Below are 70,894 nucleotides of genomic sequence, written 5' to 3' on the forward strand. Positions count from 1 at the left end.
AGAGTTTACTTTTGTATTTTACATGAGTTATTATTTGTACAAACATGGTGCAAAGTAATTCATGATTTGTTAAAAAATGTTAGTGGCTAGCTAGTTAAAATGGGATATTGTGATTTCACAAGACTGTCTTAGAAGTGATCATTTGAAAATGTTCAATTTGAAAAATGTGCACTTAGAGAAAATATAAAAATAAAGTGTTGCATATTGATATTTATCTGTTTCTATATATATTTATTGTGAGAAATCATTAAGATGATCAGTGTTTCCACAAAGATAAATATAATTAATTATTAATAATAACAGAGTTAAAGGTAAATTGAGCAAATTGGCTACTTCTGGCAATTTATTTAAGTGTGTATCTAACTGGTAGCCCTTCGCATTAATCAGTACCCAAGAAGTAGCCCTTGGTTTCAAAAAAGTTGGTGACCCCTGCTTTGGAGCATTCACACAATTATTATATAGGGCCTATAGAAATGAATAATCATTGTATGAGACCTGTGGCTTCCTATTTCTGTCCTGCCACCTCTCTCTCTCTCTCTCTCTCTGATTTAATGCCAAAAACATTATGACAGACCGCCTTAAACAGAATGGAATTTAATTGTTTTTTACTGAGACACCCAGAATGTACATGAATATAAAGAATGTGGTATTTACAATATTAACTATGACCGATAATACACTGAATATTGACAACATATGAACGTCACACCACCTCTTGATGGACATATTTTACAATCAAGCGAAACGCAACAAAAATGCAACAAACACAGTGAAATATGTACACTGCTTGGTGCATCGTCTGAGCTGTTGTGATTTAGATTACCATAGTAACTAATTAGATGACCATAGTAACTAGTATATCATGCAAAAGCGCATATTCCAACCATTGAAATACTTTGTATAGTTCAAGACTTACGGTAATTTGAAAACATCACTGCACATCATAATGGCAGCTACAGTTTCCATCTTAAAGATCTAAAAAAAATATTTGGGAATGAAAAGCAGGTCCAGACCCTGCTTCTGAAAAGGCTCTATGTCCTCTGGTTTTGAATTTGGTTTTAGACACAGCCAGGAGGAGCTGGTTTGAAGACCTCAGGGTCCTGCAGGGAGAGTAGGGCTGCAGCACCTCAATAAAATACGGCAGGGTTACTCGGTGTGAGCATTTAAAAACAATAAATGGCATTTTAAATTGAACAGAAGGGAGGCCAGTACAGGTGTAATGTGCTCACGTCGCTTAGTTTTGGTTAAAAGTCGAGCAGCAAAGTTCTGCACACCCTGCCGCCGCCGGAGAGAGGCCTGGTCCAGGCCTAGAGTACATACAACGAATTACAGTAATCCAGGCGTGACATCAGAAATGCGTGGATAACCCTTTCAAAGTCAGCCAATGGAAGATAATGTTAAATTTTTTCAAGGAGTCGTAGCTAAAAGAAGCTAGATTTAACAACTTTTTTTGCAATTTTGCCTATCGTTCAAAATAATTATGAAAGACATGACAACAGATGATTTTTTTAAAAATACATTCTAACTTGTAAAGTAACGTAAAGAAAAGTCAGCTTACGGCGGAGCCAATGGGAGGTCCTCTATTATGCCCATAAATTCCAATAAAAAAACATTCAAAAAGGCGATTGATCTTGTTTAATTGGAAGTTGGCTCGCCCCCCATCACACGGCCGTTGGATTAGAGAGGTTCTCTACAATCTAAAACTGGAAAAATTTAGGTTTTCGCTAGAAGGCTCTGCTCAAGCGTTTCAAAGCTCATGGAGTCCCTTCTTGCTGTATGTCAACTCTCTTGACTTATGCCCAGATGCAGATGAGGAATAATCTCCCTATTACATTTTTTTTTTTTTCTCCCTTTCTCTCTCCTTTCAGCCTCTGGCTTTGTATGGGTGTGTGTGTGAATGTGTTTGTTTTTGTCGTCTTACTTGTTGTATGTTTGTGCCATATGTCCCTTGTTGGTTTGACCTGAGTTGGTTGGGTGGGTGGGAATGGGTTTCAAGGGAAGGGGTGTGAAGAATTTACTCATTTTAAAATTGTACTGTTTCGACTTGCACTCTTTTCTGTCTATTTGAAAATGTCAATGGATTAAAAACCATGCAAAAAGCACCAACAATACTTCAATTCCATTTTGTGACTTGAATATTAACCAAGTATTAGTGATATGCCTATTATAAGCGCTAATGCAGACGAGCTATTTATAGCAGTGCAGTGATCACAAGCTTGTGTGTAATGTTTACGTCATTGTGTGGTCAGCTGTTTCCTGGCTTCCTTGCTCCCTGGAAGTTTTATTGTAGATCATAAATCATGCTTCTCACCTAAATTGAAGAAGGCTGAGGACGTATTACGACAAGTTGGTACACTTTGACAGCCATATTAGACTCGGAAATGGCGAGAACAACACAAAAAGATGCTTGGCTCCACCTCCCTTTTCTTCGCAAGCATTATTCTTCATCTAAATGGTAAAATATGAACGTCCTAGCAGTTGATATCCTAAAGACAGCAGACCTTATATAGTAAGTGATGTTTTATTATGTTTGTTGGCTGTCATGAAGTCTACAATGAGTAATAATTAGTGATGTTGTTAACAAAAAAGCAAAGGTTGTGATGCATTTTTTAAATTAATGCACCGTGTATGCTTAAAATGATCAAAATATGTAAATATTAAAGGCCTACTGAAATGATTTTTTTTTTTATTTAAATGGGGATAACAGATCCATTCTATGTGTCATACTTGATAATTTCGCGATATTGCCATATTTTTGATGAAAGGATTTAGTAGAGAACAACGACGATAAAGGTCGCAACTTTTGGTCGCTGATAAAAAAAAGCCTTGCCTGTACCGGAAGTAGCGTGACGTCACTAGAGGAAGGACTCCTCATATTCTACTATTGTTTTCAATGGAGCGAGAGAGATTCGGACCGAGAAAGCGACGATTACCCCATTAATTTGAGCGAGGATGAAAGATATGTGGATGAGGAACGTGAGAGTGAAGGACTAGCATGCAGTGCAGAACGTATCTTTTTTCGCTCTGACCGTAACTTAGGTACAAGCTGGCTCATTGGATTCCACACTCTCTTGTGGATCACGGAATTGTATTTTAAACCACCTCGGATACTATATCCTCTTAAAAATGAGAGTCGAGAACGTGAAATGGACATTCACAGTGACTTTTATCTCCACGACAATACATAGGCGAAGCTCTTTAGCTACTGAGCTAACGTGATAGCATCTGGCTCAAATGCAGATAGAAACAAAATAAATACATCCCTGACTGGAAGGATAGACAGAAGATCAACAATACTATTAAACCATGTACATGTAACTACACGGTTAATAATTCTCAGCCTGGCAAAGCTTAACAATGCTGTTGCTAACGACGCCATTGAAGCTAACTTAGCAACCGGATCTCACAGAGCTATGATTAAAAACATTAGTGCTCCACCTACGCCAGCCAGCCCTCATCTGCTCATCAACACCCGTGCTCACCTGCGTTTCAGCGATCGATGGCGCGATGAAGGACTTCACCCGATCATCCGTGCGGTTGGCGGCTAGCGTCGGCTAGCGCGTCTGCTATCCAAGTAAGTCCTCCTGGTTGTGTTGCTACAGCCAGCCGCTAATACACCGATCCCACCTACAACTTTCTTCTTTGCAGTCTCCATTGTTCATTAAACAAATTGCAAAAGATTCACCAACACAGATTTCCAGAATACTGTGGAATTTTTAAATGAAAACAGAGATTTTTTGTATTGGATTCAATGGAGTACCAATACTTCCGGTTCAACGATTGACGTCACGCGCATACGTCATCATATATAGACGTTTTCAACCGGAAAGTTAGCGGGAAATTTAAAATTGCACTTTATAAGTTAACCCGGCCGTATTGAGATGTGTTGCAATGTTAAGATTTCATCATTGATATATAAACTATCAGACTGCGTGGTCGGTAGTAGTGGGTTTCAGTAGGCCTTTAATTATTATAAACGTGCCTCTTACTTCATTACACATACATACAGCATGTATATAAAACCCTGATGGAGGTGTTTGGATATTTTTTTAAGGGCTTTATCGGCAGAATAGAGCAGCTCCCATAGGCTCCATTGTAAGCTGACTTTTGATCCAACTTATTTAATATTTAGAATGCAAATAAATAAAAAAAATCATCTGTCGTCATGTCTTTCATAATGATTGTGAACGCAAAATTCCCAAAAATATGCAGTTCCCCTTTAAGCAAGCCGTCAAAAATAACTCCCCTTGCTGATGGGTGGCGATATGAGGACAGAGGACCAATAGCACTGTCATATCCGTGCAGAGAATTCGCTTGACCAAATACCACAATTTCTGTTTTATTTTTGTTTAAGTATAAGCAAATTGGCCAGCAACTATTCCTGTATATCATGCAGAAAGTTCTGCAGAGTAGTCATGGCAGCCTGGTTATCGCTTACGGTTACAGGCAGATATATTTGAATGTCATCTGCTTAACAGTGAAAAGAAACAGTGCTTTATAAAAACTGAGCTTATGGAAAGCATGTATAAAGAAAAGAGGACAGGCGCCAAAATGTACCCTTGGGGTACACCCAGGCCCGGCCCTAACCAATCTGGCGCCCTAGGCAAGATTTTAGGAGGCGCCCCCCCACATCGGCAGTGAAGTATTACAGTCTAATAATAAAAACATATGATTCCAGGAATAAAAAGGAATTATATAATATAGATGAAAAACCAAGGAGATATATGTATGATGTTAACGGATATGCAAATTAGATTAGATTCAATTTATTGTCATCATTACAGTGAAATGCTGAATAGCAGAATGCAAAGTAACAGTATAATATATTACATCAATCAATCAATCAATGTTTATTTATATAGCCCTAAATCACAAGTGTCTCAAAGGGCTGTACAAGCCACAACGACATCCTCGGTACAGAGCCCACATACGGGCAAGGAAAAACTCACCCCAGTGGGACGTCGGTGAATGACTATGAGAAACCTTGGAGAGGACCGCATATGTGGGTAACCCCCCCCCTCTAGGGGAGACCGAAAGCAACGGATGTCGAGTGGGTCTGACATAACATTGTGAAAGTCCAGTCCACAGTGGATCCAACACATCAGCGGGAGTCCAGTCCACAGCGGGGCCAACAGGAAACCATCCCGAGCGGAGACGGGTCAGCAGCGCAGAGATGTCCCCAACCGATGCACAGGCTAGTGGTCCACCCGGGGTCCCGGCTCTGGACATGAGAATGTTATGTTATGATTATCTTTAACCGAATCACAGCAGTGCTCAAATTAAAAAACAGCATTCCCTCTCATGTGATATTGCTTAATTAACATTAATGATGTGCACTTTAACAACTAGGCTTACAACTATACCTAATATATAAAGGGGTGGAAAAGTGACTATTACCTGCAGGGCAAACATTAGCTAACCAGAACGCAATAACAATGTAAACAAAAAACACTTGCTTAAAAGATCTAATACAAATGTCCCTGAGGAATGTAAGGCGGGAGTACTGTAATTACCTAACGTTACATTATTATTTTACATAACAATTTAGCCCCCTCCACAATATTAACCCGACGTTAAAACAGAACTAGCTATTTATTGATTAGCAATTGCCGAATCATGTAACATTAGCTTAATGCTAAAAAGCCAGGTTACTATCACATTCTGTAACAGACAAATAATTTCATGTAGGCTAACGTTACCTACCTGCTACCTCTGTCTTTTTCTCGTTTCGCCTCCTCTTCTTTTCTCTTTTTTCTTCCCTGGGCACCTGACAGTTTTGGCCGTTTTGACATCTTGTGTTGATTTTTTGATGTGGTGACGTCCAAAACGAGTCATGATACGGGAAGGGAGGGGGCGCACCGTGCGGGGGGAGGGGAGGGGGTGTAATGTTGTAACAAATAATATTTTTATTAAATAGGCTTTACTTTGCATTTTAATTAACGTGGGATTATTTTTGTATTTAGAAATAATAGTACCAACTTTTTTTTTTTCTCCAACATTTGTGGCACTGGCGTGGCGCCCCCTGATGGACGGCGCCCTTAGCATTTGCCTATACGGCCTATGCCACGGGCCGGCCCTGGGTACACCATAGTTCAGGGCAGACTCAGAGGAACAGTATTGGCCTACAGAAAAACATAAGGTGATCATAAACAATATTCTTTAGGACCTTAGATTAAAATGGCAAACTTCAGTAAAATATTGGGGTCAAGGTTATACTTTTTGATTAGAGTGGCTGGACCACAGCATGTTTCAAGGAGGTTGAAAAACATCCACACCTCAGGGAAGAATTCACTAATTGGACAATATAGGGCCCGATAGAGTGAAAAACATTTCTATAAGGTCAACATGGGATAATGACCAGAAGACATGCAGAAGTTTTTATATGTTGAACTATATTTGTTAAGTAATGGAGGGACACTAGCTTAAAACAATCGAAGGCAGTAAGACATGTTTCCACTGCGACTACAGCAGCAGGAAGGGACAGTCTAATCATGGATACTTTCTCTGAAAAATGTCAAAAATTGTTCGCACAAAGGAGAAGAAGGCACCACACTGCATATTGGGCGGGCTTGGTATAAAAACGAGATGAAAATGTTGACAGAAACGAAATCCTATTATATTTAATTTCGTCTTGTCGATGTGTGGGACAAGTTTGGAATATATCCAATCACAGCTCTTTAACGGCGTACTTAAGAGGAGTGGGGTTTAGTTGAAGAAAAGCCAAATAAATGCTTTTTCGTCCGAGATGAGAAAGACACTGAAATTCCAACAAAACAAAACAAAAAATATGTGGCTTTAACATGTTCCACATCGTAATGTGTGTACAACTGGGATTAAGTGAAGAGTGTCACGGCCCGAGCGCACACCAGTACGCATTCATGTGTGCGCTGCGCTGGGCGCATCTGCGGGAGCGCGCCAGGCACGTGTCAGTCCGGCGGAAGCAAGCAGCTGCAATCAATCGCCAGCAATCTGCGCACCTGTCACTGATCAGAGAACCTGCCTTCATAAGCCTGCACAACCTGCTATCCCGAGCCAGAACGTAGCTACCTGTCCTGTACAGTAAGCCGTATATCATACTCTATGCAAACCTGCTCTCTCTGTGTTTTTCTCCCCCGTCGTGTTTATTGTCTCGTGTCCTCCTTGTCGTTCCAACAGCAGACTTCCGTTCCCGCGTGACGAGCAGGGTGTCCAGTCTCCCCTTGTTCCCTCTGCTTCCCTGACTGCCTCTTGAATCTCGACCCTCCGCCTGGACACGGACCTTTGACGCCTCGCTATAGCCCCCGACTCCCTGCCTACTCACGGACCTCCGAGCTTGTCTTGTCCCCCCTTGGACTTCCGCACCTCTGACGCAACACTCACGGTAACTCTCATTTAATTCCTACACATAGCCGCACACCATACACATCTTGGATTAATACACACACTTAATATATTATTTATATATATATATGTATTGTGCATATATATAAATAGAGTTTAAACGACGTCCCTCCTGTCTGTGCCGTCTCCTCCTCCTGTACACGTAACAGTATGTTCTGGCCAATATAATAGGGACCAGACAGCACAGTGTCCTTAGCCCCCGCCCCTTTTTCGACCCCCCACGGTTTCCCTGAGACCATGCGTCCTAGACGCTCCGGCCAGGCAGTGTGTCTCTCTCCACCCGGCAAAAGGAGAATTTTTTTGCTAGATTAAAGGCAGATACACTGCCGCAATATTACTCCTCAGAGGACGAAGAAGAGGAAACATGAAACTGCGGGTATGTCCCCGGCACATGGATGGTGATGGACGCGATGATAGCGGAGACCCTCCGCTATACGCCCGAAGAGCTGGATGGTATGATGTGGGACCCCGAGGGTTCGCTGGTCCCCAGTGATTCTGTCTGGCCCAGGAACATCGCCTCACCACGGTGCCGGTCGCGCCAGCGAGGACTTGCTGTCGGGACGCTCCGCCGCCAGAGATTCAAGCTCTGCCGCCAGTGATTCAAGCTCCGCCCCCTGTGACCCTAGCACCGCCCCCAGTTATTCAAGCCCCGCCCCCAGTGATTCTAGCCGTGCCCCCAGTGACTCTAGTCCCGCCCCCAGTGATTCTAGCCCCGCCCCTAAGACTTTTGTTCTGCCCACCACACACACCTCCTCAACAATCTCCTGTGGAGAGGAGAAATGGACTGTTTAGACCAGACCTGGGCATTCTGCGGCCCGCGGGCCGCATCCGGCCCTTTGTACGTCCCTGTCCGGCCCGCGTGAGGCCAATTATAAATTACAAAATAAATTTTAAAAAGTATCTACGTCGAGTGTGCAATACAACGGTGCTGCTTTTGTTTTGAAAATCGTTATTTGTATTACTTCCATGTGGACGTATGCGTGTGCGTGATGGTGAGTGAATGTGAACAGCTGCAATTACAAATTACAAAATAAAGTTGAAAAAACATCTATGTCGTGCGCACAATACAACTGTGCTACTTTTATTTTGAAAAGTATTATTTATGGGCGTGTGTCCGTGTGTAACCTGCGAGTGAAGTTGCACATGCAGCGACAAGTGATGCACGGTTTACACCCGAGACGCTAAAAAGAGAAAAGTTGATGAAGAATGACGTGTTTCCAACAAGACATGGACTGCAAAGCAACGTTCCCTCTAAGGTGCGTGCCTGCGCAATTGCGCACTGCTCAAGCGTCTGCTGCGCGCAGCAAATATATGCCGCGCACCAAATCAAATCCCATCTGAATTCTAAACAAAATAAACATATTTATTCTATGGAATTTTGCAATGCAACTTTGAGTGACAGTGACAACAAGCGGCCCTAACGGTGTTCGTCAACACCGTTCAATTATTGTAACGTCTATCGAGATGCTTCGAGGACAGGAATTATATCGATCACTTTATTGAGCAAAACTGTTTATATTCGGACATAACCACACCAAAAACATGAGTAAAACACTTCTATCTCGAAAAACTAGTCATTTTCTGCCGTACAAACCAGGCCAAAACCAACTTGTCATCTGTCACCAACACGCATAGCACTATACCACTGGTGCGTTTATGGCCACACAAAAAGTCAGACAACTCAAACACCACACAAAGTTACACTATGACTCCTCAGTCATACGTGTGCTTATTTTACTGTAATTTATTATTAATGTTAATTTATTTATATTAGTCATGGAATGCTGTTACACACACTATGTTGAAGTATTACTATTATTATTAATTATTATTATTATTATTATTATTATTATTATTATTATTATTTATCTTACGGTATATATCAAAAATAATATTGAGCAAAATTTAATTGAAATATTGTCGATGTGGCCCTCCAGCAGTGCTCGGGTTGCTCATGCGGCCCCCGGTAAAAATTAATTGCCCACCCCTGGTTTAGACAATACGGAGAGGAGGAGGACTCTACCCGCCTCCTGACCTCCCGCCTCCCACCCTTTGTGACTGTTCCTGAATTGGCGGGAAGCGTCTGGCATCCGCTTTCGGAGGGGGGGGATAGTACTGGTGGCTGATTAATACACACACTTCATTTATTATTTATATATATACATATATTGTGCTTGTATAAATAAATAAAGTTTAAACGACGTCCCTCCTGTCTGTGCCGTCTCCTCCTCTTGTACATGTAACAAAGAGTATACATTTCATTTTTACTCCTATGATGCCATCAGCAGGTCGATCGATCGTGACATCTACACAAGTGTAAGCTAAATCTAGCATTCCCGCTGCGTGAGCGCGCATCACTTGATAAAACTCCACTGGTGGGGCTTTGTTTGTCCACAACTAATTACTACAAGTAAGACAAACACTTGTATTTGTGGTTATTGTAACGATATGTTATTGAAATTATTTAAGACTTTATCGTGTCTAAAAATTGAAAAAGTCAGCCATTTCTATGGTATTGACGTGATTTTAAAGGACTCTTGTTGTTGATGTGCTATTGTTTAAAAGCTACATACAATATTAACTGTTCTTTGTTCATGCACATAAATCACATTCATTATTTCAATGTATTCTTGGTTGCCAAAAAGTGATTAAACACAATATTTTGACATTGATCATCTCATCTGTGCACCTGAAATTATTTATTTACGTGTACCTACAATATTTGGGCCAGTACTAATTGGATTGTCCGCTAAACTCCAACGGTAAAAGACAGCAACATTACGATTTGGTTTAAAGAAATGTAAGAGAATGTAGGACACATTTTTAGATAATCTTGGCATGTTCATAATAACATGAACATGTTATTATGAACATGTTAATGAAAGCTGATTAAAGCAACCCTTTTTATCCACCACTGTATCGATCTATGATTGTGAAGGTTTATCTACTGTTGTGACCGGTGAATCTATATCATGTTTATGAAGTTTATTTTTGACTGTGACAGAAAAAAAAGATAGTGGTGAAGTTTGTCTTGTATTTTCAAAAGATAAATTATGATACTTTTAGAGATGGTGGAGCATGGTTTCAATACATGTACAATGCATATTATCTAGACCACAAGAAAGTGCTTCAAATGTAGATTAAAATAAAACAAAGTCCACTTTAACTACTGTTTAGTTAACAGCATAAAAAGTGAACACAGTGACTTCCTGCTCAGTGCAGAGTAAGCGTGGCAATATTAAATGTAATTGTTCACACATTGTGGGGGGCGTGGACTGCGGACCTGCAGCAAAGCGGAATGTGCCAGGACCGGCTTCGAGATTAGCGACAGGTGCGTAGATGACACAGCTGAGAGTGTTTGTCTGATCACCTGTCGCTCTGTTAAAGGCAGCAGTCGGGAAGGAGAAAGGGTTGTTGATGGTGGAGAGCAAAGCCGAGCGAGAGCGAGACACGACACTGGAGAAAAAACATTCCTGTACTCACTTGAGAAAAAGACAGCTGCTGAAAAGCACCCAAAAGACTTTGCACGTTTTATTGTAAAATAAAACCCTTTTGTAAACCTGGAAGAGCCTGACATGTCGATGATTGGTGGTCCGACGAACCCGGAGGAGCAAGACCTCCACACACATGTATTATTAATGTTTGTATTATTTATTTTAAATTGATAGTAACCCAAAGAAACAGTGTAAACTTTCTTGTCATCGTATTATGCAGCATTTAACAAATCCACAGTGACCTACATTTATATAGCGCTTTTTTCTAGTGACTCAGAGTGCTTTAAATAGTGAAACCCAATATCCAAGTTACATTTAAACCAGTGTAGTGGCACTGGGAGCAGGTGGGTAAAGTGTCTTGCCCAAACATGTCGGAAAGGGGGATCGAACCATGCCGCCCCACAGTGTATACTATACGTTACAGCACGCCAAACATAAAACACCTTCTTCTCTCTTGGACTCTAACTCGCAGGCAAACATCACTGGCCCCTGTAGCCCAACCCCTAAATCATAGCTCATAAATATACACAATACTCCGTCCCTATAATATATTTTTTTAAAACTGAAAAATCCAAATAAAAGTGTACAAATATGGGGGAAAACATGTCAACAATAAAAGTCTAAGAAATGCTTTGTTTACGTTTTGGTTATGTAGACAAACAACATATGTCTTGGGTGCGTTGACATAGAGGGTTCCACTGTACTACAATTAGTTATTCAAAAATAGTCTTGGACAAGTTCAAATTGTGTCCAAGAGGCAGACTGCAGTAATACATAGCAGAAAAAGAGTAAATATGTTAAATAATATTAATATAGTATTAAATATGATGGAAGACGTTCACTTACCTCAGGACACTTTCCTATTTTCTGGTCTGCAGTTATGATGTAGTTGGTCATGACAACGAAGGAAAAATCTCCCTACAGTTAGCAATTCAAATACAAATTGTCATTATTATGTCACAAGAGATACAGCAAACGGTTGTTATGGTGACAACTCTTTGACTTCTCCCTGTCCTTTAATCTGCTGTGTGTGACAGCGTAGCCTCAGGTTTCCATGGGAACTAATAGGTGTTAGATATGCTGTATATACGTCTAGTGTCGCAACTGTCTATTTTACTATTCATGGTTCATTTAACTTACAAAAAGTTCAAACAAGACTATCACTGAGTCTTTATTTCCCTCCAGCAATTAACAGGAACATTTTCAATAGAGAAAATATAGCTGACTGTAGTCTTTTCTTTTGATCAAATATCTGCTCGCTTCTTTATAGGGGGTATACAGCTAGCAGAATGACGCCTTGATGTCAACCAATTTCTGCTGGTCTCGTCGCATATGTTGTCACTATTGCATCTGGCATGGAGTCGAGCCAACAAACAAAATTGCATGGTAAACTTTAAACTTTGTCACCATCAGGTCGCCAAACAGGGCAAATGGTTTAGATGTTTTTGGATCGACTCAGCATACAATGTTCATCTATTCTGACAGCTTAATTTGAGGACTGAGGATAGTGACCCACATCATCTGTGATCCAAACAAAAATGTGCACACGAACATAAATTAATTCGTTGTTGGTCTCCATTATTATCACCAACCTGCGATGGGAAGACATAGTCAGCCACATCCCACACTCTCTCAACTCCAGACACGTTGGTGTAGCCCACGCCTTTCATTTTGGTATAGACAGAGCTGACGCCTGTGTCTGTAGACTGGTAGCCTTTCTCGTAGATGAACTCCCACCTGAACAGGATGCAAGACACAAGGGGTCAGGCCTGCCATCATGTCAAGCTACGCACCAAGCCTAAAGGCAGGTACATGTACTTGTGGACTACTAGCTCACCTACCTGCACCTTGCAAACATTTGATTCATTGTTGTTACACCATGTCTTCTACTTTGAATGTGTATCAAATAGATGTATTAAAGTTGAACACCTTATAGATTTCTAAAACAACTTTTTAGTGGCATGCAGGAACGAAAGTTGCATGTCAACAAACAATAAATTACAAGTCAGGTTTTACGGTATAGCAGGCTTGACCCCAGTATGCAAAGTGCATGTAAAAATATATTGTATTAATTTAGGGAGCGAGTATGTTGGGTGTCTTGATGTAGACCAAAATGTCATCCGCATAGCAGGCCAATTTATACTCTCTTCCTTTAATCATGATTCCCTTAATATCTTCATTTTGTCTGATAGACTGAGCTAATGGCTCCAGATATAATGCAAAGAGTAATGGTGACCATGCACATCCCTGTCTAGAGCCCCTTTCTAGGGTAAAACTGTTTGATAAATATCCATTGACTTTAAAGGCCTACTGAAACCCACTACTACCGACCACGCAGTCTGATAGTTTATATATCAATGATGAAATCTTAACATTATAACACATGCCAATACGGCCGGGTTAACTTATAAAGTGACATTTTAAATTTGCCGCTAAACTTCCGGTTCGAAACGCCTCTGAGGATGACGTATGCGCGTGACGTAGACCGGGGAACACGGGTATGCCTTCCACATTGAAGCCAATACGAAAAAGCTCTGTTTTCATTTCATAATTCCACAGTATTCTGGACATCTGTGTTCGTGAATCTGTTTCAATCATGTTCATTGCATTATGGAGAAGGAAGCTGGGCAAGCAAAGAAGAAAGTTGTCGGTGCGAAATGGACGTATTTTTCGAACGTAGTCAGCCACAACAGTACACAGCCGGCGCTTCTTTGTTTACATTCCCGAAAGATGCAGTCAAGATGGAAGAACTCGGATAACAGAGACTCTAACCAGGAGGACTTTTGACTTGGATACACAGACGCCTGTAGAGAACTGGGACAACACAGACTCTTACCAGGATTACTTTGATTTGGATGACAAAGACGCAGACGTGCTACTGTGAGTATGCAGCTTTGGCTTCTAAACATTTGATCGCTTGACCGTATGTGCGCAACTTTTTTTTGCGTATGTACGTAACTTTTTTAAAATATATAAGCTTTATGAACCTTGGGTTAGGTGAACGGTCTTTTGGGCTGAGTGATTGTGTGTGTTGATCAGGTGTTTGAATTGTATTGGCGTGTTCTATGGAGCTAGGAGCTAGCATAGGAGCTAGGAGCTAGCATAACACGTACCGTACCGTACGTGCGCGTCACGTACGTAACTTTTTAAAAATATATAAGCTTTATGAACCTTGGGTTAGGTGAACGGTCTTTTGGGCTGAGTGATTGTGTGTGTTGATCAGGTGTTTGAATTGTATTGGCGTGTTCTATGGAGCTAGGAGCTAGCATAGGAGCTAGGAGCTAGCATAACACGTACCGTACCGTACGTGCGCGTCACGTACGTAACTTTTTAAAAATATATAAGCTTTATGAACCTTGGGTTAGGTGAACGGTCTTTTGGGCTGAGTGATTGTGTGTGTTGATCAGGTGTTTGAATTGTATTGGCGTGTTCTATGGAGCTAGGAGCTAGCAGAGGAGCTAGGAGCTAGCATAACAAACACGCAGGTGTTATTATGCAGGATTAATTTGTGGCATGTTAAATATAAGCCTGGTTGTGTTGTGGCTAATAGAGTATATATATGTCTTGTGTTTATTTACTGTTGTAGTCATTCCCAGCTGAATATCAGGTCACCCCCGGCTCTCACAGCATCTTCCCTATCTGAATAGCTTCAACTCCCCACTAGTCCTTCACTTGCACTTTACTCATCCACAAATCTTTCATCCTCGCTCAAATTAATGGGGAAATTGTCGCTTTCTCAGTCCGAATCTCTCTCACTTCATGCGGCCATCATTGTAAACAATAGGGAACTTTGCGTATATGTTCAACTGACTACGTCACGCTACTTCCGGTAGGGGCAAGCCTTTTTTTTATCAGATACTAAAAGTTGCAATCTTTATCGTCGTTGTTCTATACTAAATCCTTTCAGCAAAAATATGGCAATATCGCAAAATGATCAAGTATGACACATAGAATAGATCTGCTATCCCCGTTTAAATAAAAAAAAATTCATTTCAGTAGGCCTTTAATCCTAACAGTAGGATTGTTATATAGTGCCTGTATAGTTTTAATGATTGTATCCTGAAAGACGAATTTATGTAGAACTCTGTAAAGAAAATTCCAATTAACCGAATCAAAGGCCTTTTCAGCATCCACACTTATAACAATTGCTTCAATGTTTTTTCTTTGTATATGATCCATAATATGTAGTGTCTTTCTTAAATTGTCTTGTGTTTGTCGTTGATGTATAAAACCTGTTTGATCATTATGTATCAATATAGGTAAGACATTTTCTAATCGTTTGGCCATAATGGAAGTAAATAATTTATAATCTACATTGAGAACCGATATTGGCCTGTAAGATCCACATTCAATTATATCCTTGCCTTCTTTTGGTATAGCTGAGATAATTGCCTCTCTCCAACTAAGTGGCGTTTGTGCCTTTTTTAAGACCCAATTCAATGTGGGGAGTAAAACAGGTATTAATTCTTTTTTAAATTCCTTATACCACTCTGCCGTGTAACCGTCTGATCCTGACGATTTACTTAGTTTAAGCCTATTAATTGCAACTTTTAATTCATTTTCAGTTATTTCTGCAGATATTGTTTGGTTTTGTTTTTCATCTAAAATAGGTAAATCCAGGGAGTTCGGGAAGCTGTCAATTTGGGTTATGCTCCTACTAGAGACCTCAGAGCATAAAGTTTTATAAAAATGTTCGAAGGCTTCCTGAATTCCGTTTGGTTTAGTTTTTATCTCTTTTGTTCTTGGATCCCTGATTTTATGAATTGTGTTTTCGGCTATCTTTTTTTTTAGTTTCCAGGCCAATATTTTCATAGACTTAGAGCCACTTTCATAGTGTCTCTGTTTCAAGAACATTAGATTTTTTTTTATTTCTTGTGTGGCCAAACTGTTAATTTCATTCCTAGTATTTCTTATTTCCCTTAATGTATCCTGTGCCAAATCTAGTTTGTGTTTTCTTTCTAATTCTTTTAGTTTTTTTATTAAATCATTTGATTTTGTATTCTCATTTTTTTTCTTAAATGAAGATATTGCTATAATTTTCCCTCTTAAAACAGCCTTCAGGGTATCCCATAACATGGGAGGCGAAACCTCTCCTGTGTCATTGAACTCCAAGAAGAGATTAATTTCAGATTTAATTTGTGTTTTAAATGATAGGTCATTCAGCAGACTTGAGTTTAGTTTCCATGTATTCTTTTTTGCCCTCAGATTAAAATCAATAGATAGGTATATATGTGCATAGTCACTTAAATCTATCGTCCCAATTTCACAGGTACATATTTTATCTTTATCCTTTCCAAATGTTAGAAAATAATCTATTCTTGTATAAAGACAGTGTGGCACGGAGAAATAAGTATAATCCCTTCTGTCTGGAAAAAAGTCTCGCCATATGTCAATTAAGCCTACTTCCTCAAAAAGTGTGTTTACTTTCTTATAAAGGGGTTTAACGTTATGTATTTTTGTACTACATGAGTCCAATTTTGGCTGTAGATATATATTTAAATCCCCACCACAAATCCAAAAACCTTCGGTTTCCGTTACCATAATATTGGTGATTTTTTGGAAGAAATTAATATCACTCCCAGGGGGTGCATAGACATTCAGTAAGGTGATTGGGTTCTCATCTATCTTTCCCTTTACTAAAATAAATCTACCCTCCTTATCACCAAATTCCAGTACTTTTTCAAAATTTAGCTTTTTTGAGATGAGAATTGCAACTCCTCTCCTATATCCTAATTTATATGACGAAAAAAACAAATGAGTGAAGCCCATTCTCTTTAGTTTTACATGCTCCTTGTCAGTTAAATGGGTCTCCTGCAAATATACTATGTGGGCTTGTTCTGTCCTCACCTTTGATAATATTTTATTACGTTTAATTGGTCAACTATCAGGATATAAAATCAATATAGGTAAAACCCATCTACTCTCATATAATTATAACCCACCAGGGGAAATCAGAAGTAGTTACCCTTTGATATGGCAAACAGAGTCTTTTAAATACCTGGGCATTAATTTGCCAAAAGATCTAACAAAATTATCAGAATACAATTATCTACCCATACATAAAAAAATAAAAGATGACATAGCAAGATGGAACTTAATTCCTTTTTTTAGCCTTAGTTCTAGAATTGATTCCATCAAAATGAATGTACTGCCAAGATTGCTGTACCTATTTCAAACCCTGCCAATAGAGATTAACCAAAACCAATTCAATGAATGGGACAAAATGCTATCAAGGTATATATGGCAAAGTAAAAGGCCAAGAGTTTGTCTCAAAACTTTACAATTGGTCAAACAAAAGGGAGGATGGGGTTTACCTTGCCTCCGAGATTATTATTTTGCAGCCCAGATGAGAGCAGTGATATGCTGGTGCAACCCGTCATACATTGCTCAATGGAAAATTATTGAAGAAGAAATGCCCTCCATCCCCATACAAGCAATCCTGGCGGATAGCAATTTACAGACCCACATAAATAACACTGATAACCCATGGGTGAAATGGACCCTTAAAGTGTGGAAAATGATTATAAAGGAATACAAACTCGAGAGTGATATTGCAGTTCTTAAATGGTGTGCCTATGATACAGAGTTTACACCTAATAAATTAGACTCAATATTTAAGGACTGGATATCTAAGGGTATAACAGCTTTATGTAGTGTAATGAAAGATGAAAAAATGCATAGTTTTGAAACTATTAAAAGGACATATGTATTAGAAAACCAAGACTTCTATCGATATTTGCAGTTGCAACATGTTGTTAATATGAAGGTGAAAAGTGTCACAAAGACGAGTATATGTTTGATTGAATTGTTTACAAAAGCCTACAATTCAGAAACTATTGATAGAAGTGTTTCATGCTTGTATAAGGGTCTGTTGAATATGAAATCATATTCAACTTCATTATTAAAATAAAATGGGAGGAGGAAGGAGGGATAACTATATCTGAGGAAGAATGGACAATAATATGGGTGGTATGGTTGGGATATAAACAAAAAACATTTGGACATTTAGGGCAGACAACAGATATAAGATGTATGTGAATATGATGTAATGGATAGGAATGTCTGATGCTGGATGTCAATAAAAATAAAATGGAAAAAATATATATATATATTGTAATTGGCAAAAACAGGTAACTAGACAATAAAAGGAGGTGACAATTACCCAGCGCTGGATAATGAACTCTCCTGATTGGCGATCATAGGAAACAATCGCTCTAAACAGAGGTGAAGTTTTCAATCAACAAAGAAACAGGAAGTCAAACAATGAAAACTAAGAATGCTGGAAAGGAAATAGAACCAAAACACAAGAAAAACTAAATGAGTCCCAATCTATCATGAGGGATCATAGCATCAATAATTGTGAAGAGATGGACATTTTTGGTTAAATATCATGAGTTACTATGGCAGTTCCGAATGGGGGAAACTGAAGTGTTCCCAGACCAAGTGCAAGACATAATCTCACTAGCAAGTCCTCGGTCTACCACATGGAACACCTCACTAGGAAGGATGATGCCTGCCACTTCAACTGGCTTCTCTTGATGAGAAGGATCAAAGTTTCTACTGTGAGTTCCTCATGTCTATTAGGGAAACTCATTTTGGCCGATTGTATTCACAATTTGTCATTTGGTCACCACCCAAAGCTTGTGGCCATAATTGAGGGTAGCTATGTTGATCGACCGGTAAATCAAGAGCTGAATCTTTCTTTTTATCATCACAGTCAGATACAGCGATCGCAACACTGCAGACTATACTGGGATCATTGTGTCGACCTGACACTCCAGCCTTCCTTCACTTGTGAACAAGGTACCAAAAGATACATGAACTCCTACACCTGGGGCAAGACCTCACTTGCAACCAAAAGGGTGCAATCCACCATTTTCTAACAGCAAACCATGGCCAGATACCTTTTTTGAGAATCACTACCTTATACATTTGAGTGCCCGAGTGATAATAGAAACTATGTTGTCCAAGGTCTCTCACAGAAAATAGGGCCACTGATTCAGAATACCCAATTGAAAAAAAATGAAAGTGACACCGCATGAAATGCTGGGAGAGGGGTTTTGCAATCCAGCCCTTGGCAGTGTTGATTTGTTCTCTGACTCTGCTACTTTGTTATCTAAGGAAATATAACATGGCACCATTGCAATGAAACATGAGTTTTGAACACTAAAAGACATTGATTGATGGAGACTTTTATTAGTAGATTGCACAGTACAGTACATATTCCGTACAATTGACCACTAAATGGTAACACCCGAATAAGTTTTTCAACTTGTTTAAGTCGGGGTCCACGTTAATCAATTCATGGACAGATGATAAATTGAAATACATGATAATGGAATTTTCTGAATAGTCAGTCAATTAATTAGTTAAAGTACCAATGATTGTCACACACACACTAGGTGTGGCGAAATTATTCTCTGCATTTGACCCATCACCCTTGATCACCCCCTGGGAGGTGAGGGGAGCAGTAGATTGTCCGACCTTGAAATCGGTAGGTCGTGAGTTCAAACCGAGTCATACCAAGGACTATAAAAATGGGACCCATTGCCTCCCTGCTTGGCACTCAGCATCAAAGGTTGAAATTGGGGGTTAAATCACCAAAAATGATTCTCGGGCACGGCCAACGCTGCTGCCCACTGCTCCCCTCACTTTGCGCCGTAGCCATACCAGGATAGCAGAGAAGGAGAACAAAACGTTGATAACGTGGCATATACAAAACCCAAAACCAGTGAAGTTGGCACTTTGTGTAATTCGTAAATAAAAACAGAATACAATGATTTGCAAATCCTTTTCAATTTACATTCAATTGAATAGACTGCAAAAACAAGTTATTTAATGTTCGAACCGAGAAACTTAATTTTTTTGGCAAATAATCATTAACTTAGAATTTAATGACAGAAACACATTGCAAAAAAGTTTGCACAGGGGCGTTTTTACCACTGTGTTACACGGCTTTTCATTTTACCAACACTCAGTAAATTTTTTAAGCTTTTCGGGTGGAATGCTTTCCCATTCTTGCCTGATGTACAGCTTAAATTGTTCAACAGTCTCCGTTGTGGTATTTTAGGCTTCATATTGCGTCACACATTTTCAATGGGAGACACGTCTGGACTACAGGCAGGCCAGTCTAGTACCCGCACTCTTTTACTATGAAGCCACGCTATTGTAACACGTGGCTTGGCATTGTCTTGCTGAAATAAGCAGGGGCGTCCATGATAACGTTGCTTGGATGGCAACATATATTGCTCCAAAACCTGTATGTACCTTTCAGCGTTAATGGTGCCTTCACGGATGTGTAAGTTACCCATGCCTTGGGCACTAATACACCCCCATACCATCACAGATGCTGGCTTTTGAACGTTGCACCTATAACAATCCGGATGGTTCTTTTACTCTTTGTTCCGGAGGACACGACGTCCACAGTTTCCAAAAACAATTTGAAATGTGGACTCGTCAGACCACAGAACACATTTCCACTTTGCATCAGTCCATTTTAGATGAGCCGGGCCCAGGAAAGCCGGCTGTGTTTCTGGGTATTGTTGATAAATTGCTTTCACTTTGCATAGTAGAGTTTTAACTTGCACTTACAGATGTAGTGACCAACTGTAGTTACTGACGGTGGTTTTCTGAAGTGTCCCTGAGCCCATGTGTTGATATCCTTTACACACTGATGTCCCTTTTTGATGCAGTACAGCCTGAGGCATCGAAGATCCGTAATATCATCATTTTCTAGAGGATATAGTATCCGAGGTGGTTTAAAATACAAATCCGTGATCCACAATAGAAAAGGAGAAAGTGTGGAATCTAATGAGCCCTTGTACCTAAGTTACGGTCAGCGCGAAAAAAGATACACCCTGGCGTCCTGCACTGCACTCTAATCCTTCACTGTCACTTTCCTCATCCACAAATCTTTCATCCTCGCTCAAATTAATGGGGTAATCGTTGCTTTCTCGGTCCGAATCGCTCTCGCTGCTGGTGTAAACAATGTGCAGATGTGAGGAGCTCTTCAACCTGTGACGTCACGCTACTTCCGGTACAGGCAAGGCTTTTTTTATCAGCAACCAAAAGTTGCGAACTTTATCGTCGATGTTCTCTACTAAATCCTTTCAGCAAAAATATGGCAATATCGCAAAATGATCAAGTATGACACACAGAATGGATCTGCTATCCCCGTTTGAATATGAAAATCTCATTTTAGTAGGGTGCAGGCTAAAATTAAAGAAAAGGTGCCTGAGGCCATGTTTACTCACTGTTACACACACAAACTGAACCTAGTGCTATTACACTCGTCAAAGTGCATGCCCAAGTGTCGCATATTTTTTAAAACAGCTGAGGGACGAGGGACGTTTTTCAGCAAGTCCACAAAGCGCATAATCTGACTCTCGCCAGATCCTTGTCGTTCGCTGAGCTCCACACATTGATCTGGAAGTTCTCATTTGGAGATGTATTTCAGAAGGTGGGGCCTTGTAAAAAAATCATTGTATGTGATTGGATAAACCACTTGTCCGTTATCTTGAATGACGTGCTACTTCAACCACTCACATCGAAATCAGCCCGTGACGCTGATGAGAGCGACGCTGGGAAATCCAAACCCGGTTGGAAGAAGAGCCAAAACATCCTTGCCACCAATAAATGCCTTCAAAACCGTTCTCTGTTCATCTTTAAAATAATGAATATTCGATCGATGTAGCTGAGATAGGCTCCAGCGCCCCCCGCGACCTTAAAGGGAATAAGCGGTAGAAAATGGATGGATGGATGGATATTCGATCGATGTCGCAAAACAGTTGCAATAGCAGAATCAATGTCAGCATATGACTCCTCGCTCCGTGCCGCCATTGTTGTTTGAATCAAACAGTCCCTTCGGCGCTACATCACATCTATGAAATCCCGCCCGGCGATCCTGATTAGTTCATTATTTTTTGCTATCTAGAAGGAGTTTGCAATGCCTTTGAGCCCAGACCCTTGAGTTGAGCTCAGGAACAACAAGGGTCTGGCGAGAGTCAGGTTACAAAGCGCACTCACTTGTTGGATGGTGTTGTCAAGCGTCGTTTACCCAGAAAAGGGCCTACAAAATGGAATTATAATTCTAGGCTTCTGCAGGCAATAAGCATGTACCAAACTGATCTCCATGCCGTGTTTCATATCATTATGGAAAATCCTGATAGCTGGGATAATGACACGCTGATGATGGCAGCAGGATACGATCGGTGGCTGTCAAAAGCATCAACATGCTTTCTAATTACTGCGTATGAGGGCATTTTTAACGAAACCGACGCACTTTATAGAGTGCTGCAAAACAAGGTGATGGACATTGAATACTGTCTTGCACGCATCTGCGACACAGTCTCATATGTCGAGCGCATTACACTAGAGTTTGACAGTTTCTACGACCGATTTGAGCAGAAATGCGGTGCACTTGGTTTGACAGACCGCGTGTTCTGTAACATTATTGACGACATCAGCGATCAAATGAAGTTTGACCATTTCGATGAACTTGCTTTCCTCGGTTTGGTGGATTGCGTAAAATTTTGTGAAATGTCACAACATGTTGATGACACGAAACTGCAGAGCCTGTCAAAGTATGCCAAGTTCTTTGACTTTGTCAGGCTAAAGACCAATCTCATTGGACTGTATAGCTCAAAAAAGGTGAAGGATGAATGTAAATCTCCTGGACAGCCCCTCAACTTTTTGGGCAAGAATGACGTTATTTCAACTGTCCCTGAGGCAACAAAGTTGCTCCAGCTAATGCTCACTGTGCCAGCTACTACAGCGTCAGTGGAGCGGTTATTCTCAGCACTGAAAAGACTCAAAACATACAGCCGGAACAGGACTGATCAAGGAAGGCTCTCTTCACTGGCGGTGATCTCTATTGAAACAGACAGACTTTTAAACTGAAGGAAGATAAGGAGGACTTTTACCAGAAAGTGACGGAAATTTTTATCTAGAAGGACCGAAGCATGGAATTCATATAAGTAAAGGTAAAACAGAGATACAATTTTTTTGTTTTGTTTTTAATGAAATGTGCATTATGTGGGCAACAGTTTGTATGTGTAAAGAATGCAGAAATGAAACATAACCCGTAAACTGCTGCCAATCAAATGGCAAATAATCTGCGCTGAGCGCATTTATTTGGAAATCTGATTCAGATTACGTCAGTGCCTCACCAGCTATTAACCTCACTGCACGTCACTGCTCTGCGCTGAGCACAAACTCATGGTCACCAATTCTCTGTTCTCTCTCCCTACTAGACAGAAGATGGCCTGGAAACACACAAAGTCTAAAGACTGGCACACCCTCAACTATGTACTGATAGATCAAGGGACAGACGAGACTACGCATAATTCGCTCCATGCCTGGGGCGGATGACTGCTGGACGGATCACCGGCTTCTCATGTGTCGCCTTGACATCAAGAGTCAGCAACCGCCAAAACGGGTTTCAGTAAGGTACAGACCACACAGTCATCCCAAGACATCAGGGAATTTATTGAAAGAAACCCGATGGACCGCCCTGAGCCAGCATCCATTGAGGATCACTGGACCAACCTTCACGATGCTATGACCGCTGCCGCCAAGGAGACGATTGGCTTTGCACAAAAGAACAGAAAATTAATTGGTTGAGAATGAAAAAAAACATCTACCATCACTTTAAAGCCAAATGTGGACACACCTTGCCCTTGAAAACCACACCACTGCGGAAAACAAATGGAAATACCAGCAGGCATCAGCAGAATGCCAGAGAGGACTCAGAAAAGCTCAAAATACCCTCACAGACCCATTTTCAATCAATGGAAGGCTCAAGCAATGATGCGCACTGGCACCAACCTGTTTCTCATTGTACATGGCTTCCATATTTAACAACATCCCACCAGACTTGCCATCCATCAACATACGCTTGTATGAATGGCGGACACATTTACACGATAGGCAAGTTTACACATTAGACACTTTTTACACATTAGATAAATTATTACATTAGATACATTAGATACATTAATACATTATACACATTGACACATGAAACATTTACACATTAGACACGTTTAGACAGACACATTTACACACTAGACACATTTGTACAATAGAAATACATTAGACACTTTTACATGTTACACACATTTTCACATTTGACACATTTACTAATTTGACACATTTACACTTTACACACATTTACACGTTAATACATGTTCTCATTCATCCAGGTCATTATATTCTCAGGGCATTCAATCAATCGATCGTAACGTGACTGTTTGGTTTGTCTTAGAAGACGTTTTGCCTCTCATCCGAGTAGGCTTAGTCAGTTCATGTTCATAGACCTAAATTGGTAATATCTAGTCTTAGACTTAAATTGGCCAGATCTAGTTTTAGACTTGAATTGGCCAGAACTAGTCTTGCAGTGGGCAGCACGAAGGCACAGGGGTTAGTGTCTCAAAATATAAAGGTCCTAGGTTCGATCCTGGGCTCGGGATCTTTCGCCCCGTGACTGCGTGGGTTCCCTCCGGGTACTCCGGCTTCCTCCCACCTCCAAAGACATGCACCTGGGGATAGGTTGATTGGCAACACTAAAATGGCCCTAGTGTGTGAATGTGAGTGTGAATGTTGTCTGTCTATCTGTGTTGGTCCTGCGATGAGGTGGTGACTTGTCCAGGGTGTACTCCGCCTACCGCCCGATAGTAGCTGTGATAAGCTCCAGCACCCCCCACGACCCCAAAAGGGATAAGCGGCAGAATATGGATGGATGGATAGATGTTGGCCAATAAAACGTTGACTGTGCTCACAGGATGTCAGAGAATGAGTCTAAAGGGAAGCTTGTTGAAGGAATCCTATGGACAGAAGTTATCACTATGCAGCTGAGATAGGCTCCAGCACCCCAACCCCAAATGGGCCAAGCGGTAGAAAATGGATTGGGATTGGATAGTCTTGATAGTCTTGGTGCCATTTACACATTACACATATTTACAAATTAAACATATTTACACATTACACATATTTATATACTACACACTTTTACACATTACACACATTTACACAATAGACACCTTTACACATTACACATGTCTACAGTGTGCAAGCAGTCATTATCACCTTCCGCGACCCTGAAAAGGACAAGCGGTAGAAAATGGATGGATGGATGGATAAAAGTCTTACCCGATGATGTAAGCCAAGACACCCAGCTGGATGAGGCGGCACACCACCCCCACTTTCTTGTTCCTGACCAGCACCTGGCGGGGGGTCTCATACTCGAATAAGAAGTCAGAGAGAGCGTTGATGATTTGGCTCTTCATTTTAGGGCAACTGACCAAAAGAAAAAAGGGTCTTCACCCCTTAAAAGCACCCTAACTTGTCCTCTTTTTTCACTTCCTCAACAGTGACACTCTCCTGTCATAAGGAATATCAGATGTGCTTTATGACAAGTCTTTAATCTCTCTCTCTCTCTCTTTCTCTCTCTCTCTCTCTCTCTCTCTCTCTCTCTCTCTCTCTCTCTCTCTCTCTCTCTCTCTCTCTCTCTCTCTCTCTCTCTCTCTCTCTCTCTCTCTCTCTCTCTCTCTCTCTCTTATGGCTGCATCTTTATTGTAGCTAAGGGCAAACATTATATTTCTCCTGAATTTGACTTTGCTGGTGTGTTTAAATTACACAACAGTTGCCACACCTACTCTTTAAGTAATCAAACCTTATAATTAAGCCACTGACATCCTCTTCCTGCATGCACGGTGGAAATTGGTGCCAGGCAAACCCAAGACAAGTACATATTGCATGTTTGCATATCCTCATGTGACTATTTGCAGAGATTATGCCTTTTCTTTAGGGGCACACTGTGCTCTCTACTTCTTGTATTGTCAATCTTAATTTTTACAGCAAGGGAAATAGAAACACAGAGTGGATAATAAATAAATAAAATACATAATTCTAGATACAAATACAATAATACAATTATACAAAATCTAAATACATATTTCCCCCCAGCAAATGAGTTTGAACAAAATTAGTTAATGAATATTTTAAATATACGGATGTAATTTCAAGTACATAGAACTGGACCTTTGACTGACTCCATGAGAGAGTTTTTAGGGTAAAAATGCACTGGATAATATATATATTAATAAGTTGTTCAACTTGAAAATGTCAATTCACAAGCTGCCTTAAATTTGCAATTCAACTCAACTTTAGTGATGTCTTTGTTTTGACGAAGAAGTAAAAAAAGAATGTTGAGTCAAATACAATATTATCATTATCTCAACATTCTTTCACTAGTTATTAAATGGATTCAACTTTTAATGGCTTTGTCTATAGATTAATTATAGTAAGTTAAGATAAAGAAAACAACTTACATCAATAATAGAAAACTTATCAAATTTAGTATGTAGGAAAAATTGCTTTCTACGACTTACAGTTTCAAGTTAAACAGTTATATTGATGTTACTTGTCCTATCAACTTGAATAATTTTTAAATCCATTTATTCATGGGTTTCCAGGAATAATCTATTTTAAAGGGAGTCTTGTCACACACCAGTGTGGGTGGCATTGGGGACAAGGTGGGTGGAGGGTCTCGCCCGAGGACACAACAGCAGTGACTAGGATGGCAGAATGTTGTACCATGAACCCTTCAGTTTCTGGATGACCGCTCTACCATCTGAGCCACCCTGCCCTACAATCACAAATGGCTTTTGCAGACTAGTTGTGACGATCTGTCACTTCACTTCCGGTGGTGGTTCCTTGTTTGGTGTTTGTTTCCTGTCGGCACTCTTAATTTTGTTCCATTTCCTGCATGTCTCCCTGAGCGCTCATTTCCCTCACCTGTCCCCGATTGGCAGCCTGGCACACCTGGTTGCAGTTGCCAATCAGGTGTGATATTTTTGCCTGCATCGCCTGTTCATCAGTGCTCGAAGATTGACTTTGTTAGGGACCTTATGCTGGATGCATGACTTCTCTTCCTTGTTTGAGTATAATAAAAACTCTTACCTGCACGTCGTTGTCCTGTTTCCTGCATCTTGGGGTCACACCTACCGCAGCCATGCAGGTTCCTCGCAGAATCCTCGAGCCAGAGAGTGACCTCGCCGGAACCCCTGTCGGCGACATGGAACCAATGTTCTGGACCGCACAATTCCTGGAGGACATGAAAGCCAGGTTTGTGTGGTCCCAGCCCACATCAGGCTCAAACCTTCTCTCTCCGACTCGGCCGCCGGCCCCGGTGCTCCAACCGGCTTGGCCATCGTCTCCTGCGCTCCGCCCTGCTCAGCCGCAGGTTCCGACTCTTCGCCCAGCTCGGCCACCGCGGCCATCATCTCTGTCTCCTGTTGTGCGACCTCCGGTGCCTGCACCACGTTGACCTCCTGTGCCGGCTCCACGTCGACCTACTGTGCCGACTCCACGGCGATCTCCTTTGCCTGCACCTCTGCACGCTTCCAGCCCAGCTGCCGACCCCAGTGCTCCACCCGGCTCGACCACCGCCTCCAGGATTCGGGGACACTTGGCCTGGCGACCCACCGCCAAGTCCTCCCTCCGCCCTCCCGTGACTTGAAACTTGTTCTGGTTTTTTTTGGGACATCTGGAATCTGTCCCTAAAGGGGGCATGCTGTGACAATCTGTCACTTCACTTCTGCTGGTGGTTCCTTGTTTGGTGTTTGTTTCCTGCAGCGCTCTTAATTTTGTTCAATATCATGCATGTCTCCCTGAGCGCTCGTTTTTCTCACCTGTCCATGATTGGCAGCCCAGCACCTGGTTGCAGTTGCCAATCAGGCTACTATTTATGCCTGCCTCGCCTGTTCATCGGCGTAGAGGATTGACTATGTAGTGTCCTTATGCTGGATGCATGACTTCTCCTCCTTGTTTGAGTATAAAAAAAGCCCTTACCTGCACGTCATTCTCCTGTTTGATGCATCTTGGGGTCACACCTACCGCAGCCATGCGGGTTCCTCACACTAGTTATCTATTTAAAACAACTCAAATACAGTATTTACAATATTTGAAGTGGACTGAAAGGTCTTACATCGTCCAGATAACTAAAATTTCACTATCAAGTTCAATTAAAGTATATTTATATAAAATCACCGATTGTCTCATTAAAAGCAGTTTTTGAGTTTTGTTTTGTATTTAATTTTGCATCACATTAGGGGCGGTCCTAGCTCGGTTGGTAGAGTGGCCGTGCCAGCAACTTCAGGGTTCCAGGTTTGATTCCCGCTTTCGCCATCCTAGTCACTGCCGTTGTGTCCTTGGGCAAGACAATTTACCCACCTGCTCCCAGTGCCACCCACACTGCTTTAAAAGTAACTTAGGTATTGGCTTTCACTATGTAAAGTGCTTTGAGTCACTAGAGAAAAGCGCTATATAAATATAAATTCACTTCACTTCACTTACAGCTTGTCATATACCCTCACAGTGTCTCTGTGTACTACTGCTTTATCGTACAAAAAACATGCAGTTAAATTTTGGACTCTCTAAACCAGTGGTTCTCAACCTTTTTTCAGTGATGTACCCCCTGTGAACATTTTTTTAATTCAAGTACCCCCTAATCAGAGCAAAGCATTTTTGGTTGAAAAAAAGAGATAAAGAAGTAAAATACAGCACTATGTCATCAGTTTCTGATTTATTGAATTGTATAACAGTGCAAAATATTGCTCATTTGTAGTGGTCTTTCTTGAACTATTTGGAAAAAAAGATATAAAAATAACTAAAAACTTAAACAGTGATTCAATTATAAATAAAGATTTCTACACATAAAAGTAATCATCAACTTAAAGTGCCCTCTTTGGGGATTGTAATAGAGATCCATCTGGATTCATGAACTTAATTCTAAACATTTCTTCACAAAAAAAGAAATCTTTAACATCAATATTTATGGAACATGTCCACAAAAAATCTAGCTGTCAACACTGAATATTGCATTGTTGCATTTCTTTTCACAGTTCTTTTTGACAGACATTTTAGTGAGAAACCTGAGCTTGTGCTTCACTGAGGATCTTTTAGTTGATTGACTTTTGGTGCCGTGTGGCACCGCCAGGTAGGGTCAAACCATCATGGCATGGGGGAAACTCTGGGTTTATGGTAATGAATGGAATAGCCTACTTGATTTGATGTTCAGTTTATGAACTTACATTCATATTTTGTTGAAGTATTATTCAATACATATATTTATAAATGATTTTTGAATTGTTGCTATTTTTAGAATATTTAAAAAAAAATCTCACGTACCCCTTGGCATACGTTCAAGTACCCCCAGGGGTACGCATACCCCCATTTAAGAACCACTTCTCTAAACTATGAGTCTGAATGTAAGTTTAGAAGATTGTTTGTGCTTGTGTCCTTTTAAGGATGTACCTGAAGTCAGCTGGGATAGGGTCCAACATAAGGGATTGTGCATTGTGTGTAGGGTGGTGTTCAAGGGCAGGCACCTGGGTGACATGGTCTTTGTCACCTCCCTGGTGGGATGTTTCTACTTCCACTTCTCATCAACAATGCAGACTTGGGAGCCCATAATGCTTGTGTTTGCTACCTTGTATGTAGCACTGAACCAAGCACCGATTTCCTACCAGAGCAACAAGACGAGACTGTCTGTCCTCTTCCCTAGTGTTATAACACATTTTTGGACGAGAATGTTGGTTTCCTTGATGGTGAGAATGCTGTTTGCATTGCTTTTGATGTTTTAGCCAATGTTTAGCTTGACACACTTTAGAGCAGTAAATTTTCTTTTACATGACTCACATTGTTTCAGCTTTTGAATCATATACACAGATGATCTGTTGACCAGCTCTCTCCATCCTCTCTGCCCTCGGCAGCTCTCATTGCTTCACTGAGTTTCAAGTGAGTCCATTCTCCGATGTTATCTTCCCACCTTTTCTTTTGTCTTCCTTGTCTCCTGCCAAATTGTACGGTGCCTTGCAGGATAGTCTTTGCGAGGCCTGAGGATCTGGTGATGTGTCTGTATCGCCTCATTTCCTGCTTTATGACAGTGGTGAGCAGGTCATCGTGTGGGCCGTCGGCTAATCTTTTGCCGGACCTCCTCGTTTGTTACATGTAGAATCTGTAGAATCTAATCTCCAAGCTCTGTATTATCTTCTGCAGCTCTACTGTGAGGGTCCAAGTTTCAAAGTAGTATAGAAAGATTGAGATTACAATTGAGCGCTGTAGTCTCACCTTTGATGCCAGACTGATGTTTTCGTTAAAAAAAGTTAAAGTTAAAGTACCAATGATTGTCACACACACACTATTGTCCATGTGGGCTTGAGTTTTGCCAGGGCAGTTTGACACATTCAATACATACAGTACCATCATGTACTTGATGTTGGCCCTTAATCACAAGTGACTCAAAGGACTTCACAAACTAACAATGACATCCCCTGATCTGAACACACTAAATACTAGATCAGGGGTCGGCAACCTAAAATGTTGAAAGAGCCATATTGGACCAAAAAAAACAAAAACAAATCTGTCTGGAGCCGCAAAAAATTAAAAGCCATATTACATGTGTCATGAGATATAAATTTAATTAAGAGGACTTAAAGGAAACTAAATTAGCTCAAATATAGCTACAAATTAGGCATAATGATGCAATATGTACATATAGCTAGCCTAAATAGCATGTTAGCATCGATTAGCTTGCAGTCATGCAGTGACCAAATATGTCTGATTAGCACTTCACACAAGTCAATAACATCAACAAAACTCACCTTTGTGCACTCATGTACAAGGTTAAAAGTGTGGTGGACAAAATGAGACAGAAAAAGAGGTGGCATAAAACACGTCCTAGAAAGTCGGAGAAAGTTATGCATGTAAACAGACTATACGGTGAGTTCAAGGACCGCCAAAATAAGTAGGACAAAACGGCGCTCGCCAAATACTTGAATCAGTGAAGCATATTTAATATAAACAGTGTGATTTATAACAATTACGGAGGTTTGTGTCATGTTTGTCCTCCTACAGAAACCATACTAAAACAAAAAAATTTATTTTTTTTCCCCCTCATCTTTTTCCATTCTTCATACATTTTTGAAAAATCTCCAGAGAGCCACTAGGGCGGCGCTAAAGAGCCGCATGCGGCTCTAGAGCCGCGGGTTGCCGACCCCCGTACTAGATCAATCCAACAAGAACTAAATATTTAAAATCATTTAAAAGAGATCATTATATGAACATATTGGTACAAGCGGTATAAAATGGATGAATGGCTGGATTTGCAATCCTTCTGATACATGCATAACATCAATGTTGTGGAATACATAGCATTTAGAAGCATCTCGGACACGCAATACACTGCAAAAAAAAGACAACAAAAGAGAACAGTGAAAACATTGAAAAAAGCATAATTTCAGCATACATGTTGTAATGACGCTTGGGACTTGATAAAAGTCTTTTAAAAATGCATTTTAAAAAAACAACTTATATTTTGATGCATATTTTCATAATGAAGCAAAGCTGCGAAAATAGTGAATACAACAACAGCCAAATTAATTTGATGACAGACTATTGTACAGTCAGATGTTTAGTTATATATATTTTCAAGTAAATATATATTAAGACATGACAGCTATCTTAATGTTGATAAATTACATGTACATTATGTGCAAAAAAAATGCTGGTCAATGTTATACCAATAATATTTGTTTTATAACTACAATAGAATTGTGTCAGTTATAATCTAAGTCACTGTTATGGAATATGACTAATAAAGTATTGATTCATATCCGGAACACTGGCATTAATCATACATTAGCTGTGTTGGCCCTGCGATGAGGTGGGGACTTGTCCAGGGTGTACCCCGTCTTCCGTCCAAGTGCAGCTGGGATAGGCTGCAGCACCCCCGCAACCCCAAAAAAGACAAGCGATAGAAAATGGATGGATGGATGGATGGATGGATGGATGGATGGATGGATAGCTTTCCATATAGCTTGCTGGCAACAATTTCACTGGTGGGCACAAATACAGTACAATAATCTTCAATCCAGAAATTATAACCAATAGTAATGCTCACTCTTATTTGTGAAAAGTAATCTCTTGTGACCTGTTTTCCACGCTCCGCCAATTTGTGCAAGAATATTCAACACAATGCTGTGGTGGGGTCGTGTTCTTCCTTCTTCTTTGTGCTGCTCAGAGGAGTAGAAGACCGGCTCAAGATGGCGGCTGTATTTCCTGTGTCACCGCACCCGATGTGGGGTCTACTGTAAATGATGTCTATGGTAACAGGCCGGAATGGTGAATGACGTCAAAGACCTGCGACAGTTATTACCTCGTGAGACATTTTTTAACTGTTAGCTGGTGCTTGCTCGGACCGTGAATAATCACGAAAAGTACCTCTCATATTTTGCCATATCCAGGGTAATATATAAGAAAGTCAGGACTCTGAGGAAAGCTTCTCTTCTAGATCATGCCCAATGAACCCGATCATCCTCCGGCTAAAAAATTTAAGCCGGCGTCTGTTTTCTTCCGCCTCGACAAGCAGAAAGCTGGTATGTTGCTGCCCGGGAAACCAAAAACAACGACGATTGATGACCAAAGAAAACAACTTCCTATTTATCAAGCCCGAAATCAGCTTTTACACCACCTGAGACAGCTTCACAACGCTATTCTCATAGGTAAAGTCTCACAATCACTGACACTGTTAGCGTGATGCTGTTCAATGTTTATCTTGTTCATTCATGATTATCGTAAACATAAAAGTACTGAACCTCAACTCACACTTAAACTGTTGTTAGTGAATGTAGTGAGCATATCGATTAAAAATGGATTCCAGGGATAGGATCAATATCGGATCTTAATCATATATCTGCTTTTAGTTAGTCCGGTAAAGTAAAAAAGAGTGGCACATTCGAAATTATTGGATCAATAACTGAAAATTGAAACGTGAACGAGACTTGACGATGTATAATAATTTAGATTTGTATTTTTGTTATGTATGAGATAGGCTCCAGCGACCCCGAAAGGGACAAGCGGTAGAAATGGATGGATTTTCTTGTCAGGGGTTGCTCTTTGTAGATGGTCCCTAAGTAGTAGAATTGTTTACATTTGTACTGTAATTGGAAGGTAAATAATAAGCGGTATACAATGGATGGATGGATGGATAACTTCGTCATCCATGTTACAATTAATTGATTAACGTGGACCCCGACTTAAACACGTTGAAAAACTTATTCGGGTGTTACAATTTAGTGGTCAATTGTACGGAATATGTACTGTACTGTGCAATCTACTAATAAAAGTTTCAATCAATCAATCCGAAATGAATAAAATAAAAAATTCAATAGACCCATTTCTGTTGAAAAAGCACATTGACGGGTTTCCTACAGATTTTTGCAGATTGTATTGCTGAAAATTAACTTGTAGCTCATTGTCTCCGCTACTATGGTCATAAAGAAGTACTATTTGTGCTTTAAAGATGTTTTGTTTTTGAGCTATTGAGCTTTTATAGCTATCTCTGAATGTGCCAATCTATTTCTAACTGCACCACAGTCTTTTAGTTGCATTATTAATTTCGTGACATAGTTAATATTGTATTATAAGTGTATGGTATTAAAGGGTATAAATGATTCATTATACATGATAAATCCATTGTATATAGAAATGTTACGTAGTTTGCAAAGTCAGTGAGTGATTATGTTGTTGGACATAGGGGACTTTAAAAGATACAATATTAGTGATGTATGTAATAATCACATTTCATGTATTTATTCTAAAGTTTTCACAGTGAGTGAATAAAACATTTGAAAATGAGAGGACTTTAAAATATAATAATATGTATGATAATTACATGGCACATATGTATTATAAAGTTTACAATGTTAGCAAATAAGTTGTTAGACATTAGGGGGGGCTTTAAAATATAACAATGATGTATTTGATAATTACATTGTATAAATAGTGATGGTCAGATGAAGCCTCATGAGGCATTGAACCACTGAGCCAATTCTGAGCTGGCCACAACTCTCTAAAGTTAAAGTCCCATGGATAGTCACACACACACTAGGTGTGGTGAAATTATCCTCTGCATTTAACCCATCCCCATGTTCACCCCCTGGGAGGTGAGGGGAGCAGTGAGCAGCAGCGGTGGCCGCGCTCAGAAATCATTTGGTGATTTAACCCCCAATTTCAACCCTTGATGCTGAATGCCAAGCAGGGAGGCAATAGGTCCCATTTTTTTATAGTCTTTGGTATGACTAACCACAAGGCCACTGAGCAAAAGCCCACATTTTCAATGTAGCTTGGGCAGTTTCTGTCTTGTCGAATGTTCCGGCACAATCTGAACTGCGTCCCGAATAGTCACGTGGTACAAGCGGGCAGCAAGACTTAGCAAGTCATTATAACCGTCTCTTCCCCTACGTGAAGCAAGCCTCAATACGCGCTTTGCGAAAACTCCCCCTTCATTACGCCACACACGCCTCGAAGCCTCGGCACGTTTTGTTCTATCACAAATAATTAGTATACAATAAATAGTTTACAAAGTCAGTGAATAAGTTGTAGTTGGGGGACTTTAAATGAGAGCCAAATAGTAATTTTCTTGTTTTTTCTTACCTTTTTTGCGTCACTGACTGTATGTTGGCCAAGTAATAATAATTTATTGTTTGTTCTTTCGTTGATATTGTTTTATATTGTTGTATTTATTTATATCAAGTTGTTCACAAAAAGGTTTGGATATATGTGTGTTTGCCTAAAATGTGTGTCATGTTATATTGTGATGGTAATCATGATCAACACAATAAATGCTCAATAATTAAATCACTGAAGGATGTAGAAACATGTCTAGTAAAAAGCAGTTGTATTGATAATGCTTACTGTCACATTTACAATATTTGAAAAAATCAACAGCTAAACTTCTAAAGGTGTAATGTGTTTTTTGATGGGACTGTTCTCTATTGTCAGGGGAAACAGGCTCAGGAAAGACCACCCAAATCCCCCAGTATCTGTATGAGGCAGGGATTGGACGCCAGGGCCTCGTTGCAGTCACTCAGCCCCGCCGAGTGGCTGCTATCTCGCTGGCAGGAAGAGTGGCAGAGGAGAAGAGGACACATCTTGGCAAGCTGGTATGTCAGCAAAACCATTATGTCCCACATCACCTCTACTGAAGTTATTACTTATAGATAAAATGTGGCACCAACAGTCTGTTCTTATTGAACCAGATCACAAAAGAGACACCTGCCATATACAAAAGGTGTTTTTTATAGTCTTATATTATTTATCTCTTCTACTAATGACAGCATATAATTTCCCTCTCTACGCCGTGTTTTTTACAATTTCTCTGCTATATTGAGGGTGGAGAATAATAATAAAAAAGAAAATAATAGATTGGATTTATATAGCATATTTTCCAGAGACCCTCAGAGCTTCATATTAAGGAGCCAATATTAATTCAATCAAACAGCCTCTTTAACCACCACCAAACATTTACTTTCATCCATACACCAATGTGGGCTGCACTGGCGTATGACATGTCTTGCTCAAAGACACATTAGCAGTGACCGAGATAGAGGGAGTCCAGTTTCTGTGCTACCTCCTGAGCCATGACACCAATGTCTACTGCCCGATTTTGATTTAGTAGATTACAGGAATCTCAGTGTTTCCCACACATTCATTTATTTGTGGCGGCCCGCCACGAAATAATTACGTCCGCCACAAATAAAATAAAATAAAAAATACATATATATTTTTTTTTTGGTCCTGTCCAGCTTCTCAGGCAAATCATATAGTTGATGTAGATGCCCATATAGGCTGTTCAGATTTACTTTACAAAAGAGAAGTGTAGGATACTTCTCTTGTTGCCTTATTTGTATTTGACCACTACTGTTTTCTGTTTATTTTTTTTAAAGATTAAAGTACCAATGATTGTCACACACACACTAGATGTGGTGAAATTTGTTCTCTGCATTTGACCCATCCCCTTGGGGAGCAGTGGGCAGCAGCGGCGCCGCGCCCGGGAATCATTTTGGTGATTTAACCCCCAACTCCAACCCTTGATGCTGAGTGCCAAGCAGGGAGGTAATGGGTCCCATTTTTATAGTCTTTGGTATGACTCGGCTGGGATTTGAATTGTTACTGACTGTGGCAGGACACCTCTGCCTCTGTTTCACTTTATGTTGCTGGTAAATAATATGGTTGTAGTAGTAGGCTAATGTTAAATTATTTAGTATGCACTAATTAAACGGGCAGAGCTTTAAGAGACACTTTAGCTTTTATATTTTATAAGATATATTTTTTGTAAGAACCACAATTCATAAATATATTTCAGTGAATAACTTATTGTTCAAATCTGTCTATAAATATGTACATAAAGTGTTGTAATTATATTGTAAAATGGATGGATGGATGTTTAAAACAAAACTGTTATTATTAATTAGTACGTATACATTTTTTTAGCCTTTTTAGAGAAAATCATATCATTGTAGTAAATTATGCAAATTAATCGATGATGTCATGGTGACCACGCCCATAGCCACGCCCCCACCGCCACAGGTATCTTGGCAGTTTATGGGAAACACTGAATCTGAAGTATTTCCTTTGTTTTCTGTTATGGATGCTTGCAAAAAGTAACTGAAGGAGCAATTGCAATCTAGTCAACTACGGTTTGGTGCATTTAAAGTACCAGTAGAGTGGAAAAACAAGTTAACTTTATTTGCTTAATTGTGTTTCATTGTCTTTATTAAACCATATCCAATTATATTTACAATCCGCAAAGTATGTGAAAATATCGTCTAAACATCACAAAATGGCACAAATTCATTCAGCCATTTTGAATATTCCGCTCCGAACGTCTTCTGTAATTTCTGTACATTGACGTCACTTCTGCACTCTGACCATGTAATCAGATCAGTCACACTGAAAATATGCAAAAGTTAGAAAAACGTGCTGTCTATCATTTACAACCCTATATAAGACATTAACTTGTGTTTTTCTTTTTTTATGCGTTCGAAGTCGTAAATACATAAATAGTCTGTCAATGGGGACTCTCTATTCCGCCCACAAAACCCTCTAAATTACCATCCAAGACCCCCCAACAATACTCTATATTGATATCGTGACTTGAATATTAACCAAATATTAGCAATGTTGTTATTAAAAGCGCTAACGCAGACAAACTATTTTTTAGCGGCGGATTCATAACACACAGCTAAGTAGCCCTCTGCTGCTTAGCTGTAAGCTGACATCGATGTCCTGCTACTCCCGCATCATCGCGTCTCGACTCGTCAAAAGTTATTCTAGATTATAAATCATGCCTCTTATCTGGATACCTTGGAGGATTTATCCATACATCTAAAAGTTGTTCTTCTGTGACATTCAATTTATACCTGGAGATGGAGACAAACAGACACAACCAAAGATAGTGTCTGAAGGGAGATTTTTCCTTGTTAACCCGTCGTGTGCATCATGATTAATGTTTCATCTAATTGGAAAGATATGAACATCTTGTCAGTTGTCATCGAAGTGAGAGCAGACATTTTACAGTAAGCTATTGTTTTATTATGTTCATAGTTTGTATTTCTTGTTTAGCACTTAGCAATACTGCTACATGATGCTTAGTGTTGTTTTTCCACTCGACCAGTACTTTAAAGGGGTGTGCCCTCTAAGGCACCTCTCAATTCGATTACCATTTATTTTTGAGATTATTACAGTTATTGATGCATTTTTTCCCATACAGGATTTCTGTTAAACAAAATATTTTTGGCAGGATCCATGAAATAAAGTTAACAAATATCAGACAGAACGATCCAACAAAAAAGTGCTCTGATTACATAAAATACCTTTGGAAACCCAAATTCTCTTCTGTTTTCACATACAGTATTTCAGTACTAGCAAGTTACGGTACTACAAAACAAGTGATTCAGAAATAATAAAGACTTTTGGACACAATTTTATGCAAACTACTTATTTAAACTAAAATCATCAGCGTTTCATGACTTTTGTTGATTTATTGCAGTAGTACCTGTCTCTTATTTGTAGTGTTGGACTTTCGTCCGCAGGATTGCTCGCATACACACCCAGAAGTTGAATCTTTTATCGTAAACCTAAGGTCATATAGTAGAAAAGATGCGGATCAAAATCGAATCCAATTGTTCCTTATTCAATTTCTGGCATTTCCTGGAAGTTTTATCAAAACCCCCCATAACTTTTTTAGTGTGACAAGGCACGGTCATCTCTGTTTGCTGATATTATCCATTATATTTTTTCAGGTGGGGTACTCTGTGCGTTTTGAGGATGTCACCTCCTCTGAGACCAAGCTGAAGTTTATGACCGATGGTATGCTCCTACGTGAGGCCATTAGTGATCCCTTACTGCTGCACTACACAGTAGTAATCCTAGATGAAGCTCATGAGCGCACCGTGCACACAGATGTGCTGTTTGGAGTGGTTAAAACAGCTCAGCGCAGGCGCAAAGAACTTAATAAGATTCCTCTGAAGGTAATAAAAATCAAACCTGTTTCTCATTGGATTTCATTTAGCTTAAAATTGTCTCAAAATGTTTGTGCTTCAATCTGCTCAGGTCATCGTGATGTCAGCTACAATGGATGTGGACCTGTTCTCTGAATACTTCAATAGGTCACCTGTACTGTACTTGGAAGGCAGACAACATCCCATTCAAATCTATTACACCAAGCGGCCTCAATCCGACTATCTCCAAGCTGCTCTCGTCTCTGTGTTCCAGATACACCAGGTAGATAACATATACACCAGGTAGACAACTGATTAAGCCGGGGCCGTTAAAACATTTTGCTGACTGATTTATTGTCCCACAAATTATTGCAGATAAACTACTGTATATTATTGTTAGCATTATTTTGTGACCAAATTGAGCACTAATGTAATAATAATACATAATAATAATGCAAATAACCATTTAGAAGGATATACACTTTTATTTGTCTTCTCCCTGTGACTGCGTGGGTTCCCTCCGGGTAGTCTGGCTTCCTCCTACCTCCAAAGACATGCACCTGGGGATAGGTTGATTGGCAACACTAAATTAGCCCCAGTGTGTGAATGTGAGTGTGAATTGTCTCTGTCTGTGTTGGCCCTGCGATGAGGTGGCGACTTGTCCAGGGTGTACCACGCCTTCCGCCCGAATGCAGCTGGGATAGACTCCAGCCCCCACGTGACCACGAGAAGGACAAGCAGTAAAAAATGGATGAATGGAAGTGAGTCGCCGCTTTACTCGACAAGTTGAGAACAACAGCACAGCACACTTCCCCCCTTCGCAATAATAGTGATAGCACAATAATAGTGCGCCACATTCAAAATAAAGGTTTCAAAAAAGTACCTTACAAAAGCATAATGCACTTAAAGCACTTATTTATACATTTACAAAATTATTGATAGGAACTTATAACTTTTCATGAACATCTGTGTCGTGTCTTACAATATGCGAGGGCCGCGTGTCAGTGAAACTGATAAATCACGCCAAGTTGCGGTGGACAAATTGATGGACAGTTGTGACATTTTGTGCGTCCAGGAGAGGTTCCTGGCTAAGCAAGACCTGGAAAGACTAAATGTTATACATACTGACTTTCATGGTGCAGGATAATCAACAACTGACCTGAGTACTAAAGTCGTCCGGGGTAGGATTCCAGGAGCGGTCGCTACAATGTGGAATAGGAAATATGACCAGTTGGTTAATATTATAAGATTGGGAGTTGACTGGGCTATTGTGATTGAGCTGCGTTGTGATGATAAAAAGGTAATAATTCTGAATATATATACAGTAGATTGGCTTTTATATTGTCTTTTATACATGACAACCCTTCTCCCATCATTTATGTTGTTGGTGACATGAATGCTGACATAACTGACATAACTCTTTATTTGGTTCAGATAGTGGATTGATTTTATCTAGTAAGGTACTGTTGCCAAATGATAGTTATTCTTACATCAGCGAGGCTTGGCATTTGACTTCCTGACTAGACCACTGCCTTTGTACAGGGGCTGCACATGACTCAATTGAGATGATGAAAATTGATTATGATCTGGCTACGTCAGACCATATTCCTTCTCGCATGGTGTTAAACACAGGCAATTTACCTGTGTTGCTGCCTGTGGCATTGAGGTGGGGAAAATAGATTGGTCTAAATTGACTCAGAAAGATCTAAATAAATATGCTAATCACTCTGATGCTTTGCTGTGCAGTGTTAAGGTCCCAAAAGATGCCTTATCATGTCAGGATGTGAACTATAAGAATGCCCAACACCGTAAGGAATTATGCTCTCTTTATGAAGCCATTGTTGAGGGTCTCAGTACCTTGAGCAGGCCCCATATAAATGTAGGACAAAAGTGTGCAATATTAAGCCAGGTTGTAAGGATCATGTAGATGAGCTCCATGCAGAGGCCCGAATTACGTTTCAAAAATGGGCTGAGACAGGCAAAACCAGACATGGCCCCTTTTTTTGAGAACAAAAAATGCTAGATTTAAACATGCACTTCGCTATATTAAAATAAATGAAAACACTATGAGGTCAGACTCGCTGGCAAGAAAGTTGTAAACAAATAATTGCAATTATTTCTGGAAAGGAATAATAAATATTAATAATTGCACAACATCTTTACCATTGAATATTGAAGGTGTGACTGGGTCTGAGGAAATAGTAACAATATAGTGAGCTGCATAAAAAGGCATGTACTTGCAGTGGATAAAGTGGAGTTTAATGATGATGTAACTGTCACTTTGACTGAAATACATGAAGCAATAATGAAGTTGAGAGATGATAAGGCCTGTGGTCTGGATAACATTTCAGCTGAACATATTAAACATGCTAGTAAGAAAATTTACCCTCTGTTGGCTATGTGCTATACAGGTTTTTTTGTCCATGGAGTGTTACCCGATGCTATGCTAACTGTTGTGCTAGTACCTGTGATCAAAGATAAAGTGCGAAAGCTAAACAGCTCAGATAATTATAGGCCAATAGCCCTGGCTAGTGTCTTGTCCAAAGTGTTAAGAGTCATTTCTACTGAGGACACTGGAGAATTACATTTTAACCACTGACAACCAATTTGGTTTTAAACGGAAGCATGGCACTGACTTATGTATTTTTGCACTAAAAGAGATTTTAGATAAATATAACAGACGTAATTCCACAATGTTTATATACTTTATTGATGCTTAGAAAGCATTTGATAGAGTTAATCATGAAAAGTTATTTTTTAAATTGTCTAAAAGTAGTGTCCCTTGGTATTTTCATCAGACAATGAGAGTAAGATGGCTGAATGAATATGTTATCAGAATCTTTCCATGTGAGCAATGGTGTGCGCCAAGGCGGAATTTTGTCACCGTTTCTTTTTAATGTTTATATGAATAATTTGTCTCTATGATGTTAAATGCGTCTGGTACTGGTTGTAGGATTGGTGAATTAGTCATCAGTAGCCTTAAGTACGCAGATGATTTGGTCATTTTTAGCCCTTCTTAGAGCTTCAAGGCGCTGCAGTGCTAGCCAAATGTTTGTCAGTATTGGGGTCCCCACCTGCTCTGCCACATTACTTTATCTCATGTACAGGTTCATGTGTAGGGCAGCTGAGTCAGACAACAATGTAATTAATGGTCTGTATAACTGTACTCGCAGTTCTGATAGATTTTCATCCAGTCTGCGGAACCATTGGCGAGCAAGCCTCTGTGCTGCATTCTCGCTTCCTTGCTCCCTGGAAGTTTATTGTAGATCATAAATCATGCATCTCACCTGGACAGGAGACTTCTTAGGAGGTAATCCTTCAAGTTGGTACACTTTGACAGCCATTTGGGGCTCGGAAATGGCGGGAAAACCACGAAAAGACATTTGGTCCCCCATTCATATATTGCTTGTACAATATCTCTTCTAGTACATAATTTACAGTATTGTACAATATCTCTTCTACTACATTACTTACAATATTACTTGTACAATATCACTACTACTACATTACTGCCAATATGTTTATTGTACAATATCACTACTACTACATGTCTTACAATACATTACTTGCACAATATCACTACAACTACATTACTTTCAATATATTATTTGTACAATATCACTACTACTACATTACTTGCAATATATTACTTATAAAATATCATTTTCACTACATTACTTACAAGAGATTACTGTACAATAGCACTGCTACTACATTACTGTTAATATATTACTCATACGATAGCACTATTACTAGATTACTTACAATATATTACTTGTGCATTATCTCTTCTACTACATTATTTACAATATTACTTATACCATATCACTACTACTACATTACTTACAATACATTACTTGTACAATATAATTACTACTTTACTCACAATATATTACTTTTACAATATAACTACTACCACTACATTACTTACAATATATTACTTGTGCAATATCTCTTCTACTACATTACTTACAATATTATTTATACCATATCACTACTGCTGTATTACTTACAAAACATTACTTGTACAATATCACTATTACTACTTTATTCACAATATATTACTTGTACAATGTCACTACTATTACGACATTACTTACAATATTATTTTTACCAAATCACTACTACTACGCTACTCACAATACATTACTTGTACATTAGCACTACTACTGCATTACTTGATATATATTACTTGTACATTTGCATTACTACTACGTTACTTACAATATATTACTTGTACAAAAGCACCACCATTATTGATTGATAATTCCATACACCAGTTTGACAATCTTCTTTATTCACACCTTAATACTCAACACTACAATAATGTGTTTAGTTTGGTGGCAGGGGGACATTCCTTTAATTAGTTATGCAAGTTAGACAATAGCGTCATCTAACCGAAGTAAAATATGCTGCAAATTGACACTTTTTAATTAGAATATGATGCATAGATCATACAGGTTAGAAATGTTTTAGATAATCTAAGTTGTGTACGTTATTGATAATGTCCGACAATGCAAATCTGTATCGATCATTAACACAGAAAATATATAATGTATAATGTGTATTATATTACAGCAAAACAGAACACATTATTTTTCCCGCTTGCTACATTTTAATTGGGACATTTTGGTCATTCCTATTGTTTTGTTTCATGACTCATGTTTGGTTTGAAGTTGGTGCTGATGAGACTGCCTGTCTTTGCACAGGAAGCTCCTCCCTCACATGATATCTTGGTCTTCATGACGGGTCAGGAGGAGATTGAAGCTCTAGCAAGGACATGTCGAGACATTGCCAAGCATCTGCCAGACAATTGTGGATCTATGCTAGTTGTCCCTTTGTACGCATCCTTACCTCCCACCCAGCAGCTCAGAGTCTTTCGGGATGCTCCAAAGGTGAAAGCATTGGTCAAAAGAACAATACAAGTTTCAAATTTGTGTCTGATTTTACAATGTATATAATGTGCTTGTTATTCTTTATTTTCCAGGGTTGCAGGAAGGTTATCTTGTCAACTAACATAGCAGAGACCTCCGTTACAATATCCGGGGTCAAATATGTCATCGACACAGGGATGGTAAAGGCCAAACGTTTCAATCCTGGTAAGATAAGAACACGGCATATTCATACTTCAAAGTAGTATTTAATGTTAGCATTAGGACGACTATAACATGCTCAGAACACCTACTCTTCATGCTATAGAAACAAAGCACATGACACCATTTAAGGCAGGGCTGTCCAACTTTTTTCCTTCAAAGTCCACGTACAGAAAAATTTAAGTGGGCAACTTGATAATTTAGTATTCACTTTTTCTCATACATACTATATTTTGTATAAAATATTCTACATTCACTCCAGTGTAGCTCAAGATATGCGAAGCTGTTAAACTTATTTAAATCAGTGTCTTTGAGTGTATTGAAAAGCACTTTAAAAATACAATGTATTAGTATTATTATTATCATCATCTTGTTCAACAATGTGAATCTTCTCCTTCTTAATGTTTCATGTGAATTTAAAGTATAGAATATTACTTGGGGGCAACGTAAAGCAAGCTATCTTACTTTAAATTGATTTAAGCTTTCAGGCCACTGTTATTGTAGGAAATATGTAAAAACAACACAACTATATACATATATTCCTCGCTCACTAATTGAATGAAAGAGCGCGCACTTTCCGTGGCGCGAGCACGATGATGTCACATTATCGATGGGAAAATGCATTTTTGGACAATATGATTTGCCTGAGCGGCTAGGAGACCGCGAGAGTAACAAGCGGTAGAAAATGGATTAGAAAGGAGAGATTTTAAAAAATGATGATAAAAATATATTAAAAAAAATATATATATTTTTTTTTTACTTGGGACTTCCCGCGGGCCGGATTTTGGACGCTCGGGGGCCGTATCCGGCCTGCGGCCCGTAGTTTGGGAAACCATGATATGGGACATAGTTTGTTCTATAATGTACATATGTTAAAGGAGAACTGCACTTTTGAGGGAATTTTGCCCTATTGTTCACAATCACTCTGAAAGACATGATGACGGATGTACTTTAAAAAAAAAAAAGCTTTCTAACCCGTAAATAAACGTGAATAAAAGTCAGCTTACAGTGGAGCCAATGGGAGGTCCTCTATTCCGCCCATGAAACCCAATAAAAAAAACATACAAAAAACGCCAACAATACTCCATTATACATGTACATGTCCTGACTTGTCCTGACTTGAAAATTAACCAAGTATTAGTGATATGTTATTATAAGTTATTATAAGCGCTAACGCAAACAAAGTATTGATAGAGGCGCTGTGATCACGAGCTTGCGTGCCAATGTTAACATGATCAGCTGCTTTCTTGTTTCTTTGCTAGTCAAATTTTAATACTAGATCATAAATCATGCCTTTCACCTAGTTAGTAGAAGGATGAGGATGACAAGTCGGTAGACTTTGACAGCCAATTTAGACCTGAAAATGGCAAGAATGACACGAAAAGACGCTTGGTTCGAGCATTATGAGTAATTTTTCATCTAAACAGGAATATATAATATTCTAGAAGTTGGCATTCAACCTTGACCTTGCACAGTAAGTGATGTTTTATTATGTTTGTTGTCTCTCATAAAGTCTGCAGTGAGTACTAATCAGTGATGTTGTAAAAAAAAAAAAAAAAAAAGCGAACGTTGCGAAGCATTTTTTAGATTAATTATGCTTAAATGATCAAAATACGTAAATATTAAATGTTATTAAAAATGTGCCGATTACTACATTGCATATATACTTACAGCATTTACAGTATATAAAACCTTGTTGGAGGTGTTCCTGGAGATGTTTTTAAAAGGCTTTACAAGCAGAATAGAGCAGCTCCAATAGGCTCTATGGTAAGCAAACTTTTGATTGCATTTATTTACAAGTTAGAATGCAAAATGAATAAATAAATAAATCCGTCGTCATGTCTTTCATATTGATTGAGAACAATAGGCAAACTTCCATAAAAGTGCAGTTCCCCTTTAAGCCAGAGTTTCCCAAGCTCTATTGAGCCAAGAGAGGTGGATGTACATGTTAACAATAAATTGTCATGTTATTGTTACGTCTTTGACTGTACATAACTGACATAGATAGACAAACAGTAATATGTGGCATGAATACAAAGTCATTTTCTGATAAGTTAAGTAAGATTGGAAATGTTCTGTGGTACATCTGGTGATCTCTCTTGGCACAGTTCTTAAGAAGCATGAAGCTGCCATAGGAGCAGACAAAATAAATATTGCATTTAGTGTACACTGCTTGTTTTTGCTGCCCTCACATGGACAAAACATAAATTGTTGGGTGTCTATCTCCCGAAAAGAAATGCAGTGCCACAGATTACTAGGGCTGCTTCTAACAACTAATTTGATAAACTATCTTAAAATGAACCTATGATGATAATAATCTACATCTAAAAACACTCTCTTCTGGTGTAGATAATATGTATTGGATATGCTTTAGTGGGAATTTTGCTCCACAGGCTATAAAGTTAGACTGACCATACGTCGTCTTTTCCCCAGACATGTCCTCTTTTGCGGAGCTGTGCGGGCTGTGCGGGCTGTCCGGGCGGAGTTTCTTAAATGCCTCAAATGTCCGGCATTTTGAGTTAGGGTTGCGTGTATTTTCAATGTACGTTCAGGGTTAGGAAGGGGTTAAAAACAAAACAAATTGTGAAATTGTGCACATGCAACAGCATTTGTGAGGGAGGGGCAGAGACAGAGAGGGCGAGAGAGTTATGATAAACGCGCATGCGTCGCCAGGCTCTGCTTTTTATCGATAGATTTATCAGATTTGATTTTTTATTATCTATTGCAGGGGTGTCAAAAGTGTGCCCCGGCCATTTGCGGCCCACAGCTAATGTTTTAAAAGACCACGGCACATTCTAAAAATACTATTAAAATAAACAAAAACATAACAAAAGTGAAATAAAAAAGCTTAAAGGTGAAATGTAATTTAGAAAAAGTTGCAATGTTGACTAATAAAACAAAGCTGTTTTTTTCTTTTAAACTGTCATTGCTCAAAACATGATATTGAATCAAAATCAATGTTATTATGAATTATTGACCTATCCAAGGTTCCGATTACTTCACATCAAATATTCCACTTTGAAAAATATTTTTGGTGGAAGATTTTGCAGACTTTGTGTGTTTGCCATTAAAAACATAGTTTTGTTTGACAAAAAAGGGCGGAAAACAAACAAACAAAAAAACAACATAAAAAAAACTAAAACATTTTGAAATGAGGGATAGATCTGAAGTTGTAGACTCCAGAGATTTAAGCGTTAAATATAAAATGTATGTATGCCCTGGCACACCATTAATTAAGCAAGCAAAACACTTTTTACACTTTTATACTGAAATAAATACACCTACAACTTATTAAATAAAAACATAGAAAAAACTACAAGTAGCAGTAAAGTTTAGATCCATGAAGGAAAGAAGAAAGTGAATGAATGTTTATAACTGCATACATTTACATATGTATACAAATTGTTTTTCTTTTTTTCTTTTTTTTTTTAATGAATTAAATAATGTTTATAAAAACCTTTTTCCAAAACACAATATAGAATGTGAGATATAACAGGACAATGCATACGTTTATCTTTTTTTTTCAAAACGCTTACAAAAAAGTGGGACCCCAAAAATTTACTGTGGGACCCCATTTTTATGACTTGATGGGGTCCCTGGGACCCCATTTTGAAAATTCCTAGCGCCAACACTGCTGTCAACAGAGGAGAAAAAATGCTTTATTTTAATAAATATATTATTTATAAAGCAAGTTTGAGTATCATTGGCAAATGTTCACCTAGGCCTTGGCGTGCTGACCGCCTTGGCACACATAGTGTCCTCTTTTTGGGATTTCAGAATATGGTCAGCCTAATAAAGTGCACCTGTTTACTGTATAAGCCACACCAACCAAATTTTCGGACATTTTATTTTGTACATTTATTGGCCGCACCTTTATACACCTGTGTATCAACATAATGACATCTCACAGCAAAGAAACATTTGAATATGTGGGCCAAATTAGCACAGTTTGTTACTGCTAACAGCACATGTAGCATTAGCAGTTTAGCTGCTACTAGTAGACTTGTATTGCAGCTGATACTGTCTGTTTTGTTAATAAAGATTATACATATTTGCAAGTAGCCATGTTAACAGCATTTGTAGCATTATAAGTTGAAAATGCTCATCTTTACATTTTAAGACGTCTTTATTTACTCCCACAGAACAATGAGTTTATTTTGGGTCTAGTATGACTTCACAAACAATCTGAACTGTATACTAGGTCAGTGTATTATTTCCTATTTGTATACATTTGTTTTACTATTGAGTAAAATATGTATTCTAACAAATGTCTAATTGTTTTAGTTTTTAGTCAGATGTTTTAAAATTGGGAGGTTGAAACATTTATACAAATTGTTATATAAATCGGTGACTTGTCCTGGGTGTACTCCACTTTCCGCCCGAGTGCAGCTGGGATAGGCTCCAGCACCCCCGCGACCCCGAGAGGGACAAGCGGTAGAAAATGGATGGATGGGTTAAATAAATCAAGATCGGATGATATGAAAAGAATAATCATGATCTTTTTTTCGCTGTATAGCTCAGCCTTATTCGTCAAGATTCTTAACAGTCCTCCCGTACTGACTTAATTAGGACCAGTACCAATAAATATTGGTTCTTTTTACACATCCCTGCAGACAAGTTACTTGTATCTCTAGTAATATTTGTCACACATTATAAAAGAACACATACAATAACCTGACAATGTAATAACACTGTGACAAGTGTTCAATTTACCTTTTTTAATCTCACAATTCTGTAAGTTGCATTGTGTTATGTGCTTTTAAGACAGTGGCTTGGAGGTTCTGGCAGTGCAGCAAGTTTCGAAAGCGCAGGCATGGCAGCGAGCAGGTCGTTCTGGCAGGAAGGAGTCTGGATTTTGCTACCGTCTCTACACTGAGCAGGAGTTCGACAAGTTTATCCCTATGACTGTGCCTGAAATTCAGAGGTAAGAGTGTTTTTCTAAATAAAATGGGTATGTCCCAATCACAATAACTAAATATACATACACACTCATGGTACATACATACACACGCACATTCACTGTACAAACATACATCTACACAAACTGTACATATACAATCACATATGCATACATACACTCATGCATACATTCACATTTCATCAAACAAATATTAACGTTGTTCCCCGAGGAGAAACTGGGTAAAACACGGCACAATGACAAAGCTTAACCTATTAATACTATAACAATCTACAAGGTTAATACAATTCGCTTCTCTTTCTGTCCCTCCATTTATCTGCTTTCTTTTGTAATTCAAGTTATCGTTACATATTTGTGCTGTTGCATTCAAAACAATTGTATTGTTGATAAGAGGTCATTATTATTATTATTCATTATCAATAGTGCCATTTCTATTTTTTATTTCTCCATTTGTAGTACAATAATGTTTATTGTAATTTCTGTGTTCGTAATATTTACTTCACCAACTGCTTCTCTGCTGTCACATTTTGTATCATATTTGTACATATCATATTTGCTGTTGTTGTCTCTTTGTCTTATCCCCTTTTGTCCCGGCAATTTATTTTCTGTCTTCCTTTTTTGTCTTCTTTTTATCCCCTCCTACTCTGGTCCAGCTGCTCCAAACATTAATGTATATCAATTTAAGAAAAGTATCCCACAATTCTCTTTTGTAAAGTAAATCTTTACAGCAGATATGGGCATCGACATCAACAATATGATTTGCCTGAGTGGCTGGACAGGACAAAAAGATACAAACCCCGTTTCCATATGAGTTGGGAAATTGTGTTAGATGTAAATATAAACGGAATACAATGATTTGCAAATCCTTTTCAACCCATATTCAATTGAATGCAATACAAAGACAAGATATTTGATGTTCAAACTCATAAACGTTATTTTTTTTTGCAAATAATAATTAACTTAGAATTTCATGGCTGCAACACGTGCCAAAGTACTTGGGAAAGGGCATGTTCACCACTGTGTTACATGGCCTTTCCTTTTAACAACACTCAGTAAACGTTTGGGAACTGAGGAGACACATTTTTTAAGCTTCTCAGGTGGAATTCTTTCCCATTCTTGCTTGATGTACAGCTTAAGTTGTTCAACAGTCCGGGGGTCTCCGTTGTGGTATTTTAAGCTTCATAATGCGCCACACATTTTCAATGGGGGACAGGTCTGGACTACAGGCAGGCCAGTCTAGTACCCGCACTCTTTTGCTATGAAGCCACGTTGATGTAACACGTGGCTTGGCATTGTCTTGCTGAAATAAGCAGGGGCGTCCATGGTAACGTTGCTCCAAAACCTGTATGTACCTTTCAGCATTAATGGCGCCTTCACAGATGTGTAAGTTACCCAGTCTTGGGCACTAATACACCCCCATACCATCACAGATGCTGGCTTTTCAACTTTGCGCTTATAACAATCCGGATGGTGCTTTTCCTCTTTGGTCCGGAGGACACGACGTCCACAGTTTCCAAAAACAATTTGAAATGTGGACTCGTCAGACCACAGAACACTTTTCCACTTTGTATCAGTCCATCTTAGATGAGCTCAGGCCCAGCGAAGCCGACAGCGTTTCTGGGTGTTGTTGATAAACGGTTTTCGCCTTGCATAGGAGAGTTTTAACTTGCACTTACAGATGTAGCGACCAACTGTAGTTACTGACAGTGGGTTTCTGAAGTGTTCCTGAGCCCATGTGGTGATATCCTTTACACAGTGAGCGACAGCTTGTTGATGCAGTACAGCCTGAGGGATCGAAGGTCACGGGCTTAGCTGCTTACGTGCAGTGATTTCTCCAGATTCTCTGAACCCTTTGATGATATTACGGACCGTAGATGGTGAAATCCCTAAATTCCTTGCAATAGCTGGTTGAGAAAGGTTTTTCTTAAACTGTTCAACAATTTGCTCACGCATTTGCTGACAAAGTGGTGACCCTTGCCCCATCCTTGTTTGTGGATGACTGAGCATTTCATGGAATCTACTTTTATATACAATCATGGCATCCACCTGTTCCCAATTTGCCTGTTCACCTGTGGGATGTTCCAAATAAGTGTTTGATGAGCATTCCTCAACTTTATCAGTATTTATTGCCACCTTTCCCAACTTCTTTGTTACGTGTTGCTTGCATCAAATTCTAAAGTTAATGATTATTTGCAAAAAAAAAATTGTTTTATCAGTTTGAACATCAAATATGTTGTCTGTGTAGCATATTCAACAGAATATGGGTTGAAAATGATTTGCAAATCATTGTATTCCGTTTATATTTACATCTAACACAATTTCCCAACTCATATGGAAACGGGGTTTGTACAAGAAACAAAAAAAATCACTAATGGTAACATAAACTTGCCGGTGGTGTTCTTGTTATATTTTTTTGCTTTGAAAAATGTTTCTGTGAGCATGTTCCAAACAGCACTTTTAAGAACAATTAGATAAAAACAACACAATAATAACACTTACAACTAATATGCAATAGTTTTATGACTGTAACAGGGTTGGTAGATTTTCCCATGTCCAGCACTCCCGTGAACGCATCACTTGTATTTTGTAATATGGTAATAGTAATGCGCACCATTGACTTTTCCAAAAGACTGAATAGGACTTCAAAATCATGTTCTGTCCATTCTGACATCTTCCCGTCCCAATAGATCCAACATGTACAATGAAGAGGGAAAGCTGGTCAAAAATGCAGAGATGGCAGAGAGTAATAGCGTTGAAAAAACAGTTTCACCTCCAGCTGGCCTGATAATGTCTGAAGACAAAACAAATACATAAGACGGCCAAGAGGCATGGGCAAAACGTAAATGTAAGGTGGAGAGACAATTTGTAATAAACATAGTTTATTTGCTACAGTGGAGGTGATAAATATGAACATACAGAAGGCAGTTAGCTGCTAGCCGCCTGTGTCAAAAATAAATCAAGTATCAGCCGCAAGTGATTGTTTTTTGTGATCGGCTTTGAACATAATTAACCGGAATTGACTGATCACATACTTTTTTCATGGTAATTGGTCGATACGATTAATTGAAGCATCTCAAGTATACAGTCATGTCTTTAACGTTCTCATTTTGCTGTTTTGTAGGTGTAACTTAGCCAGTGTTATGCTACAGCTCATGGCTTTAGGGATTCAAGATGTCATGAATTTTGACTTCATGTCAAAGCCCTCTGCAGGTAGGAAGCAGCAGATGATGCAGTGTAGAGCGTGTTTTGTGCTAAGTTGCCATGTGGCTGCTGTGTTGCAGAGGCCTTGCGCTCAGCTGTGGAGCATTTAGAGCTGCTGGGGGCTGTGGAAAGAAACCATGGACACGTTGGCCTCACTGGTTTGGGAAAGAAGATGTCACGATTCCCTCTGGAGCCAAGATATGCCAAGGTTGTACATATTCATACATACTCAGTTTGATAAATGATCAAGTGTTTATTTATCAATGATTGTAAATATATTTGTAGATGACAAAAAATAGTACAAGTTAAAGTTATAATGAGCTAATTTGGATCTGGACAAGTGTCATGACTGTTGGCTCCAACCTGACCCAACGGTCCGTGTTCCCGCTTTGTAGACCATCCTGCTGTCCGCCAACTACTCGTGCTCTGAGGAAATGTTGAGCATGGTGTCTCTGCTATCGGTAGACACCGTGCTCTACAACCCTCCAGCACGGCGAGAAGAAGTTCTCGCCGTTCGCAAGAAGTTCATGTCCAGCGAAGGAGATCACATGACGCTCCTCAATATCTACAGAGCGTTCCAAAAAGTCAATGGAAATAAAGTGAGAAAGAAATTAAAAATTGTATAATAGCTATCAGATGTCATTCTATAATATGCTGTGCTTTTCAAGGAGTGGTGTCGAGAAAACTTTGTCAACAGCAGGAACATGAGTCTGGTGAAAGAGGTCCGAGCTCAACTCAGAGAAATCTGCCTTAAGGTACATTTGCACATCTGTACATGAAACATAATATTCTTTTGAAGGATCAATACAAAACTGTTACCAGGTTGTTATTTTCTATTGTACTGTCACATGAGCATTTTGTATTCATGCTGATGCTACATCACATGTTTACACTCTCACAATTCAACGTAGAAAAAAAGGAGTAGGAAGATGCAGATCTTAATCTAATCCTTAAACATCCACAGGTTTCAGAACATACAGTCACTTCCTGTTAAGTTACTCATTTCTAGCTTGCAAATGTTCACTATTTACTGTTTATTTACATTTAAGTGCAGCTGTAAGAGTGTTTGAAAGGTTTAGAGGAGAATATATAAACAATATGTGAATGTGATGGAGTGGCTCATACACTCTTAAAGGGGAACTACACTTTTATTGGGAATTTTGCCTATTGTTCACAATCATTATGAAATACATGACAATGAATATTTTTTTAAATGTACTCTAAATATTAAATAAACGTAAATAAAAGTCAGCTTACAGCAGAGCCAATGGGAGCTCCACTATTCCGCCCATAAAATCCGATAACCACTCCAAAAGCGCTAACAATACTTAATTTACATTTTGTGACTTGAATATTACCCAAGTACTAGTGATATTGTTATTGTAAGTGCTAACACAAACTATTTATAGCGGCAAAATAATAACTGTAAGAATTTTGGTCACAATAACGATGATATGACATTTTAATATCGTTATATCCTTAGTGGCCTCACAATGGATCAGAATAAAACAAATTCTACAGCTGGACTTTAAGAAACATGCATAAATTGCTAAGTGGCAACATGTGTGGCTCGTCACTCTGGGAATCATGGAAGGAACTACAAAGAAAGCAGTTAGAAAAACAAAACAAGTCAGAAACGTGACAATAATAATAATAATGATGAGATTTATATAGCTTCCCTCCGGGTACTCCGGCTTTCTCCGACCTCCAAAGACACGCACCTGGGGAAAGGTTGATTGGCAACACTAAATTGGCCCTAGTGTGTGAATGTGAGTGTGAATGTTGTCTGTCTATCTGTGTTGGCCCTGCGATGAGGTGGCGACTTGTCCAGGGTGTACCCCGCCTTCCGCCCGGATGCAGCTGAGATAGGCTCCAGCGCCCCCCACGACCCCGAAGGGAATAAGCGGTAGAAAATGGATGGATGGATTTATATAGCACTTTTTTTCTAGTGACTTAAAGCATGTAACACTGAGAATCCATCATTCATTCAGTCCACATTCCCGCATTGATGGTGGTAAATTACTTATTAAGCTACAGCTGCACTGGGGTAGACAAAAACGTGGCTGCCAATTTGCGATTATGACCACCACCAAACATTAATTCACATTTATACCCCAGTGTGAGTGGCATAGCAAGGTGGGTGAAGTGTTTTGTTCAAGGACACAATGGCAGTGACTGGGATGGCAGAAGATGTATTCGTACCAGGAACCTTCAAGTTTCTGAACGGCCGTTCTACCATTTGAGTCACGTTAAAGGAAATCGTATATATAACGTTGCCTTTCTTTTAGAGCTCAAATTGGTTTTGTGGCTCAAAGTGGCTTTGATTTGGTGTAAATGAGCCTAAATGCCAATCTTTGTTCTAGATAAACAAATCTCTTGTAGGCTGCATATTCCATAGTAACAACATACTATAATATCTTGATACTGACAAACTTTTATGTCTAGAAGAAAGCCTAATAAACAATCAAATAATCATTAGACTTAAAATGTTATTATATATACAGTACAATATAATAAAATAAAGCTAGTTGGGAGTAAATATTGATGATAAACATTGCAGCAATATAACACACAATGTATTATATGTGGAAGTTTCCTAAAGAAACTTGTTCATATGTAAGTATGGAGAATAATAAATATTGTCACGATCGGCTTTAGCTGGAATAGGACCCCAACGCATAAAAAAAAAAAGAATAACAAAGAGCAGAGAAGTGAGGAAAAATAACTAAGGATGTGTGGTGAAACAGAAAACGCACACAAAAGGTGTGGAAAGGAAACGTACCACTAGAGGCACAGGAACGACAAGCTTAAGTGGAGCCAAAGCAGAGGAGATGAACACGACCAGAAGTATGAACTATCAGGAATTTACTGGTGCCGGGTGAATAGCCTGGAGAGCTTAATTAAGAGGAGTAAAAAACAGGTGTGCGTGCAGTTGGCTCCGCCCCGTGACCCAGAAACCAGGCACTGTAACAAAAAGCAGGCAGGCAGCTGCAGAGCTGTCAGATCATGACAAAATGTTTTGTTTATGAGTGTCACTGCAAACTGTCTAAAGCAGGGGTGGGCAATTAATTTTTACCGGGGGCCGCATGAGCAACCCGAGCACTGCTGGAGGGCCACACCGACAATATTTCAATTAAATTTTGCTCAAATTATTTTTGATATACCGTAAGGTAAATAAGAATAATAATAATATTTTCATTTAACCTAACTTATCTTTATTCAAAAGCAGATGGCTTTTGATGGTTTAATTTTTAACACTTTCTTACAAAACGCTTCCTGATGTGTAACACTTTATCCTGCATCCTCTTTGTTGTGAACGTAGCACGCCTGTAAGGTGATTGGCGAAGGAGGAGGAAGCGTTGCTGTTGCGGAAATGAGGAGTGAGGTGTTTTGGTTGTAGGAGGGGAGGTGACGGCTCAGACACCTGGGGGCAGTATATACAAAGATGTATTATATATATATATATATATATATATATATATATATATATATATATATATATATATATATATATATATATATATATATATATATATATATATATATATATATATATATATTTATATATATATATATATATATATATATATATATAATAAGACAATAATAATATTAACCAACGGAAATGGAGTGTGACAAAATCCAAGAGTGTGTATGGTGTAAGACTATGTGTAGTATTTAACTGGAGCGTTTTACCATAAATGTTGAAGGTGCGTGCTGGGAGGAGCTGTGCTGTTCGACAAGGGCAAGGCAGGCAGGGATGTCCAAGGGCGGAAGCGTGGTACTCCAAGTGCCCATGGTTGACTCGGGGATGCACACAGGGAACTGCGGGGTGAGGGAGGACACGACAATCAACGCAGGGAAAGCACAGAGAGGACATGAGCATAAAGCGAGAGTTGCATCAGATCATAGTTTACTGAACACCAACAGAAGATTATATTCCGGCGCCGGCATGCCAAATTGTCCAGGCTTATGTAGGCAGCTCCTTCATTCCAGGCAGGTGTGCCGATTGCCGGTAAATGATTGCAGCTGGCGGCAGCTGCAGGGCGGAGACGTGCGCAGCGCGTCCCTGTATGTGCGCCGCGGCCGTGGGCGTGTCCCGAGGTGCGTTCGTCAGGACGAACAGATGAGGGCGCATTGGAATGCGCCCTGGCCGTGACATGAGGATAGACGTGCGTGTGGAAAGAACGAGATAAGTTGAGCTGTGTTAGTATAGGTTGCTCAATAAAAGTTTAAAAAGAGCGTCAGACTTGGTGTGCACTTCTTTTGGACGCTACAATTGGTGTCAGAAGTGGGATGAAATGCTTCCCAGTTCGCCTTGCAATCAAACCTTGGAGTCTTCATTGAGGGCGGAATTCTTCCATGCCAAGCAGCGTGCGCTGCACCTGTAGACGCTGCCTCTGTCCTTCCTCCCTCTCTCTCTCTCTCTCTTTGCGGCGAGCTCCTCACGTCCTGGATTCACACAGACATCTGCAGTGCTGCCGGCAACTTAAGTCCCCACTCAATGTCCTTTCCCTCCCGTTCCATCTTGACAAAGTCGGCAGGAAACATCGTGGCACGTACCTCCCGATGACGTAGCAGGCTGAGCACATGAGCAGCGCAGTATGCACAAAGATTTACTTCTGACACCAATTGTAGCGTCCAGAAGTGCACACTCTCTCTGACGCTCTTTTTAAACTTTTATTGAGCAACCTATACTAACACAGTTCAACTTATCTCGTTCCTTCCACACGCACGTCTATCCTCACTCCACAAGAAAGTGTTTTAATTGTAGATAAATATCATAGTATGACCCATTTACCATTGTTTTTACTTTATGATGGACTATCATAGCAACTCTATAATAACTTTTTTTTAAATACATGTTGGATGCATTTCCACAGGTGATTTGCAGAATTTCCATGTAACTATTTGCTAGAATACTCTTGTTTGCCCACCATGTGTTTTTCAGCAACCACTATCCATCTTACACACTCTACGCACACACACAGGCTGTGTCTCGCCAGTGAGAAGCACCGCAAAGTAACAAAAATAGGAGGGAAAAAGATGATTTTAAAGCTAAATGTCCAGAGAATATTTTGATGTCCGAGTGACCAAGATGAGCCCATCAACACAGACGGGCCAGTATCAGTATTCACAATTTGTTGAAAAGTGATGGAAACAAAAAAAGATAAACAAAACATCCAACTTAGTGTTTACAACTGTCGAAAAAAACTGCACTTCAAGATGTTCATATTTAAGTGCAATTTTTGTTAGCAGAGATACAGAGTCCATTTTATATTTTATTATTATTTATTGTTTGTCTACTTATTTTGGATAATTACAAGTTCTTGACTTTCCAATTACAATAAGAAAGTCAGAAGAAAAGTCAGAATTCTATTATTACAGTGCACATGTTTCTGTCACAGCCGCTGTAATCTGTTATTTTCTTGTTCTTCAGCTGAATTTAAAGTTGGAGTCATGCGGTGCCGACACAGGAAAGATCCGACAGTGCATTGCTCATGGGATGTTCATCAACGCTGCAGAGCTTCAGCCTGATGGCAGTTATTTAGCACTGGACACTCGCCAACCAGTAGCCATCCACCCTTCTTCTGTCCTTTTTCAGGCTAAACCAGCATACGTGGTGTTCAATGAACTGCTGCACACCTCACGCTGCTACATGAGGGACTTGTGTCTTGTCGATGCTGATTGGCTGCTGCATGCAGCCCCACAGTACTTTGGCCGGAAACTGCATCCCAGCAAAAGCTGAGCGCCTGAGATTTTAGTATGTCAGGTATCTGCATGTGAATGAGATATGATAGTAATAGATTACACTACCTCCCGCTTTTACCTGTCACAGTAACGTTGATGACTTGCTATCTTCTACCGATTCAAATTTCATCTTGCTAAATAATAATATTTAGCAGTTATTGCATTTTTTGTTGTCTGACTGAAGACAAATATTTTTATTTTTTGCCATCAACCTTAAAATTACTTTTGACAAAAAGTTGTCAAGCTTCCAAATAATGTGGATTATTTCAAAGCATTGAATTGATTCAAAGGTTTTGTAAGACCATGGACGTTCACAAACTCAATATAATTGATGGTATTTTATTAGGTTTTAGTTGACATACCAGGATGAAGTTAAATTTCATACAATCTTTCAAATTTTGTTCCATGTTTCACTACTTCTTTTTTTTTACATAAAATCATAAAGAATGTATTTCTGTCACTCTTCTCTGCTGATTACACTCTTAATTTCAGTGGCCCCTTCCCTCTGACAACTTCCTGTTTGACAGCTGGGGCGGTTGTATTGAATAATTGTTGTGAACTATGATGAGGAGAATGCTTAAATAATAACTAACATGTGTTGATCGTACACCTTTGTCAATATTACTGTTGTAGTGAAACATTCAACATTTAGTGAAGGTCAAATCAAGGTCCTCTGTAAAGGTTTTATTAACTTCATCCTGAAATGTCGAATCTATTCCAATATCATACGTTTTATGAGTACTGCATGTCAAGCAGACATGATCCTTTTCTAATTATTGTGTTGTAATAATCTTTATCAGTTTACACTTTTCTATACAGTGAGAAACATGCATGCATTATCTACATTTTGATATCTGCATTTACTGTTTATGAACACGTGTATGCAATGCATGTCGACTATCAGTAATGATTTGACTACTCAGGTCTTTCGCACTTTGTAAACTATAAATCACAGACTATGGAAGATACGGAAGCATCTTTTGTACACGACTCAGGATTGTGCAGTACAGTATGTAACCACCTTTTTTCTTACATATGAAAACCAAATATGATTGGCTTGTCTTTCATTAAAGTGTTGCATATGAATGAGTTTTTTTTACAAATCCAACAAATTGTACTTTGCACAGTTACTGAGAACTTCTGTTACCGAGCCAACATGTCAAACTGCAAGGACATAATGCAAGTCGATACATGCTACCATATGTCAAAAATAAATGTACATTACAGTAATGATGACAACGTTTACAGTAAAGTACATTTACAATGACGTAAATGTTATTTACAGTAATTTAAGTTAAAGTTAAAGTGCCAATGATTGTCACACACACACCAGGTGTGGCGAAATTATTCTCTGCATTTGACCCATCACCCTTGATCACCCCCAGGGAGGTGAGGGGAGCAGTGGGCAGCAGCGGTGGCCGCGCCCAGGAATCATTTTGGTGATTTAACCCCCAATTCCAACCCTTGATGCTGAGTGCCAAGCAGGGAGGTAATGGGTCCCATTTTTAAAGTATTTGGTAATGAAAATGTTGTGTAATACATCACAGCATGTCAAAATTCAAAAATAAATGTACAATACATCCATCCATCCATCCTTTTTCTACCGCTTGTCCCTTTCGGGGTCGCGGGGGGTCGCTGGAGCCTATCTTAGCTGCATTCGGGCGGAAGGCGGGGTACACCCTGGACAAGTCGCCACCTCATCGCAGGGCCAACACAGATAGACAGACAACATTCACACTCACATTCACACACTAGGGCCAATTTTAGTGTTGCCAATCAACCTATCCCCAGGTGCATGTCTTTGGAGGTGGGAGGAAGCCGGAGTCAGTAATGTTTAATACATCACAACATTTACAGTAATATTTAATACATCGCAACATATGTAAAAAAATAAATGTACATTACAGAAATTATGTTTATCACATTACAACATTTAATACATCCCAAAAAATGTGAAATGATTTTACATCACTTTAATGTTTACCATCACAACATTTACTGTAATGGTGTTTAATACATCACAACGAATTTCAAAAATAAATACACATTACAGTAATGATGTTTAATACATCACAACATTTACAGCAATGTTTAATACATCACAACGTATGTCAAAATAAATATGTACTACATTAATATTGTTTATTAGTTCACAACATACGGTTTGTCAAAAATACGTATACATTAGTGTAATGCTTAATTCATCACAACATATGTCAAAAATAAATGTACATTGCAGTTATGTTTTTATATCACAAGAAATGCCAACAAATAGATGTACATTACACTGTGCAATACATCACCACAATTGTCAAAAATAAATGTACAATGCAGTAACAATGCTTAATACGTCACAAATAAATGTACATTACAGTAATGATGTTTAGTACATCACAACAAATGTCAAAAATAAATGTACATTACAGTAATGATGTTTAATACATCACATGTAAAAAATAAATGTACAATTCAGTAATGTTTAATATATCATGACATTTAGTGATGTTTAATACGTCACAACATATATCAAAAATAAATGTACATTACAGTAATTAATCTGTTTATTACATCACAACAAATGTCAAAAACAAATGTACCATGCAGTAATGATGCTTAATCCATCACAATATCTGTCACAAATAAATGTACTTTACAGTAATGATGTTTAACACATCACAGCATCTGTCAACAGTTGCAATGCTGCATTATTCTAAAGCTGCAGACCAAGTACATACCGTACAGTTCATCCACATGGCACATACTGAGTGCTGCCTATTTTTGTAACCAGAAATTTGCCGGTGTGCATCCCAGTTTCTGCTGTTGTGTCCTTGGGCAGGACACTTGGCCCACATTGCCCTCTCAGGAATTCTTCACTGACCAACAACAAGACGTAGTACATGTGATAATAAGGCTCTTCTTTTTTTTTGGGTTAATATTTGTCCAGGATGAATAAATGCCTCAAAGCTTAATGTGCATTTCTTTAATGAGCAGATGAATACAACTGTACAGTATATTAAATGTGAAAAAGGACACAAAAAATGTTTTTTCTCTTTATCAAGAAAGTGATTATTTGAAATTAAGCTGATTTAAAGTGTGTGTAAGCAACGACAAGTTTAGATTTCATAAAACACATAAAGGACAATCGGTAGAAAATGGATGGATGTTGGGAAATAGAAAACAAAAAACATAAAAAACTGTTTTTTTTTTTAAAATGTGTTACATTTATTCATTTATGAACTCAATTTACAAGTTGTCTTCATTTGTATGGAAGTATTATTGTAGCAAAATTATTTGCAAACGTGTATCTCAATTTGTGTGCGTGTAATCCAATTTGCGTGCGTGTGTACTAATTTGTGTATGTATATTATCTAAGTGTGTGTATTCAGATCTGCGTACGTGTGTTATAGATCTGCGTACATGTGTTTTAAGTTGTCTGTGCCAATTCAGAAATAACGCTCGATAGGCTGTCTATTTACAAAACCCACAACCAGTAAAGTTGGCACGTTGTGTCAATTGTAAATAAAAACAGAATACAATGATTTGCAAATCCTTTTCAACCTACCGTATTTTTCGGATTATAAATCGCTCCGGAGTATACGTCTCACCGGCCGATAATGCATAATAAAAAAGGAAAAAAACATAAATACGTCGCACTCGAGTATAAGTCCCATTTTTGGGGGAAATTTATTTGATAAAATCCAACACCAAGAATATACATTTAAAAGGCAATTTAAAATAAATAAAGAATAGTGAACAACAGGCTGAACAAGTGTACGTTATATGACGCATAAATAACCAACTGAGAACGTGAGTTGCTCAACTTGGCATTGCAAATCATGCAGATAGGACGCTGGGTCCCATCACGTTCCGTGATACACGTGAATCCATGTTGTACATATTCGTCCGACCACTTTCTTTTTTTGCTCGACATAGTTAGTATGGATTAAAATATCAAGAAAGAAATCACACGACGTACTACCACGACAGTCACACGTTGACTACAGAGTGCACTAAATTCCCCGCAGCACTGATTGGCCAAGCAATGTAACGTTATCATCTGCAGCCAGTGATGGCCAAGCGGGGCGTGTCATCACGAATTGACACGATGAGTTGGGTGTGTCTTGCCCTCCGCGGCGGAGGCTCCGCCAAACCCCTGAGACCGACTCACCGAACTTTTAGGGTTCGATCGAACCCAAGCTAAGAACCACTGGTCTATATGGTGACAAACTCGGTCACCAAATATAATGTAAAAATTCTGGTATCAGTTTGGTAATTAGCAGCCTACTTATACTTCATTATAGGGTGACTACAATATGATTGCACACATCTGCAATTGTTTAAATCACAAATATAGTCAGGATTTTACATCATACAAACACTGTTTCCATATGAGTTGGGAAATTGTGTTAGATGTAAATATAAACGGAATACAATGATTTGCAAATCTTTTTCAACCCATATTCAATCGAATGCACTACAAAGACAAGATATTTGATGTTTGAACTCATAAACGTTATTTTTTTTTTGCAAATAATAATTAACTTGGAATTTCTTGGCTGCAACACGTGCCAAAGTAGTTGGGAAAGGGCATGTTCACCACTGTGTTACACAGCCTTTCCTTTTAACAACACTCAGTAAACGTTTGGGAACTGAGGAGACACATTTTTTAAGCTTCTCAGGTGGAATTCTTTCCTATTCTTGCTTGATGTACAGCTTAAGTTGTTCAACAGTCCGGGGGTCTCCATTGTGGTATTTTAGGCTTCATAATGCGCCACACATTTTCAATGGGAGACAGGTCTGGACTACAGGCAGGCCAGTCTAGTATCCGCCTCTTTTACTATGAAGCCATGTTGATGTAACACGTGGCTTGGCATTGTCTTGCTGAAATAAGCACGGGCGTCCATGGTAACGTTGCTTGGATGGCAACATATGTTGCTCCAAAACCTGTATGTATCTTTCAGCATTAATGGCGCCTTCACAGATGTGTAAGTTACCCATGTCTTGGGCACTAATACACCCCTATACCATCACAGATGCTGGCTTTTCAACTTTGCGCCTATGGTTCTTTTCCTCTTTGGTCCGGAGGACACAACGTCCACAGTTTCCAAAAACAATTTGAAATGTGGACTCGTCAGACCACAGAACACTTTTCCACTTTGTATCAGTCCATCTTAGATGAGCTCAGGCCCAGCGAAGGCGACGGCGTTTCTGGGTGTTGTTGATAAACGGTTTTCGCCTTGCATAGGAGAGTTTTAACTTGCACTTACAGATGTAGCGACCAACTGTAGTTACTGACAGTGGGTTTCTGAAGTGTTCCTGAGCCCATGTGGTGATATCCTTTACACACTGATGTCGCTTGTTGATGCAGTACAGCCTGAGGGATCGAAGGTCTCTGGCTTAGCTGCTTACGTGCAGTGATTTCTCCAGATTCTCTGAACCCTTTGATGATATTACGGACCGTAGATGGTGAAATCCCTAAATTGCCATATTTTTGCTGAAAGGATTTAGTATAGAACAACGTCGATAAAGTTTGCAACTTTTGGTCTCTGATAAAAAAAAAAACCTTGCCCCTACCGGAAGTAGCGTGACGTTGTCAGTTGTTCACTCCCTCATATTTTCCTATTGTTTTCAACGCAGCTAGAGCGATTCGGACCATTACCCCATTAATTTGAGCGAGGATGAAAGATTCGTGGACGAGGAACGTTAGAGTGACGGACTAGAATGCAGTGAAATACATATTTTTTTTCGCTCTGACCGTAACTTAGGTACAAGCAGGTTTATTGGATTCCACACTCTCTCCTTTTTCTATTGTGGATCACGGATTTGTATTTTAAACCACCTCGGATACTATATATCTTGAAAATGAGAGTCTTTACTTTATTTTGTGTTTTTTATGTTTCCATGTGTTTTAATCTTATTTTTGGTGGACTTTTTGAATCGGCACGCCAACCACATAATTTCTGAATTGTGGGATAAATTAAGTCTATTATATCCTATCCTATTCTTTTGAGTTCGAGAAAGAAACATACATTGCAGCTGTGGTAAGTAAGTTTCATTCAAATTAATCACACGTTTTATTTTTTGTACAGTAAAATAGGAAAAATCGCATTATACGGCACATATTGTTCTACTTCCGTTCCTTGACCTACTACTTCCGGAGCAAATAGAGGCACGACAGGTCAACGTGCCCTTCCTTCTTCGCACGTGTACTGTTTATCGGCCTTCACTCCCAGCAAGAACAGCGGGACGCTTGTTTTGGATGTTTTGTTTGCCGTTTAACTCATTTTAGTATTCTACATTATCATGTTTAAGTCGGTTATTCGTGTGGCTGCGGCTGCTTTTCGCTATCCAATCGCTTCCATAGGCACAGTTCGGGTTCTGCCGCTGAGCTGCCCGATACTTGGCTTACCAAACTCGGCCACTGCCCGAGCCTTCACTCGGTCTCTCTGGATGATGAGCGGCACCAGAGCACCAAAACTTTTTACTTCCAAAGTGTTGAATCCTTCCATGTCGTGTGGCTGCGGTGGACTGCACACAGAGGGTATATTTTATGTTTTTATTCACGTAAGAAGTTATCATGAATAGTTTGAAAGCATGTGTATTTACTGAAGTGATGGTAACGTAAATTCAAGTAAAAACCCGTTATTTAAAAGTCCTCAGTGAAGGTAAGATTATGTTAGCACTAATCTAGCTTGTTTGCGTTCACCTTGAAAAATGCGGTATAATCGTACACTGTAGGATTATTCACTGGCCAATTCTTATTTTGACTTTTAATTAGTAGTTAAGCTTCAATATTTTATGTATGTAGCTTAAAGGGGAACTACACTTGTTTTGGAATTTTACCTATTGTTCACAATCATTATGGTTTGCGTTTATTTAGAATGTTAGAATGTATAAAATAAAATACATCCATTATTTATTTCATAATGATTGTGAGCGATAAGCAAAATTCCCCACATTTTGCTGTTCCCCGTTAATAAGGGAATCCTGTCTTTCACACTTATGCATATAATGAACTGGAAAATCACAATATTTTTTGTAATAACAGGCGATAAAGCATTTGGAGAGTTTCTATTTGATGAAATCAAAGAGGAGAAAAAGATCCAGAAAGGCGAAAACTTACCGAAGATGTCTGGAGGTTGGCAGCTGACTATGGATGGAACAGAAGCACAACTCATCAAACACGTTGCTAAAGAAAAGTAAGGAAATTATAAATGTTATATTATATATGTGCTTTTCTGGACTACTGCCGTCTTTATCGCACTGTCAGTGTATTATTTACTTATTTATTTAGAGCATGATCACATTTATCTTGGGGCTGTTAGCATATTATTTCTTTATAGCATTAACATATTATGCATACTTAATCTTCATTGTGCTGTTAGTGGATTGTTTATTTAGAGCATTATGTATTAATCATGACAACGTATTAATCATGTCAATGTATTTAAAAAAAAAACAAATTGTTCATTGGATTTTTCACCTACAGTACAAAGTCCAGAAATATGTCAAATGTTGTTTTTCCTTCCCCAAACAAGTACCGGTAACTCACAAAATGATATATACAATAAAAAAAAATTACTACAAAAAAACATGCATCAGTCAAATAAGTACAGGCAAATATTGACATGAAGCCACAGACAACCGTGCTCCTGAATGTCCCCAACACTGTGCAGCAATACACAAAATCAGAAAAAGGGTTCATCAATTATCTACCTTTCAATTGTTTTTCAGTCGGGATTAAATTTGAGATCAGTCTCTTTTACATATTTTAGGAAACCTCTCCATACTTCCTGAAACTTCACAGAACAATTGTTTGTCGGCGTAATGTTCTCCAGTTTGAGAAAATACAGAACATCTGTAATCCAGCGGGGGTAGTAAGGAGACAATGTTGACTTCCAATTTAACTCAATGAGCCTTCTAGTCAACAAAGTAGTGGATGCTACAATATTCTTTTTGGATTGGTTGAGGGTAGATGACTGAGTTGCTACCCCAAATCAAATAGTCCACTGAGAGGATTCGGTTTGATCGTTTCCCCAATTACCAAACACAAAGTATGAACAATTTCAGTCCAATAACTGCACAGGGATGGGCGAAGCCAAAATATATTTATTAAGTTAGCTGGAGACTGTTGACACAATCACATAATATTGATATTTTGTCATATCTTAGCCAGCCGGACTTTGGTATACCGTATTTTTCCGACTATAAGGCGCACTTAAAATCCTTTCATTTTCTCAAAACTCGACAGTGCGCCCTATAACCCGGTGCGCCTAATGTACAGAATAATTTTGGTTGTGCTTACCAACCTCGATGCTATTTTATGTGGTACATGGTGAAATGATAAATGTGACCAGTAGATGGCAGTCACACATAAGATATATGTGTAGACTGCAATATGACTCAAATAAACAACACCAAAATTGTATATGTTCTATTGAAAATATAGAACATTGCACGCTCAAAAATCTATCGAAATGTTTTAGTACGACTTTGGTAGCTATGAAGCCGCACGGCTTGATGGATTGTACTGTGCTTCAACATACAAGTATTATTATGGTGTGTGTATAAGGTAAGACATATTATCTGGCATTTTGTTTCACAATATTATGCAAAAGCAACTTTTCTTACCTTCTGGTACCTGTTAATGTGTATTTGGGATCTGCATAAGTTCACCTTTGTATTCCGTGCCGACACCGTAGTCGATGAGCTTCTTCTTTTTCTCTCTCTTCTTGTTATGGGACATTCATCCTCTGCTGTTGCCATTTCTAATATAAAGTAGTAGAGATGATGTTTGATAAGGAATTATCGAGTTCGAGCCTATTATCGAATCCTATTATCGAATCCTCTTATTGAACAGATTCCTTATCGATTCTCTTATCGAGTCCAGATAGGTTGTTGTATATGGAAAAAAACACACAATATTTGGTTTAACAAAAGCTCACTTTTATTATATAATAAAAAATAAAATCTAATAAATAAATAAATATTGACTGTTACCCACCTAAAAAAATAAAATAAAATAAATAAATATTGACTGTTGTTACCCAAAGTATATTAAGTGGGATTTTTCAGAGAAACAAATATATACAGTAACACAAAAACAACCTGTCTCTGTGATCACTATAGGTGTATAAATAATAATATAGTGTTAAATAAAATCAGTCCCTTGGGCACAAAACTGAAAATAATACAGCTCTCCAAAAAGTGCACTTCTGCTGCTATTTGACATAACTGTTTGTTATGATGCTTTGACATTTTTGCACTTTATTTCTTTATTGAAAGAACATTCTATGAAGAGAAAAGTTATTTGCAAATGTGGTTACAATGCTAATAAATGAAAAGTTAAAGCTAAAAAAAGAAATACACTTTGAGTTAACATTATTTCTTTATGGGGGAAAAATGTTATGAGCTAGAGAATATAACAACTACACTACCCAGCATGCAACGGGAGTCACGAGTATGCGCGGTAGCTCCGAAAAGTGTTGCATGTTGCCACGCTGTGAAAGTAAACGTCAAGAACTCAGCCAACACGCCTCGTCTGCATTATGTATAATTAGACCGACAACACATCTACAGTGTGATTTTGTTTTGTTTACAAGTAAGGCTGAAACGACGCGTCGACGTAGTCGACGTCATCGGTTACGTAAATACGTCGACGCCGTTTTTGTGCGTCGACGCGTCGCATAATGACGTCACACTACCGTCATGGCGAAGCGCAAAGCAGACGATCAAAGAAGACGATGCGAGCGGTGCGAGCGAGGGGGGAAAAGTATGCCAAAAGTGGTCAAAAGTGTGGGAGTATTTCAATAAACGGCTTAATAATGATGTTGTATGCACACTGTGTCGAGCGGAAATGGCCTATCATAGCAGCACAACGGCTATGAACGAACATTTGAAAAGAAAACCATCAACTAGTCAATCGTCCGCGCGAGCATACGTTGTCATCATTACACAAAAACATGAATGTGTCATTTGTATCTGCTAGGGGTGTAACGGTACGTGTTTTGTATTGAACCGTTTCGGTACGGGGCTTTCGGTTCGGTACGGGGGTGTACCGAACGAGTTCTAAGCTAAAGCTAAAGTCTTAACAAGCTGCTTTGCTCCGTCTGCCTCTGTCTCAGCACGCAGCATTGTCCCAACCACACAACCATCTGATTGGTACACACGCAGCATTGTCCCACCCACACAACCATCTGATTGGTACACACGCAGCATTGTCCCACCCACACAACCATCTGATTGGTACACACAAAGCATTATCAGCCAATCAGCAGTGCGTATTCAGAGCGCATGTAGTCAGCGCTTCAGCGTGGAGCAGATAGGTGTTTAGCAGGTGAGCATCAGGCAGCGGACTGAATGATAATAAACACCTCCCAGTCAACTACTAGTAACATCACTATGAGCCCGTTGACCTTCTAGAAACTTAAACTGTAGCTCAGCTCACTCGCAATCCTGGCTTGAGGTGAAGGCTAATTAGCTCTCAGTTCTAGCCACATCGACCCCTTCTGAGCGCCTATTTTCAGCTGCTGGGAATATTGTAAACAAGAAAAGAACCAAAGCATGTAAACATGCTAACCTTTCTTCATTACAACTGTTAGACACTCACTGGAATGAGTAGAATTGGTTATTGTGTACTGTGTTGGACTGGATGTTTTTTTTGCACATTTTAAAAGCAATACTTAATGTTTACAGTGCTCCAGAATATTTAGATTGGCACTTTTTTGTATTGGATGTTTATCTTTATTTTTGCACATTTTAGCAAATAAGCAATACTTTCACTTTTGTTAAAATGTTTACACTGTTGTTACAGAATATTTCGTTTTACACTTTTTTGTATTGGATGTTTATCTTTAGTTTTGCACATTTTAAAGCAAAATAAGCAACTTACTTTTGAAATGCTTATACTATTGCAGAATATTAAGATTTGCACTGGATGTTGACTTTTATATTTGCACATTAAAAAGCAAATAAGATACTTTTAATTTTGTTAAATGTTAAAAGTTTTAAATGTTTACATTGTTACAGAATATTTAGTCATGTTGTTGTCAATGTTGACTGAGTGGCCATACTTCTTTTTTTTTGTAAATAAAAGCCATGCCTTTTGAAAAAACGGGCCTACATTTATTTTTTTATCTTCATTTTGAATAAAAAAATAATCGGTAAAAGGAAAAATAATCTATAGATTAATCGAAAAAATAATCTATAGATTAACCGATTAATCGAAAAAATAATCTATAGATTAATCGATAGAAAAATAATCGTTAGCTGCAGCCTTATTTACAAGGAAAGAAAAACAAAAGTTAAAAAAGGGAGATATGTTGTGTATATATATGTATGTGCTGCGGTTGTTGTAAGAACGTTGCGACAGCTGCCGTAAAGGAGGTGCGTTACTATGTTTCCGGTTGGTCGTAAAAGTGTTCGTCATGTGTTTTACCCTGCTAAAATCTCTCAGTAAAGTTATTCGATGGATTATAGCTTTTGTTTTGAACTTTATTACACCTTGGAGCGCTTTTTCCCGTCCATTGTTTTCCTGCTTTCGCTATCTGCGCCTAATGACTGAGCTACGTGATGTCCCACGGAGCATTTCTGGTCGGGACGGGATTAGAATAAAGAATCAACTCTTTTCCTTTACTATAGTGGTCTCGATAACGGTTCTCAAAAAGGGATTCAAGTCCGAGGACGCGGTTCTTTTCTTATCAAACAACCGGGAAAACCGGTTTCGAGTATCATCCCTATAAAGTAGTGTAAAGTTCTTATGTCTGTCAGTAAACTCGCCATGAAAGCGCTAAAACATACCAGTGTGGTGAGTTTACATTATTCACCCAAGGAACTGTAGTTATTAGAGCGTTCCGGTCGGGCGGTGCTTCACGGGACATGTTTCCGGCGTTGTTATTGCACTAGTGAGCCACGGATGAGGGAATGCTGCTCCGTTATTGATTTAAGTAAAGTCTGAATTAGGGATGTCCCGATCCAGGTTTTTGCACTTCCGATCCGATACTGATATTGTTTTTGCACTTCCGATCCGATACCGATACTGACCGATACCAATACTGACCGATACTGGCCTATCCGAGCATGTATTAAAGTTTAAAGTTATTTAGCCTACTTAGTTGTCAGAATCATGTTGAAAAGGGTTTTAGTACTCTTGATAACAACTAGCCAGCTGAATTAGGGGAGTTTGAATAATACACAATGGTTGGTAACAAGAAACTGACCTGTTTATTCAAGGATAAACACAAAATAGACAAAATTATACATGACAAACAGAAATGGCATCATTGAACTAGGGCTGGGCAATATGGCCTTTTTTAAATATTGCGATATTTTAAGGCCATATTGCGACACACGATATATATCTCAATATTTTGCCTTAGCCTTGAATGAACACTTGATGCATATAATCACAGCAGTATGATGATTCTATGTGTTTTGATTGATTGATTGAGACTTTTATTAGTTGGTTGCACAGTGAAGTACATATTCCGTACAATTGACCACTAAATGGTAACACCCAAATAAGTTTTTCAACTTGTTTAAGTCGGGGTCCACTTAAATTGGTTCATGATACAGATATATACTATCAGATATATACTATCATCATGATACAGTCATCACACAAGATAATCACATTGAATTATTTACATTATTTATAATCCCGGGGTGTGGAGGGGGGCGCCGGATGTAAGTGTCAAAAAGACAGCCAAAAGAGTTTGATATGAGAATAAATCTAAAGTTAAAATATAGGGTAGAAATGCACCCATTTGCAGGAAATGTAGTCTTGATTTTCAAAATTTTCTTTTAAGGCTTGCATGTCTACATTAAAACATTCTTCTTCATACTGCATTAATATATGCTACTTTTAAACTTTCATGCGGAGAAGGAAATCACAACTAAAAAAATCATTAATTTTTTCATACGATGTTGATGTGGAAGTTTTTGCCTCAGCATTTTGATGGTGTGGGCGTGTGGCACCGAATGGAGATAAGCGTCTCGACAGACGTTACAATATTTGAACAATGATGACGAAAACTGTTTTCTCTGTCGTGTCCGTGTGTCGAAAATTGTTATTCGCTTATTTTTTTATTTGATTTTGTGCGTGGCATATAATTGCTATGCGCAGAGGAAGCTTGAGCAGTGCGCAATTGCACAGGCGCACACCTTAGAGGGAACGTTGCTCGCACGGCTGAGCTAGCATCACAGCTAACGTTAGCCATGCTGCTACCTCTCTGCTCGGGGAGGGCGTATCGTATGTGACGTATGACTAGGGATGATGTTTGATAAGAAATTATAGAGTTCGAGCCTATTATCGAATCCTCTTATCGAACCGATTCCTTATCGATTCTCTTATCAAGTCCAGATAGGTTGTTGTATATGGAAAAAAACACACAATATTTGGTTTAACAAAAGCTCACTTTTATTATATAAGAAAACAATTTAATCTAATAAATAAATAAATATTGACTGTTACCCCCCCTAAAAAAAAAAAAATATTGACTGTTGTTACCCAAAGTATATTAAGTGGGATTTTTCAGAAAAACAAATATATACAGTAACACAAAAACAACCTCTCTGTGATCACTATAGGTGTATAAATAATAATATAGTGTTAAATAAGATCAGTCCCTTGGGCACAAAACTGAAAATAATACAGCTCTCCAAAAAGTGCAATTCTGTTGCTGTTTGACATAACTGATGCTTTGACATTTTTGC

At 38.9% G+C, this 70,894-nt stretch overlaps 3 protein-coding genes across 3 annotated transcripts in view; 2 read left to right on the forward strand and 1 right to left on the reverse strand.

The window, feature by feature from the left end:
* p2rx1 (purinergic receptor P2X, ligand-gated ion channel, 1) overlaps positions 1–25,239 on the reverse strand; it is a 73,533-nt gene extending 48,294 nt beyond the window's left edge. The window contains exons 1-3 of the mRNA XM_062048500.1: positions 25,023–25,239; positions 12,467–12,611; positions 11,721–11,792 (exon numbers count right to left, since the gene is read on the reverse strand). Of these exons, the coding sequence (XP_061904484.1) occupies positions 11,721–11,792; positions 12,467–12,611; positions 25,023–25,159 (354 nt within the window). The 5' untranslated portion in view covers positions 25,160–25,239. The remainder of the gene's footprint in view (positions 1–11,720; positions 11,793–12,466; positions 12,612–25,022) is intronic.
* Positions 25,240–32,085: 6,846 nt separating this feature from the next.
* dhx33 (DEAH (Asp-Glu-Ala-His) box polypeptide 33) lies at positions 32,086–58,665 on the forward strand. The gene is made up of 12 exons (XM_062048494.1): positions 32,086–32,437; positions 34,719–34,879; positions 38,021–38,248; positions 38,331–38,501; positions 42,928–43,113; positions 43,206–43,317; positions 48,076–48,235; positions 51,351–51,439; positions 51,511–51,638; positions 51,826–52,029; positions 52,099–52,185; positions 56,871–58,665. Exons 1-12 carry the CDS (start codon positions 32,230–32,232, stop codon positions 57,177–57,179), a joined length of 2,043 nt encoding a protein of 680 aa, XP_061904478.1. The 5' UTR covers positions 32,086–32,229; the 3' UTR covers positions 57,180–58,665.
* Positions 58,666–63,313: 4,648 nt separating this feature from the next.
* c1qbp (complement component 1, q subcomponent binding protein) overlaps positions 63,314–70,894 on the forward strand; it is a 17,560-nt gene continuing 9,979 nt past the window's right edge. The window contains exons 1-2 of the mRNA XM_062046456.1: positions 63,314–63,722; positions 64,230–64,380. Of these exons, the coding sequence (XP_061902440.1) occupies positions 63,485–63,722; positions 64,230–64,380 (389 nt within the window). The 5' untranslated portion in view covers positions 63,314–63,484. The remainder of the gene's footprint in view (positions 63,723–64,229; positions 64,381–70,894) is intronic.

This window comes from Entelurus aequoreus, linkage group LG05, assembly GCF_033978785.1.
Source record: "Entelurus aequoreus isolate RoL-2023_Sb linkage group LG05, RoL_Eaeq_v1.1, whole genome shotgun sequence".
Classification (NCBI taxonomy): Eukaryota; Metazoa; Chordata; class Actinopteri; order Syngnathiformes; family Syngnathidae; genus Entelurus; species Entelurus aequoreus.

Excerpts from the sequence above, each read along its gene's own strand:
- dhx33 (XM_062048494.1), top strand. The coding sequence starts at position 32,230 with ATGCCCAATGAACCCGATCATCCTCCGGCTAAAAAATTTAAGCCGGCG. Across the intron at positions 43,318-48,075 it reads GGCCAAACGTTTCAATCCTG|ACAGTGGCTTGGAGGTTCTG; the intron begins GTAAGATAAGAA and ends TGTGCTTTTAAG. Across the intron at positions 48,236-51,350 it reads ACTGTGCCTGAAATTCAGAG|GTGTAACTTAGCCAGTGTTA; the intron begins GTAAGAGTGTTT and ends GCTGTTTTGTAG.